Here is a 72,089-nt window from a genome sequence, read left to right as displayed (position 1 = left end):
TGAGGTGTCGCAGGGTGCTATGTATCCTAGTATGGAGGCTGTTATTGATGAAGTGGAATACTAGTCGCTACCTCTTCGGAGGCAGATCAAGGTTGTAAAGTCAAGCAAAAGGGGGTACAACGTCAAGTGTTTAGTACCTGATTGTCCATGGCGGGTGTATGCATTCAAGGGAAGTGGGTTGACCACTAGGATTGCTCAATAGTTAGGGAGCATAACTATCATATTGAGGAAATAGAGTTCTTCCACTGGAATTTATTATCTACTTTTGTTACCAATATTATGTACGAAGAGATTGTGAATGACCTAAATTATGAGCCACGATCAATAATTCATGCTATCGAGGAAAGGTTCCAGTACACCATAAGCTACACCATACCGGAAGGCTATTGAGATGAGGTTTGGGTCTTACGAAGCATCATATGACAACTTACCACATCAACTAGCCACAATATATGCGAGAAACCCTGGAAGTTATTTTGACATCAAGCATTACCCCTTGAGTGAAGTGTTTGGACTTCTTGTATGGCTAGTTCTAAATCCTAGTCATTTCCTTTCGATGGACAATGGTGCGGTGGTGCTTTTATGTTTCAGCTTGGGATGTGTTTCATTTGTCCGCTCTTTGGATGTTAAATATCATTGGAAGGATTATTTTAATTTTATTGGCACTGAAAACACTGATTATGGCAGGAGAATGTTTCATAATTTAATGAATCCTACCCTTATTTGATTTAAAGGTTAAGAGATTACCTATAGTTAAACTCTTCACAACTTATCAATGATATATTCCTTTTCGAACGACGAATATTTTATCGGTGAGGGTCTGGATGTTCTTGTTTGGAAATAGGACTCCCTAAGTTACATGGCGTGGTCATGGCGGTGGAGAGGATGGAGATCGGTGTTGACTTGACACTATAATTTATAGTATATCTTTGACGAGTGCATAAATTGAGTGTTGGAATCTTTCTAACTTACTGACATCAACAAGGATAAACTTGTTGGTCACAGGGATCAATCCCGCCACCATCTAAGCTTCTCATAAGATTCATGTTAGCCTTCATAACCCCCCCCCCCTCCCTTCTAAATTCTTATGTTACTTCTGAACCAGCGATGTGTGATCAAATGGCTCTGAGCCAGTGGAGGTAGCCGTAGGATAACATGGTGGTACATGAGGAGCCCCGATACCCTCAGTGACAATGTGATTATGATTTTGAAAGTCGCCACAGCTTGATGGGTAGGGGTGGGCTCATAAGATGAAACTCACTTTAGATTGCTAGTGCCAGTGACACTATTGATGAAGCAACAGGAGGAGTTGCTTCGTGTACATCGCCAGGGGGTAGGCAGCGGTTTGTGAGGCAATACGAGAACGACCATTGTACACTGAAGGCCGCAATCAACTTTAGCATGGAATGCAAATGGCATGTGCGGAGTCCAAAAGACAAGTTTTTTCATTTTACTCCGATAGATTGATTGATTTGTCCAGCTGAAATGCTCGGAACATCTCTTTCCGCCTAGCAAAATGGGAAGGAAAAGGCTTTGTTTCATACAGTGTTAGCGTGGAATTAGGCAACATCTCGTGAACACGGATTTGTCAAGGATACTTGTTGCTTTTCGTAGTGACACGCGGCTTGTTTACAAGCAAACAAGCAAAGGTTTCGACCGGCAACATTGGGAATCGCCGTCCGGATGATTTACTAGCAAATTGACAAAGAACTACCACCTGAATCACAGGGATTAGGAGACATACTAATTTGCTTTTCTTGTAACAAGAAATCAAATATCCTATCACATTTAGTGACATTGAATGTGAATTTCATCTCTTCTTACCTATTCTTTTGTGGAATCGGTTTCAATGCGGAGCACACGAATGGCTTAGATTTGGACTTCCATGTCTATTCAGCTACACACACATCTACGCTATCATCATCTGACGAATCATCCTTATATTCAATTACATTAACACCCGGACGATCTACCTTGTATTTTTCACTAAACCTTTGAACCTTTCTATGTTCTTTGGTATGACTTTCTTGAGCCAGAGCCTGCTACAAAACTTGATTCACATCTGAAAATTCTTGCCCCTCTAACCTCTCTTTGATATGTGCATGCAAGCCGGCAAAAGCTAACTCAGCTAAATCTCTATCGGAGAGCGAAACATTGAAACATTAGTTTTTTGTGTCCCTAAACCTCCTAATGTACTCAGAAATGGACTCATTGTATTTTTGCGTAACTGATGTCAAGTGAAATAACCTCAACACAATGTCTCTGCTATAGAAATACTCATGAAATTTTTGCTCAAGTTGTGCCCATGTATGAATAGAGTTAGGCGCAAGTGAAGTAAACCAAGTAAATGTATTGCCGGAAAGTGACAAAGGAAATAAACGCAATCTTAAAGCATCACTACTACAGGTTTCACCACATTATGCAAGAAATTGACATATATGCTCTATTGTAGTTCTACCATCTTTTCCATTGAATTTAACAAAATCAGGGACCTTAAACCCATGTGGATATGGAATTGTGTCATAATAATCAGAGTATGATTTTTTATAAACACGTGATTTACCTTTGAGCGCTACCCCAAAATGTTCCCTCAAAATATTAGTCATTTGCTTTTTGATGCTTTTAGGCCCAAAAAGTGTTTCAGCCAGCATGTGGTTGTGGCCTAAAAGATTATTGTTGTGGCGTATCATGAGAGTGTGAAGTTACGTGCTGCATATGTGGAGTATTTTGTGAAGGCACATTGAAGTAAGTATCCGACAACGGACCATAGGGTATGCCAGTACCTTGTGGGGGTAGAGGAGGTGTGCTATATGCCACGGTGTTGTAAGGAATTAATGGCATACTTGCTGAAATTTCAGCAGCCCGGCTATTGGTCACATACTAAACCGAACTAGTTATGCTAGATGAAGTAGTCAGAACCGGAAAAACAAATGAGGACACCTCCTGCTTGCTAGTACTCAATGTATTAAACGGAGGCATTACCATACCAACCGGACCAACATTGGGTCGGCTATGAGTTCGTTGTATCGGCATATTTTGTTGTGTAGGCAAAGGTGTTACAAATTGTGCAGATGAAACTAATGGTATTTGCTGAAATTGATTACCGTCATTGGAATTTGAGGTGCTAGTATCATGTAGTTGGGGCTGTTTTTTACTTTTTTCATCTTACAATTCAATAAACAAAGCACTAACACGACTAGATAGTACATGATCTAGACTTTAACCAATATTTCAGAATTATTGAACATAGTAGCACCAACAGACTAATCTATCATATGCGCAATGTGCTCTTTGAAATTATTAGTAGAATCACTTACATCGGTCTTTACCTCATGCTTGGCGTGGACGATTGACATCGGATCGCTGATGACACCTTGACGTGTTTTCTGATAGCATGCAAGCATCATCTTCTCAACCTCCCATTTTTTAGCTTCAATAGCTTGGTGATCCTCCTCGGGAAGCTCTTCAAGCGTTGGAGGGATGATATTCTCCATGTTGATTTCGGCTCTCCTTAGACATGGCGCAGCAGGGTGCAGGGGGTGTCGATGTTGAAACCCTAGGTGTGGATGTTGATGGAGAACCGTTGTTCCCCAGCAGAGTCGCCAATTTGTGTTGGCGCGGAATTGGGCAACACCTCGCCAACACGGGTCTGTCAAGGATACTTGTCACTTTTTGCAGCAACACGCGACTTGTTTAGAAGCAAACAAGCAAAGGTTTCGACCGACAACCTTGGGGAACGCCGCCCGGACAATTTACGAGCAAATCGACAAAGAACTACCACTCGAAGCACAGGGATTCGAAGTAGTAGTGAAGAACTAACCCTAAATTGCAGGAAAGAAAAGGCAAAATGAAAAGTAGATGCAATAGATGCGATTGACTAATGGATATGCAATCGGCCTCCACCCCTTGACTATTTATTAGGGGGGTATGGTCTTGACCCTAGAGAATCAAAGTATGACTCTATTCCAACCCTAAACACGCCTTGTTTGGCCAAAATCGCGAAAGAGATCCGAACAAATCCAAGAACCCACTTCGATTCGGTTTCGGACTGAACCTCAGATGGTCCGGTGGGAAGAATCTCCAGAACACCGGACCATCCGGCGAGTTCACTCGGCAGAAACTCTAAGACTCGGTCATACACACACTGGATATTCCGTCGTCACATTTATACTCACCGGAGTATATCACCAGACCAATATTTGCAGAGAACAAATTTTTTGCAAAGTTCTCCTTTTGAACATACCGGATGATCCAGCAATCATCAAATGCCTCACTCGACAATTTTCACTCGAGAACATTTTTTCAGCTAAAAACCTTCTTCTCACCGGATAGTCCGGTGATAAATGGAAATCTCCACCATACCATTTCTTCTAGAGAGCAAGTTTTCTGCGCAAATTGACCTTCTACACACCGGATAGTCTAGTGTTTTCACTGGATCGATCGCTGGACTATTTTATACAGAGAGCATGATTTGCTGCACCAAATTTTCATCCCATTCTCCGGATAGTCCGGCGTTCAATGAGCCCCTCATCGGACTTTTTTTCCAGAAAGTATGTCTTCTGGCCGAAATCGAACTACAAGCACCGAATAGTCTGACAATGACACGGTATTAATCACCAGACTATTTTTTCCAGAAAGTATGTCTTCTGGCCGAAATCGAACTACAAGAACCAGATAGTCTGGCGATGACACGACATTGATCACCGGACTATCCGGTATATAAAAAAAATCTTGCGTGCTATTTTTTCCCACCAACAACCAGCAATCCAATGTCGATGATCTGTGTTACAGAATACTGATGCGCTGGATGATAAGTTAGCCAGACCGGATGGCACTAGCAGTATTCAAGCCAGGGAATAATACTTCTAATCGCCAATTTTTTGTCCATAGAATGCTGTCTTTCGATGGCTACACGTCATAGTAGATTGAAGTGCTTAACTGGATAATCTTCGTACACTGAAGCTTAGATGAAAGAGTTAGATCGAGACAAATGTACTTGACTGTACTACTGAACAACCGGTGAGGCGGAAAAAAAGCGGATCAGCAGTAATTAACTCAGCAAGTTAATAAATGAACAATCACCAAGATATAACGATGGGCCAGGGTTGCATCTTGATTGCATGTTTAGCAATCACAAGCATCTACTAATCACCGGAACAGTTCTGCGAGCTAGTCGTAGTAAGAATCTGATGCATGCGGAGGTTGCTACGGTCACTCACAATACTTTGTTTTGTAGGTGATATCTTAGAGGAGATATAAGTAAGAAATTAAGTTAAGAAATAAGCTTTCAATGTATGTATGCGTGTGCTGCTTATTTCTTGAGATATCTTAAAGCAATTTATTATCTCATAATCATCTAGGATTATTCAAAGAGCAAGTTTCTTCCATAACAAACAAGCCCTATCTCTCTCCTCTTTAAATAACTTGCTACATCAGCTTTTAATTTATGTGGACACCTAATATATCTTATATCTTAAATGGCTAGGACTCGGCGGCCTCTTAGGGCATCAAGTTACTGTAGCATGCCTATGACAGGTGGGTCCTGACTCTAGCGCCACCTCCCGCCTCGCGTGAAGCCCAGAGAAATGCAGCGACTCTCTCGGTGGACTCCAGCCGGTGGCCCAAAAATTAGTGCATGCTCCTTCACTGCATACGTCGCATAGATTTCTCTCTATTGTCTAATCTATCTTCGAGCATCAAGTGCCAAGAAATAAAGAACATGTAGACAATCAGCCAACCGAGGACACACAACAAAGTACAGAGAAAGGAAGTACGTCAACAGGCAATCTTCAGCACAAAAACATGAACCAATCAGCCACAGAAAAAGGACGAACATAGATCAGCAAGAACATTGATGGAACCCTTGAATTCGACTAACAATCAAACAAATGCAACTGGAGATGTTCTTCGATCACTAATGGCTTTGGAGGCCGCAATCCTCCAACTGCTTCCTCCTCGGCCTTGCATCGGACAGTGACACCATCATCGTCATCACGGACGTCGTCATCTCCCTCAATGCCATATACCCTTAGGTGTCCGTTACAATCCCACCATGACAGTACCGCACCCACCCACGGTGGTCGCGGTCTCTCTCGCCTCCGGATCCGACAGATTCGAAGGAGCAGCGACCTCAACGGCGATCAGCCCGCCCTTCGGCGGTAGCCCTCTCGCACAGGCGTCGGTGGTCTCCAGAGAGGCGGCCAGCAGTTCGGCCTCCACAAGCGGCGCCCACATGGCGGCGAAGGCCAGTACCTACCTAGCGGCGGCCCTTTGCGCGAAAAAGGCAGCAACTCTGGCGCACGATGCCAATGGAAACCGCCCACCAGCAGCCTCCACCCTCATGGCCAGCTCGATTACCAGTAGTTGTGGCGGATAGCCTCCCAGCAGTGCGCAACCGCGCCTCGCATCGCCTGTGGCGGTTGCCTGCCCTCAAGGCGCACCCCGGTGGATCCAAAGGCGGCGGAGGCCCAACCGGCCTGCGACGGCTACTGCCCCCCCCCCCCACTACCGGCGGTTGTGCCCTCCATGACTAGTGTAGACCAACCCTAGAGGCAGCGACAAGCCCTATAGATGCAGGCAAAGGGGCTGTGGGAGGGGGGACAAACTTAACCCTAATCCCCTCCCCCCCCCCCCCCGTCAGTCTTATATATGCGAGCCCATCGGGCCGGCAAATGGATTGAGCCGGACATGGGCCAAGAACCCAATAACAGATTGGCGCACGAGTTTTTGCAGAAAAACCCTCGGTTGTTCTAGAAATTATGCGTTGATCTATTAAAATTAACTATAAAACATATGTTTTTATGTTTTAGTCCTCATGTTATATGTAAATTATGTTTTGCTGTATTTACATCATGAAAATACGCATTCCAGACCCTCAGGTCATCAGGAATTGCGTGATGATGTGTATTTTCAGCAATTAATATATACTACCTCAGTAATACTTCAAATTTCAATATAATTGCAGTTTAATATACACTTTTATTTTGCTTTCTTGCAATTATTTATTTTCATTTGTTTCGCAATTCAATTTTTTAAAAGCCTCCGCTTAAATAATTTGCAAAATTTCGGTGATTGCCTATCCATAGAATGTGGATTAAACACAATTAGTAAAGTTTGCAACATTAACTATGATTGTAGTGTCGTCCACCTTAACTGGATGGTGTATGGTGATTATGTATTTCCCAATATTTTGCATGTGCAGAGTCTATGTACTTTGCAGTAATTACATGTTACCTAGTTCCTTAGAAGTGGCGTCCAATACATTGCACTGTACATTAGCACTTGATGCTATCTATGTAGCGTTATATTGTTGTATCATGCAACATTTTTTATATTTCCGTATTGCGATATGAATATTTTTTAAAAAATACGAATGATGCAATCACATGTACGGGTGTGGCATAGCACGCCTATCTACCTAGTTAATGTCTAAGAAACCAGTCACGTTGGAGCATTGGGAGAGGCGGCCTAACTTTTTTTTATAGAAGGGCCTCGGAAATCGGCGAACTATGCAATTTCTCTAGCCATACCTCTTCTAAAGCATCGACGTAGAAGACGGAAAAAGACAAAGCTCATGTGGATATTGTATTTTGTAAATTCATAGAATTAATAAAATATATGGTTCCGCCTATGTGTGGTTTATTTGTCTCTATTTTGTTTACATGAGCAAATTAAATGACATGCTATGAAAGATATGTAAAATGGATTAATACTTCATTTCATTATTCTCAAGCCCGACTGATATATCTGAATATTTATATATACATACCAATACGTAATAGTTTGTGAAGTACACCCTGCAGTATACTACAGACTTCCAAGTATCAATCTCAATAAATTCCATTTTTTTCATCTTGTTCTTAATTTGAACCGATAATCAAATTTTGGTAACACTGCTTGTTCGAAATCCTAGTTATATCCATATTATGATATGTAATCTGATAATGTAATTTGGAGTATATCTTCACTGAGACATGAATTGAGTGTTGGAATTTTTATCTCTACAATTAAAATAATTTGGATTTCTAATTGACTGGCGTCAACAAGGATAAACTTTGTGGCACAGCCTCATAAGAACGTTCAAGTGAAAAGGTGGGGAATTTCAACTCCTAAATTTGAAGGGTTTGAAGTAAAATTTTGTTCTTTGCAGTAGGGAGTGAGGAACTTTCAACTGGAAGAATCTTTTCAGAAAAAAATGAGTCTAAATTGTGATGCATGTATTACGCATTTCGCCTATAATTCCTATCTTAATTCTGAACAAGCAATGTGTGATCAACGGCTCTGAGCTAGAGCTAGTGGAGGTAGCCCTTGGATAATATGGTGCTACATGAGGATCCCCAACATCCTCAGTGACAATGTGGTTGCGATTTTGAAAGTCTCCACAGCTTGATTAGTAGGGGTAGGGGGCGATATAAAGTGGAACTCGTTATGGATTGCTAGTGCCATGTAAATTATTGATGAAGCAACAAGAGGAGTTGCTTCATGTACATCGCTAGGGGGTGTGGGCAGGGGTTTGCTTGCAATGCGAGAACGCCAATTGGACACCGAAGGCCACAATCAACTTGAGCACGGCATGGACATGGCATGTGCTGGAGTCGGAAAGATAAGTTTTCCATTTTGCTCCCATAGATTGATTCATTTGTCCAACCAGATTGCTTGGAATATCTGTTTTGCCTAGCAAAACGGGAAGGAGAAGGCTTTGTTTCATAATGGCAAAAAATCTGGTCAATCCCAGTCACCCCAAAGGATTCTAGCTGAAATTAGCAGAACTAAGTTTACCATTCATTCCGGTACAAAATAAATAGAAACTAATATTTCAATCAAATCGAGTACAAATGCAAGAAATCAAGCCAAAATGCTAAGAAACGTCACTGTCCATTTTGGAGCAACACTTTGGTTTCCTGCTGGTGTGGCTAGAAGCCATATCTTTTGATGTTTCGGTGGTATCAGAACTGTATATACATATAAATGCCGCTAACCACATTTCGTATTTATTACCAGGTGGGAACTAGCTCGGCACAAGTAATCTTGATTGGAAGAGAAAACTAATGAACGAACCAGTTCTTATGACCATTCAAAGTGAGCTATCTAGACAAAATGGAGCAAGAGTAATATAATTTAAACAACCACAAACAAACAGTATGATCTGCATGCCTGCTTATATGTTACAACATTTAGTTGTACAATGATGGAGCCCTTTATTTAATTCAACTCTACCTAATACATTCATAGCATAAGGGTGAAATAAAATAAAACAAATTCTGTGAGATAAACAAGATAACAAGAAACATCATAGGTTGGGGCCCATCATCTCTGCAACAGAACTTCTAGGGGTTTGCATTACCATACCCAGATCCAGCACCATTGCCGCCTCCACTCCCACCATTTTGGCTGTTCCCTTGGCCTCCACCGTTGCCATTAGCATTAGCGTTTGCATTACCCGGTCCATACCAATATGTGGTGGCTTCACTAGATCCAGAGCCAGTGCCACTACCAGCACCATGGCCGCTAGAGCCATAGTAACCTCCGGCTTGTCCTCCTCCCCCACCACCTCCATTTCCACCAGCGTTAGAATATCCACCGTAGCCGTTGGATGACCCTTGAATATATTGACTAGAGCCTGAACCTGAACCAGATCCACCACCATGCCCAGAGCCACCATAATAGCTACTTCCACCACCTCCACCTCCGCCTCCGGCACTCGCATGAGCACCATTTGCACCACTCTCACCGGACCCAGTACCACTTCCAGAGCCTGAGCCACCACCATTAACATATCCTCCACCACCACCCTCTCCCGTACCAGTTCCTCCTGCACTAGAATACCTAGCAACCCTCACAGCATTGGCTAATCCCATGCTCAATAGGACAACGAAACCAAGGGCTACTAATTTAGTTCCTGCCATTGTGTGAGCTTACTAGTGTGAGATGAGATGAGTGCTGAGCAAAAGCTTTCCATGGATATTTATATTGCTCGAGGCCATGTACTGGTTCGTTATCTTAATAGCATGTTGGTGGTGTAGAGTTGACAACTTCCTAAGGCAAACAAGTGGAGATTATATAAGAGCAGTGGAAAATAGCGTTGATTTTACTATACCATGCAACTATATATTATATCGATTCCTACATGTATTTCTGTTTGCCCTGTCTTTCGATGCCCCTCCTAGCTGGCATCTCCAATCCAATGTCGATGGTCTACATTAGATAATACTACTGATGTCATGGATGATAAGTTAACCAGACAGGATGGCATTAGCAGTATTCAAGCCAGGGAACAATACATGTAATCTCCAATTTTTTTTTCCATAGAATGCTTTCTTTGGATAATACGGAGTAATGAACAAACACCAAGAGATTACGATGGGCCAGGGTTACATCTTGATTGCATGTTTAGCAATCACAAGCATCTACTAATCACCGGGACAATTCTGCGAGCTAGTCATAGTTGACATTGCAGGGGCGACCTCAAAGCACTCGTAATAATTGACTTTGACATTGTACGTGTGCTTGGACGTCGTAGGCTCGTAGCAAGTGGCAACCCAACCACGTACACGGCTGCATGCATGCAGAGGCTTGAAGTAAGAATCTGATGCATGCGGAGGTTGCTAACTTTTTTTATAAAGGGCCTCGGAAATCAGCAAACTATGCAATTTCTCTAGTCATACCTCTTCTTAAGCATCGACGTAGAAAACGGAAAAAGACAAAGCTCATGTGGATATTGTATTTTGTAAATTCAAAGAAGTAATAAATTAAAATATGTGGTTCCTCGTATGTGTGGTTTATTTGTCTCTATTTTGTTTTCATGAGCAAAATGACACGCTACGAAAAATATGTAAAATGGATTAGTACTTCATTTCAATCTTCTCCAGCCTTACTGATATATCTGAATATTTATATACGTACCACTACGTAATAGTTTGTGAAGTACACTCTGCAGTATACTACAGACTTCCAAGTATCACTCTCAATAAATTCCAAATTTTTTTCATCTTCTTATTCTTAATTTGAACTGATAATCTAACTTCAGTAACACCGCTAGTTCGAAATCCTAGTTATATATATATCCTCATGAAAACAAAAGGAAGAATTGTATCCTCATTGTTGCTGTCTGAGTGGATATAAAATTTTGGCCGCGTTAATTGCCCGTGTTGATTAAACTCAGATATCAGAAGCACCAGTTCAATACATTAGCACAGAATTAAGCAAGTACTACCTCCATTCCAACTTAGATGTCGTTTTAACCTTCAACACATAGAACAAGATTGCAATAAATTCTTCCTTGTATAATATATTAACTCTCTCGATTTCTCTAATATTCAATCAATGACATATAAGTCACCAATCTACCACACTTATTGAATTAAAAATCTACTTTCCAATAACCTTTAATATAGACACTCTAGTAAAACACCATCTTGAAAATCTAAGACGACATCTATTTAAAAACAAAATCAAATTTTTAAAACGATATCTAATCGAGAGCAAAGGTAGTAAATGACAACCTGGTTTAACTTTTAATTATTCCATATTTGGAAATCAGCACAGGAATCCTACATGTCCACCGATGTCCACCGATCAATAGAACAACTCCAGATAGTACTTTTTAGTAGCGGTAGTTGACATTGCAGAGGCGACCTCGAGGTTCGCGTAATTGACTTCTGACAAAATCTTGGCGTAGCTGGTTGCGACGCAATCACACATCCATACCAAAATTAAAAAAGAATCTCATGCGCGCGGAGATCGGGATAAGCGAGACAGCTAACAAGATCTAACCTGTATGAATACAATATAAGTAGAATTAGCACGTAGTATATACAAGTTAGTACCCCGCACGTTGACGTAGGGAGTCATTCCGATCATGATTAAATCATTCCTACAAAATTAATCATAAGTGCAGATTAGTAGTAATATCAAGTATCAACTCGTCCATTCAGATAAAAACCGACATTAATAACTACTATCATTGTCGGTTTCTAATACGAACCAATACTAATACTACGATTAGACCTGAAATTTTTATGCAATAGATTTTTGGCTCGCGCTGGCGTCCGCTCGGCTCAGTCACGACTCAGTCGTGTCCACCTTATCCTCTCAGTCTCTCACCCTCGCATCCTCACTTCTCGAGTCCTAACCCCCATCTCTCTCATCTGGTCTCTCCTCCGACCTCCTCCCCTCCAGCCTCCCCTCTGGCATCCTCCCACCATCAGGGGTGGCGAGATCCGGTGCAAGGTGGCGGGATACGCTGCGGGGTGGCGGGATCTGGTGGAGAAGGTGCCCACGCCAGCGCATATCGGGTCCAGTGGAGAAGGTGCCCACGACGCTGCTCGCCACCGTCTTCTCCGTCGGGGGCAATGGGATCCGGCAAGGGGGTGGCGGGATACGCTGCGGGGGTGGCAGCTCGTTTATTTTTTTTGGGATCGGGAACCTATTTCATTGCCGGTTGGAGGCATGAACCGGTATTGAAAAGATCGTTCAGCGTCGGCTTTAGATCCGATACTGATAGTCACTGACTATCAGTACCGAATAAAGAGTGTCGGTTAAAAAACCAGTAGTGAAGTCGTTTTTCAACCGACACGGATATGTAGTTCTGTAGTAGTGAATAACTAACAATTGAAGTTGAAAATAAGAAAAATCACTAACGGTTTAAATTGAAATGCTCTTGGAGGAGAATGGCCTCTAAGAGCATTCCCAGTCAATTTTCTAAATCTCGCTCTCTATATCTCCATATAGAGAGTATATCTAGAAGATTCCTTCTCCATTTCTTTATACGCTCCTACCGACTCTCTAAATTTCGCTTCCTTAATTTCACTCACCTATATTTTATTAGTATCCTATAAATAAAAAATATTTTCAACGGCTATATTTACCACAGCTATATTTCATATAACAAAATAACCAAAAAATTACGAACAAGTATGTTGCTAACTCACGAGCCGTGCAGTAGCCGTGCATCAGAGGATCCCGTCCGTCCTTCAAGAAACATCATGCTTCAAACCCATTTTCCCAAGCTTCATTGGTGGAAAGCTTGGATTTTCTTTTCCTACCACCGAAGGGAAAAAGTGCTTGAGATAGATTGGCAGTGATCTTGGATTGAGACACCATGGAGAGTTGGAGACCCACAGATCAAGAAGCCATAGCCAAAGGTTGGTGCTGTTTAGGGAAAGCTAGAAGATTCTTGAATGAGCTGGTGGTGGTAATAGACTACTAGTAAACTATTGAGTCTGGCCTCCTGGGTGCTTGAGCTCCTGCGGGACTAGTTGGTGAGCTCCTGCGGGACTAGTAGGCGCGCGGGGCGTGGAGTACGGGCAGCAGCCTAGGCAGGCATCACGCGGCCACGCGTAGGACCGTGTGCACCACGGTAAGCACTAGGAATACACCGCCACCTTAAGATATGGCGTGGTGGCGAGGTGAGGGCAAAACCCATCACGAGATATGAAGGGGAAATGACGCGAGGGAGATTTCACGGGAGAGGGGAGGCCGGCAGTTGTTGATGGAAAGAGTGCTATCCTCCTCCCTGGATGTAGCGAGCGAGAGGGAGGCGATAGCGAGCCCCAATTTTTGGCGAGCGTGATGATGAGCCGACTGGAGGTGGGTTTTCCTCCTTATCGTTATATTTGGCTAAAGCAAGCGTGATGACGAGCCGGCTGGAGATACTCTAAGAGTACTAATATGATTTCAACATAATTTCACTCAGAGTGTTCGTTGTAATTTTTGTTTTTTTTGGTTATTTTATACTTAGGGTTCTGTATATCCTTGCTATACAGAAATCGAGAGTGAACTCTTATACGGTTATATCATCTTGATAAAATGTTGAGAGTCAGTAAACATTCCATTATCGAAAAAAGAGTACTCACATGAGGAGCACAACATGTGAAGAAGCCTCATGAACAGAGATCAACAAACCCGGTGCTTACTTATAAACGACCACAGTTGTGGAGTTTGATATGCTGTTGGTAGATCTTACACTAGAAGTGGAGCATGCTAGTTCCATTACATATTATGTAAGAATAATTGAAAAATGTAAGGACGATTAATTGTGTGTGCACTGCAAATGACAGTGAAATAGAAATGTAGAAAAAGATGTAAAGTAGAAATTAGCAAGCAGAAATGGAGTGTGACAATAGTTTTGCACGACTGGAGATGGTGACAAAAATTATAGATTCCTCTGTATCTCAGGCTGCACATGGGGAGCAATAAACATAAATCACAGGCTTAACATAATTTTGATTCATAAGAATCAATTTGGAAAAACACAATGTGTAGATGATATCCTCTTGCACGAAAGATTACTGGGGGTAAAATATTCATATGTATTTATGCAACCGACCAACGTACGTATATCATCTGAGAAAGTCATCATTGATCACATATTCACACATATTTAACAGAATTTTTACATTGGCACTGAATGTTTGGTATCTGGTAACAGAAGGAATAACAGTATCCTCGTTGTTGCTGCCTGAGCCAATATCATCCATGCTGACAAAAGCAAGCGCATATTGGCACGTACGGTAAGCAACTAAATACAAAAAGCATGTCTGCGCGAGTGTATGGATAGAACACATTTTAGGTGCTGTGCGTCTGCGCGTGTGCGATCAAGTGCTTCGAAGCAATATTGGTGGTTGACAGGTTCTTCGTCCCATATAATTACTGATGTATGTTGTATTAGCTCAGCCAATTATGTATTTTTCTTAATAGCATACATGGAATGCTCCTGGATGTCCAAAGGAATTTCGAAAAGTGAGTGGGGTATTTGACCTCCTGAGAGTAACAGAGCTGCTATGCCAGAAGATGCAACTGCTAAATCTATCTTTCTAGGGTTTCTAAAACTGTTGAGCAAAGTATTCCATAGAAAAGTTTTACCAGTTCCAGCATGGGCGGATCCGAGGGATGGGGGCTGGGGGGCTTAACCATTTAAGGCTGAATACTCTATTTCAACATGGTAGGATAGCCATCAGATGTATAGTTGTATTTAGAGGATGGTAGTTTCGATTATCCAGACTTTACAAAATAGTGATGTACGTAATAATTATAGATAATTAGAAATTTATTAAGTAGACGGAGGTTTAATTAGTTGAAAGTGGTTAGTTTGCTTAGGAGAAATATTGATTGTAGTGAACTAAACGTATTGTTAGATGATCATCTGTCTTGGTAATTTTGTCAGTGTTTCGATAATTAGAAGTATATGGTTTGGTACTAATGTTGGATATATTTTTGGATGTTTCCAAGTATATCCGATAAGCTATATTTTCAGATATATTATGGTGAAGATCAAATTGGTTATGGTGCTTACTGGTGTAGATCTCTTTGGATTTCAACATGTCATTAAGGGACTTAGTAGAGCAAATGAGAGGACCATAGTGGGTGTGTGCAAGTGGCTGATGTGTCATTTTCAACTGGATCCCCTACACCATAAGCTTAAGCTGAGAGCTGTGCTAAGCCATGCTACTTATGGGTACTTCAGGGAGCTTGTCTCGATTAATACGATAGCTACATGGAGGCAATATGCAGATATAGCATGTGAACATGGTCTCCCTCTTGTGCTGCTAGCTGAGGCGTATCAGAAGGATCCAATAGAGATAAACGTTAGGGAAACAGTGGCAGGAACAAGTCAGGCTATGGTGGATGAAGTAGACTCAGCAGCTATGGGGGACGAGTAGAATGTTGGGGATCTGTGCAGGAGATGCAACCAAGGGTGAGGCCGATGAGTGGGAGCACATCTATAGCATAATTGAAGATATGGAGAGGGAGGATCAGTAAGTCGAGGAAGCCATTTCCTATGAGGATTCATTCGACGAGGAGGAAAATACTCATGTTCCTGCAGAGTGGAGGAACCAGGATTTTTCACAGGTAGTGGTCAGTGAGGGTCATCGAGCACCATGAAAATATCATAAGAATGAGGTGTCGTAGGATGCTATGTATCCTAGTATGGAGGCTGTTATTGATGAAGTGAAATATTGGTCGCTATCTCTTCGGAGGTAGTTCAAGGTTGTGAAGTCAAGCAAAAGGGGATACAACATCAAGTGTTTGGTACCTGATTGTCGATGGCGGGTGCACGCATTCAGGGGAAGTGGGTTGACCACTAAGAGTGCTCAATAGTTATGAAGCATGACTATCACATTGAGGAAATAGAGTTCACACACCGGAATCTGTTATCTGCTTTTGTTGACAATATTATTTACGAAGAGATTGTGAACAACCTAAATTATGAGCCACGATCAATAATTCGTACTATCGAGGAAAGGTTCCAGTACATAATAAGCTACACCAAGACATGGAAAGCGAAACAGAAGGCTATTGAGAAGAGGTTTGGGTCTTACGAAGCATCATATCACAGTCTTACCACATCAACTAGCCACAATACATACGAGAAACCCTGGAAGTTATTTTGACATTAAGCATTACCCCTCGAGTGAAGTGTTTGGACTTCTCGTACTGCAACGTGTTTTCTTTGTATTTGCAGCAACCATCAAGGCATTTAGGCACTATCGACCCATCATTTGCTTGGATAGGATGTTCCTCACTGGGAAGTATAAAGGACAATACTGTCTGCAATTAGGTTAGACGGGAACAACCAAGTCATACTACCGGGGTTTGCCTTTGTGAAGAGCGAGAATGGGGATAACTGGTATTAGTTTCTTGAGCGGGTGAAGCATGCTATTATTCTGGACCGGTCTGATGTATGTTTTATTCATTATAGACATGTAGCGTTGTTGCAAGCATTGCTGGATATATAATATGGCAATGTTCGATGGTGTGTAAGAGCAAATTGGCCAGACTTGAAGAGCAGGTGGTGCATAAAGTATATGGGTGCAAATTTTTACAGACAATTAAAAAACAAGCACTTGATGAATCTTTTCATGAATCTTTTATAGACAAATCTAAATTTTATATTTGGTAAACATGCACAAAAATATTCATGTTGCATTTTGGGATATTATGAATTTAATTGGAGTCATGTTTCTGTAATTAAATTTGAATTTCCTATTCAAATTCAAATTTTATGCTTCTCTAAAAATCTTAAAATAATTTCTAATTTTAAATCTTATCGAGCTGGGAAAATCCTTCCCATTCTCAAATCTTTGCCCACTTTATCCCAATTGATCTCCCTCTTTTCATTTTCTATATTTTCCACCTGGGCAGAATCGATCCTCCTTCTCCCTTTCAGCCCAGCCCCTTGGGTTAGACTTTTTGTATCCAGACAATTTTGAACTCAAACAACTGTCTACGACCATAGTTTGGAATATATATCCCAGACAGTTTCATAGGTCGGAACCATCTGTGATATAGGTCATCGCAGTCATCATTTTCTCTAGAACAGTCTACTATACCTTCAAAACTCTTTTTTTTTTACTATCCTCCGATCCATGTCTTGACCTTTGCTATTCGTTTCATACACACAATAATTGATTTCAAGGTATTTCATACACTACTAGTTAACTCCCAGCACGCTAAATAAGGTATTTAACACGCTGGCCACCAAACCAAGCAACCCCACGTCCGCAACCATAAAATCATTTTTTTATGGACTACACTGTTTTTATTGTCATTAGACGTTTTTCCAGTCTCGGAATGGGTTTTTGTCCGATCAAGGGATAGGAATTTTCTGGTTGTCGGTTTTTGGGTCTCGGAATGGATTTTTTTGGGTCAAAGAATAGGGATTTCCCGATCGTCGGATTTTCTGGTCTCGGAATGAGTTTTTTCTGGTCAATGAATAGGGAGTTTTGGATCGTGGACTAATTCAACAAGGTTGTGTTAGGCGGCACATTAAATAGTATGGCCCTATATATACATATATACACATACATGCATACACACACACACACACACACATATATATATATATATATATATATATATATATATATATATATATATATATATATTGATTTTATCTTACAAGCAACCAAAAGCCATGGTTGGTGCCGCTGGCGAAGGCAAAATGAAGTAGGGCCTGCATCGCTACACTGATCCATTGCATGCCTAGCTAAGTTAGACATATATTTATGATATTACAACCAAATTAAAACCAAAATTTATGGCCGGGTGTTGCTATACCGCCTCCATTGCCTAAGCTATTAGCTATAGCTAGCTAGCACTATATATCTATTGTGTGCTAGCTGCATGCACACATTACTATCTACTATAACTTTCTCTTCTTTGAGGAAAGGGCGTCATAGTCGTTGTCATCATCCATCAACATTAGTTGGACCAGTAATCTTGATTGGAAGAGAAAATGAACTAGTTTTTATGACCATTCAAAATGAGCTATTCTAGGCATAATAGAACAAGAGTAATATAATCTGAACAACCACAATCACACAGTATGATCTGCATGCCTGCGTATACATTACTACAATTGGTTGGACAACGATGGAGCCCTTTATTTAATTTAACACTACCTAATATATCCATAAGGGTAAAATAAAGTAAAACAAACATAAAAATAACAAAAGAAATCATAGGTTGGGCCCCATCTTCCTGGTAGTGGCACTTCTAGGGGTTTGCATTACTGTACCCAGATCTATCACCATTGCCGCCACCACTCCCACCATTTTGGTCGGTTTCTTGGCCACCACCGTTGCTATTAGCATTAGCATTTGAGTAAACCGGTCCATACCACTATGTGGTGGCTTCATTAGAGATGGAGCCAGTGCCGCTACTAGCACCATTGCCGCTAGAACCATAGTAACCTCCAGTTTGTCCTCCTTCACCACCACCACCTCCTCCACTACCACCAGCGCTAGAATACCCGTCATAGCCGTCATATGACCCTTGACTATATTGGCTAGAGCCTGAGCCCGAGCCAGATCCACTGCCAGATCTAGATCCACCATAGTAGCTACTTCCACCACCCCTGCCGCCTCCTTCACCACTCGCATGCACACCATTTGGACTAATATCACATGACCCGACACCACTGTCGGACCGCCGCCATTCACATATCCCCCGCCCCCACCCCACCCCCACCCGTACCAGTTCCTCTAGCACTGGAGTACGTAGCCACTCTTGCAGCATTGGCTAATCCCATGCTCAAAAGGACAATGAAACCAAGGGCTACTACCTTAGTGCCTGCCATTTTGTGAGCTTACTAGTCTAAGATGGGATGAGCGCTGAGTAAAAGCTTACATGGGTATTTATAGTGCTCAGAGATCATGCACTGGTTCGTTATATTAATAGCACGTTGGTGTTGTAGAGTTGAAAACTATCTTAGACCATCTCTAACAGAAACTCTAAAAATTCATTTCTATAACACTATTACAGCATTCCCTATCACTATTACAGCATCTCCTATTTTTTCCATCTCCAACAGACATTATATTTCCTACCTTCTATTAATGTCCTTCTCCCCCGAACCCACACGTATATACTGTGAACAGTGTTGCGGGGACCGTTTTCTGATTGCAAATTTATCGTGTTCCTCATCCATCCTGCTTTACTGTAGCAAAGGAAAATACGGTTTGCAGCCTCTGTTGGAGATGATTTGCTGGTTGAGATCGAACCCTATTCTACTGTAGCACTCGAAAAGGCAAAAATCCCGTCTCCGTTGGAGATGGCCTTAGAAGATCAATTGGAGGTTAAAAAAGAGTAATGGAAAATGTGGTTCATTTGACTATATCATGCAAAATCATATGATTCACACTTGTTCTTTTTTTATTTTTTCTTTATTTTTAGATGCCCCTCCTAGCTTGTTCTAAAGTCAAGTGGAGTACTTGTAATCTCCAAGCTCCATAGACTGCTATCGTTTCAGGGCTACGTAAGCTCAGGACTCCAGAAACCACTTGACATAGGTAGCCAAGGATGGATCCAGTTTAGAGCTTCGGCCTTGGCCCTAGGACCAAAAGCCCATTAAATCACTTACGATAATTTTATAATTTAAAAATATATAGGGCACGACCTATGTTAAAGCAGCTCAACTTGCACACAATTATGGCTCCACGTCTGCACATAATTAGCCTCTAGGGCATCCCAACTATACACATCATTTACCTATAAGCACGTAGACATCAACAATTATATTATGTGGACGAAAGTGCTTAATCATGTGTGTAGATTGAAGCTTTTCAGCAAAACAAAAGAAAACAAAACGAGATCATCATCAGTTGATCTCCGTTGCGAGAGACATGCATTTGACTGTACTCTGCAGCATCGTGAAGTGAAACTGGCTAGGTGACAAACAAAAGCAAACGATATCATCCACTGAGAGCAATGGACCCGGGTTAACTCTTAATTGCATGTTTAGGAATCAACAAAAGTATCCACTGATCACCGGAACATGTTTTGCGAGGTAGTCATATTTGACATTGCAGAGGAGACCTCGAAGCTTTCGTAATTGACTTTGAGATGGTACATGCGTGGCCGTCGCCGCTAGTGGCGACCCAACCACGTAGTGCATGGTAACATGCAGAAACTGGATGCAAGAATCCGACGAGTGCAGAGACTGCGAATTTTATGATAGACGGCTATATATGCAGCAGTACTCCCATATATGCAGCAGTACTCCGTTTCAATCATATCTCTCGTTTCCACTGATGAATCTAAATATATAAATGGATACCGTTACATGATACTTTGCTAAGTACATTTTGCGGTGTACCACACAGACTTCGTTCCAAGTAGCATCTCCGTGGATTCCATATTTGAAATAACAAAAAGTCCAAAATACTCTCATGAACTATGTCTGGTGTCCGGATAACCCTAAACTATTAAACCGTTTATTTTACACCCCGAACTTCAAATATCGGATCACATAACCCTCTAGAGTGATTTGCAACAGCGGTTTTGATGATATGGCTGCCACGTCACCCGGTTTTTTTGCCACGTGCCTTCCACTTCATCTGTGTGTGTGTGTGTGTGTGTGTTGCCAACTGCCGGCCTCCACCTCGCTGCTCCTCAGCGCAAAGGGACGGCGTGCGGCGTGACAGCAGGGCTGCGCGCACGGTGCGGGACAGTGGCGTAGCGGCGCGAAGGACCGGCGTGGTGCTCATGTGGGTCGGGGACCACAGGCCCAGTCAAAATCTTTGATCGCGACAGGCCTCCTGCCGGCAAGGATGCTCGATGCTCACTGTATTCATGGACCAGAGAGAGGAACAGCAAACGGATGACGCGATGGTGAGGGGCGGAGAGATTGGCCGGTGCCGGGGAAGAAGATGTTGCGGGCTCGAATCCGGTGCGGAATCGGTGGGGTTCGCGTGGGGAAATATTGGCGAGTCTCTCTGTTCTCTCCCTCTTGCTCCTCGCGGCTCAGGGCTCGCAGATTCGGTAGCGGCACATCGGATTTGACTATTTATAAGGGGGGTATGGTCTTGACCCTAGGGAATCGAAGTAGGACTCTATTCCAACTCTAAACGCGTCCTGTTTGGCTAAAATCGCGAAAGAGATCCAAACAAATCCATGAATGCACTTCAATTCGGTTTTTGACTGAACACTGGATGGTCCGGTGAGAACAAACTCCAGAACACGGGACCATCCGGTGAGTTCACTCGGCCGAAACTCTGAGACTTGGTCTTACACACATCGGATATTTCGTCGTCACATTTATACTCACCGGAGTATGTCACCAGACCAATATTTACAGAGAACAAATTTTTTGCAATTTCTCCTTTTGAACGCACCGGATGATCCGGCGATCATCAAAGACCTCACCGGACAATTTCACCAAAGAACATTTTTTCGGCTAAAACCTTCTTCTCACTGGATAGTCCGGTGATAACCTGGAATCTCCACCGGACCATTTCTTCCAAAGAGCAAGTTTTTGGCGCAAATTGACCTTTTACACACCGGATAGTCCGGCGTTTTCACTGGATCGATCACCGGACTATTTCATACAGAGAGCATGATTTGCTACACCAAATTCTCATCCCATTATCTGGATAGTCCGGCGTTCAATAAGCCCCTCATCGGACTATTTTTTCCAAAAAGTATGTCTTCTAGCCATCGAACTACAAGCACCGGATAGTCCAGCGATGACACGACATTGATCACCGGACAATCCAGTGTATACAAAAAATCTGATCGTGCCATTTTTTGCCATCAACACATGCCCCCCTATTTTTTGGTAAAGCTTGCAGACCGAAAAATATTTTTATATAGAATAATCATGAATACTTTATCTTTTACTCTATGTTAAGACTTAGTGTGATACAAACAACATGTCTCCTATATGTGCATGTTCTAAGGGCGATGATATTCACACCGACTACGTACAATGATATATCTTAGGATGATAGTAAATTACATCGGTCATGTATAGTTATCTTCTCAAGCATCTTGCCAAATGCTCGGATAATATTTCTTCAAGTATTTCCCATTGATAGCGCAAGGCATCTTGTCTCCTTGTACATATTGCAGCATGTATGAATTCCCAGGCACAATTCCTACAACTTTAAAAGGATCTTCTAAACTAGGAGACCACTTCCGGAATTTATTATCTTTAGACCTAATAGGTAAAATCATCTTCCAAACTAAAGCCTCTATTTGAAACGATTTTGCCTTTACTTTCTTATTGTAGGCTTTAGCTACTCTCAACTTATCCTTTTCAATTTCTCTCAAAGCTTTAAGTCTTTCATCATTGAGGTTATCTACTCTATCTATCATTGCATTATAATAATCAACGACCGATAAGTCATTTTGTCATACCACTCTCAATACGCCAAGATTTACCTCAATGGGCAAAACGACCTCTTGTCCCTACACTAACTCATAAGGAGTAACCTTAGTAGCACTGTGCCTAGATATACGATGAGCCTACAACGCCTCACTCAAAACTTCATGCCACCTTTTTGGATGTTCTTCTATCTTCGTCTTTATAAGCTTAATCAAAATTTTATTGCTAGACTCGGCTTATCCATTAGCCTGAGCATAATATGGTGAGGAATTGAGAAGCTTAATTCAGTTATTTGGCAAACTTACGCACTTGATGAGAAATAAAAGAAGAACCTTGATATGTAGTTAAATTTTGCGGAATACCGAATCTATGAATTATATGTTCCAAAATAAACTTGATTACCTCTTTGTGTGTCATGTTCTTCAAGGGAACGACCTCGGTCCACTTTGTGAAGTAATCTGTAGCAACCAAAATAAAGTGATGACCTTTGGAAGATGAAGGATGAATTTGGCCTATGAAATCCAAAGCCCTTCCTCGGAATGGCCATGGTTTGATGATAGGATTCAACATAGAAGCAGGAGCTAACTGTATATCACCAAACTTTTGGCATGTTTCACATCCTTTGTAATATCTAGAGCAATCATTAAACATAGTCGGCCAATAAAATCCAGCTCTCCTTAACAACCATACCATTTTGTGAGCCGACTGATGTGTTTCACAAATACCTTCATGTACTTCACCCATAGTAATTTTACTTTGCTCCGAACCTAGACATTTTAGAAGCAACCCATCTATGGTTCGGCGATATAATTCACCATCCAACATCACATATTTTAAAGCTTGTCGCCTATTCTTCCTATCTGTCGATGAACTAGGATTTTCTAAATATTCGATCATCGGCTTTCTCCAATCATTAGACATATGCAAATATGATTTTTTGAGCAAAACCGAACCTTCTTCCTGTTGTTCGGCCAAAAGAACACTAGCACAAGCTAACAACGGTTTTTCTAATAGAAAGAACATCCCTCTATTCACTCGATAGCTAGATGCTTGCTGCGAAATCATTTGCCCTCATATTCTCTTCTCTAGATATGTGAACGATGGTGAAATCATCAAAACTTGCTATGATATCTAAGCATCTAACCAAATAGGTATTTAGTGACCCATCAAAGCATTGATAAACTCTAGAAACTTGCTGCACCACTAATAATGAATCACCAAACACTTCTACATGTATCACACCCATGGACTTTAAGATTTGCAAACCTAACAAAAGAGCTTCGTACTCGGCTTGATTATTGGTACATAAGTATTCTAAGCAAACCGATGTTTCAAAAATAACACCTCTAGGGGAAATTAAAATAATGCCAACACCTTGACCTTCTCTACAAGCCGAGCCATCGAAGTATAATTTCCATAGACACACACTAATCAAACTAACTAATGCATCACATTCAATACGATGATTAACAATAAAATCAACAATAATTTGGCTTTTCATAGATCTTAACGGTTCATAAGCCAAATCATATTTAATCAAAGCATAGGCCCCCTGCTTTTGCAACATGTACTTAATAACATCGGTTTGGCATGCAACCACACAAGGACTAGAAAGTAAATAGTGTCTCAAATTGGTGCATGCATAGTATAAAGATAAACATAATTTTTCAATAAACACATACTTGTTTCCGCATCCAAGAGAAGCTAGCTCAAATAAGTGATCGCATATTCTTTCCCTTCGCTTTCTTGTGTAAGAACAGCACCTATTACCATCTCTTATGCAGCAACATATAGCCGAAATGGAATCCCGGCCTTGGGCGCCATTAACACAGGAGGTGATGATACATATTTTTTTATGTCATCAAGAGCTCGTTGCTATTCTGCCCTCCAAATAAAATTGGCTTCTTTTTTTAACTGAAGTATGGGAGTAAAAGCACTAATCTTGCCGGATAAGTTACATATGAAACGCCTCAAATAATTGACCTTTCCCAGCAATTTTTGGACATCTCTTTTTCATTGTGGCACTCCCAACTTATCTATAGCTGCTATTTTGTTATGATCTATCTCTATGCCTCTTTAATGTATTATAAAACCTAAGAATTTGCCCGTCGATATACCAAAATCACACTTAAGTGGGTTTATCTTTAAACCATACCAACACATTCTTTCAAAAGCTAAATGCAAATCGGCTAAATGACTATCCATAGCATCTGATTTGATAACAATATCATTGATATAAATCTCCAAGATGACACCAAGCAAATCATGAAAGATTAAATTCATAGCTCTTTGATAAGTAGCACCGGTGTTCTTTAAACCAAATGTCATAACAACCCATTCAAATAAACCAACAACACCTGGGCAACGGAAAGCCATTTTAGACATATCTTCTTCGGCCATGAAAATTTGATTATAGCCCGCATTACCATCCAAAAAACTAATAACTCTATGATCCGAAGCATCATTAATCAACATATCGGCGATGGGCAAAGGATATTAATCTTTAGGAGTAGCTTTATTTAAATCTCTAAAATCAATGCATACTCTCAACTTATCACTATTTTTCTTCTCAACTGGGACAATATTAGATATCCATTCAAGATATCTACAAGGATGAAGAAATCGGTTGTACAGACACGGGTACAAAAACATCTCTAATAACACTAAGAAAATCATACCCCGAAAGGTCTTGACCGGAGATCGTAGAGACAAACTTGGTGCTTAATGGCTTCACTGGCGAGCCTACGGAGGCAAAAGGCGTAATTTCCATGGAGCTCACTGTTGGGAGCAAGACGGTCCCTACGGCCTTCTTCGTCGCCGACGTGCAAGGTAACTACAACGTTTTAGTAGGCCGTGATTGGATTCATGCAAATCATTGTGTACCTTCTAGTTTGCACCAATTCTTGATTCAATGGGTAGATGATGAAATAGAGGTTGTACATGCGGATACATCAGCTTTTGTTGCTTTGGCCGATGCTCCGGTAGATTGGCAACATGGGCTCTTTGTCTTCTTTTCCTAGCTTCTTGAAAATTGAATATGGCATTAGATTCACGGGGGCTCCACCATCCACTAGCATTCTCGAAATCGGCCTTCCATCAATATGCCCCTTGACATACAATGGTCTCAAATGTTCGCTCGATTCTTTGGGCTTTTCAAATATAGCTTCATTCAGACCAAGATTTAGTTGAGCAACCTCTTCATCCACAGCCCGAAACTCCGAAGGTAGAACAAAAACCATATTGATATCCATATTATCATGCGGTGGAATGCCATCTCTAAGAATTGGAGAGTCTCCTAGCATATAACCTTCATCATCACTAGATGTCACAATAGGCCCTATGACTTGCTTTACTCTCCATTCTTGCCGAATAGGCACCATCGGCTTGATTTCATTGAATACTTGATATCTCACCTTTTCAGCTTGTGCTTCTCCCAACTCTTGCTTTCATAACCTTTGTAGCCACCTCTTTTGGGAATGTGAGAGACCCCTAGGACACAACGGTGGCTGCGGCTTAGTCCTGGGTAGCAAGGACTTCTCCTTTTCAACCTTCCGATCGTCTGAACTAGCAATCGGCTTTGACCTAGAAGTGGCTTCTTGAACATTGGTGCCATGGGCTGTTGTACTGCTGTAGGTGGCGCTTCCTTAAGCACAAGATCAATACCAACCACTCCTACAACTTCCCCTTTGTTGCTGCCACTTGACCTGTCATTAGCCGATTGCTTTTGCACTTTGCTTTCGTCAACAACTGGTTGTTTTTCTTTCGGTTCCAGATCTGATTTCTCATTAGAAATACTCATGTTCTTCATACAATAGACCTTCTTAACATGTCTCCTATCTCTCCTATCATTTGACTGATTTTTGGGATCAAACCGGTCTTGTCTAGTACGAGATAGTCTGCCGAACACCGAAGGTCGTGGTGCTGTCCACCCAGAGTGAAAGTGTGCAAATGGCATAGAAGGTGGTGCCCAAGGTGCACACCAACCCCACGGCGGACATGGAGGACAAACTATTGTAGGAGACCCCGCCACATCATAGGCATTGGCGGCTCGAAAGGAGGGAACCGAGCTGCTGCAATATTATCCTCCCATTGCCTCCTCCTCCCTTCAAACTCATGCTTCGGAGGTGATCTTGGACATTTAAGAGCATCTGGCAGGCTGCCCCTTTTTTGGCCGGCCTTGCCACTCTCATACTTGGCCAAAAGGGTATCAAATGTAAGTTTTGTCTCTCATGCTTCTTAATAGCTTTGTTCTTATCTTCATTCACTTTCCAACGGCCAATTTCTAGACTTTTAGGTTTGATCATCTTTGGCCTTATATTATTATCACCAATGATCACACTCTTACCTTTAGTCAATTCGGCTTGAGACGGCCGAACCAAGACCTTCTTCCCTTCAAAGTTCATCATGTTCACGAGGAATGGATCATTATCTAGCTTCATCTTAGAATTTTCAGCAAACTTCAATCGTCCTTCGTTAATGGCCGATTGAATCTGTCGAAGGAAAACATTGCAATCATTAGTGGCGTGAGAATATGAATTATGTTATTTACAATATGCACGTTTCTTAATCTCCTCAAGTGATGGAATAACATGATTAGGAGACAAACTAATTTGCTTTTCTTGTAATAAGAGATCAAATATCCTATCACATTTAGTGACATCGAATGTAAATTTAATCTCTTCTTGCCGATTCTTTTGTGGAGCCGGCTTCAATGCGGAACACACGAATGTCTTAGATTTGTACTTCCATGTCCATTCGGCTACACACACATCTACGCTATCATCATCTGACGAATCGTCCTCATATTCAACTACATTAACACCCGGACGATCCACCTTTTGTTTTTCACTAAACCTTTGAACCTTTCTATGTTCTTTGGCACGGCTTTCTTGAGCCAGAGCCCGCTGCAAAACTTGATTCACATCTGAAAATTCTTGCCCCTCTAACCTCTCTTTGATATGTGCATGTAAGCCGGCAAATGCTAACTCAGCTAAATCTCTATCGTAGAGCGAAATATTGAAACATCATTTTTTTTTTGTCCCTAAACCTCCTAATGTACTTAGAAATGGGCTCTTTTTGCATAACCAATGTCAAGCGAATTAACATCAACTCCATGTCTCTGGTATAGAAATACTCATGAAATTTTTGTTCAAGTTGTGGCCATGTATGAATAGAGTTAGATGCAAGTGAAGTAAACCAAGTAAATACATTGCCAGAAAGTGACAAAGGACATAAACGCAATCTTAAAGCATCACAACTACTGGCTTCACCACATTGTGCAAGAATTTGACCTATATATTCAATTGTAGTTCTACCATCTTTCCCATTGAATTTAACAAAATCAGGGATCTTAAACCCACATGGATATGGAATTGTGTCACAATAATTAGGATATGGTTTTTTATAAACACTTGATTTACCTTTGAGCGCTACCCCAAAATGTTCCCTCAAAATATTAGTCATTTGCTCTTTGATGCTTTCGGGCCCAAAAAATGTTTCGGCTATAGGCCGATTGGATGACGCATTAGCATGTGGTTGCGGCCTAAAAGATTGTTGTTGTGGCGTATCATGAGAGTGTGAAGTCACGTGTTGTATATGTGGAGTATTTTGTGAGGGCACAATGAAGTAAGTATCCAGCAACGGACCATAGGGTTGCCAGTACCTTGTGGGGGTATAGGAGGTGTGCTATGTGCCACGGTGTTGTAAGGAACTAATGGCATACTTGCTGAAATTTCAGCAGCCCAGTTATTGGCCACATACTGATCCGAACTAGTTATGCTAGATGAAGTAGTCGGAACCGGAAAAACAAATGCGGACACCTCCTGCTTGCTAGTACTCAATGTATTAAACGGAGGCGTTACCATACCAACCGGACCAACATTGGGTCGGTTATGAGTTTGTTGCATGGCATATTTTGTTGTGTAGGCAAAGGTGTTGCAAATTGTACCGATAAAACTAATGGTATTTGATGAAATTGATTACCATCGTTGGTGCTAGTATCATGTAGTTGGGGCTGTTTTTACCATTTTCATCTTGTAATTCAATAAACAAAGCCCTAACACGACTAGACAATACATGATCTAGACTTTTAACCAATGTTTCAGAATTATTGAACATAGCAGCACCAACAAACTGATCTACCATATGCGCAGTGTGCTCTTTGAAATTATGAGTAGAATCACTTAGATCGGTCTTTACCTCATGCTTAGCGTGCACGATTTACATCGGATCTCCCTTCTTGATGACACCTTAATGTGTTTTCTAATAGCATGCAAGCATCATCTTCTCAACCTCCCGCTTTTGACCTTCAATAGCTTGGCGATCCTCCTCAGGAAGCTCTTCAAGCATAGGCGAGATGATATTGTCCATGTTGATTTCTGCTCCCTCCTCCTTAGACATGGCCCAGCAGGGTGCAGGGGGTGTCGACGCTGAAACCCTAGGTGTGGATGTTGATGGAGAACCGTCGTTCCCCAGCGGAGTCGATAATTTGTGTTGGCACGGAATTGGGCAACACCTCCCCAACACGGGTCCGTCAAGGATACTTGTCACTTTTCTAAATGACACGCGACTTGCTTACAAGCAAACAAGCAAAGGTTTCGACTAGCAACCTTGGGGATCGCCGTCCGAATAATTTACGAGCAAATCGACAAAGAACTACCACCCGAATCACTGGGATTCAAAGTAGCAGCAAAGAACTAACCCTAAATTGCAGGAAAGTAAAGGCAAAATGAAAAGTAGATGCAATAGATGCGATTGACTGATGGATATGCAATCGGCCTCCACCCCTTGACTATTTATAAGGGGGGTATGGTCTTGACCCTAGGAAATCGAAGTAGGACTCTATTCCAACCCCAAACATGCCCTGTTCAGCCAAAATTGCGAAAGAGATCCGAACAAATCCACAAATCCACTTCGATTAGGTTTCGGATTGAACACTGGATGGTCCGGTGAGAACAAACTCCAGAACACCGGACCATCCAGTGAGTTTACTCGGTCGAAACTCTAAGACTCGGTCATACATACACCGGATATTCCGTCGTCACATTTATACTCACCGTTGTATGTCACTGGACCAATACTTGTAGAGAACAAATTTTTTGCAAAGTTCTCCTTTTGAACACACCGGATGATCCGATGATCATCAAATACCTCACCAGACAATTTTCACCAGAGAACATTTTTTCGGCTAAAAACCTTCTTCTCACTGGATAGTCCGGTGATACCCCGAAATCTCCACCGAACTATTTCTTCCAGAGAGCAAGTTTTCGGCGCAAATTAACCTTCTACACACCGAATAGTTCGGCGTTTTCACTGGATCGATCACCGGACTATTTTATACAGAGAGCATGATTTGCTGCACTAAATTCTCATCCCATTCTCCGGATAGTCCGGCGTTCAATGAGTCCCTCACCGGACTATTTTTTTCCAGAAAGTATGTCTTCTGGCCAAAATCGAACTACAAGCACCGAATAGTCTGACGATAACACATCATTGATCACCGGACTATCCGGTGTATAAAAAAATCTGACCGTGCTATTTTTTGCCATCAACAACCAGCAATCCAATGTCGATGATCTGTGTTACAGAATACTGATGCGCTGGATGATAAGTTAGCCAGACCGGATGGCACTAGCAATATTCAAGCTAGGGAATAATACTTGTAATCTCCAATTTTTTGTCCATAGAATGCTTTCTTTCGATGGCTACATGTCGTAGTAGATTGAAGTGCTTAACTGGATAATCTTCGTACACTGAAGCTTAGACGAAAGAATTAGATCGAGACAAATGTACTTGACTGTACTACTGAACAACAGGTGAGGCGGAAAAAAAGCGGATCAGCAGTAATTAACTCAGCAAGTTAATAAATGAACAATCACCAAGAGATAACGATGGGCCAGGGTTGCATCTTGATTGCATGTTTAGCAATCACAAGCATCTACTAATCACCGGAACAGTTCTGCGAGCTAGTCGTAGTTGACATTGCTGGGGCGACCTCGAAGCACTCATAATAATTGACTTCGACATTGTACGTGTGCTTGGACGTCGTAGGCTCGTAGCAAGTGGCAACCCAACCACGTACACGGCTGCATGTATGCAGAGGCTTGAAGTAAGAATCTGATGCATGCGGAGGTTCCTAAGGTCACTTATAATGCTTTGTTTCGTAGGTGATACCTTAGAGGAGAGATAAGCAAGAAATTGGGTTAAGAAATAAGTTTTCAATATATGTATGCTGTGTTGCTTATTTCTTGAGATATCTTAAAGTAATTTATTATCTCACATATATCTAGAATTACTCAAAGAGCTAGTTTCTACGATAACAAACAAGCTTCATCTCTCTCCTCTTTAAATAACTTGCTATATTAGCTTTTTATTTATATGGGTACCTAACATATCTTATATCTTAAAGGCCTAGGACTCGGTGGCCTCTCATAGCATCGGGTTACTGTAGCTCCTGTAGCGTGCCTATGATATGCGGGTCCTGACTCCGGCGCCACCTCCCGCCTCGTGTGAAGCCCAGAGAAATGCAGCGACTCTCTTGGTGGACTCCAGTCGGTGGCCCAAAAACTAGTGTTGCCTCCTTCACTGCATACATCTCATAGATTTCTCTATTTTCTAATCTATCATCGAGCATCAAGCACCAAGAAATGAAGAACATGTAGACAATCGACCAACCGAGGACACACAGCAAAGTATAGAGGAAGGAAGTACGTCAGCAGGCAATCTTCAGCAGAAAAAATATGAACCAATCAGCCACAACAAAAGGACGAACACAGATCAGCAAGCACATCGATGGAACCCTCGAATTCAACTAACAATCAAACAAATGCAACTGGAGATGTTCTGCGATCACTAATGGCTTTGGAGGCCGCAATCCTCCAACTGCTTCCTCCTCGGCCTTGCATTGGATAGCGACACCATCATCGTCATCACGGACGTCATCATCTCCCTCAATGCCATACACCCTCAAGTGTCTCTTACAATCCCACCAAGACAGTACCGCACCCACCCACGGTGGTCGCGGTCTCTCTCGCCTCCAGATCCAACAGATCCGAAGGAGCGGCGACCTCAACAGCGACCGGCCCGCCCTCCGACGGTAGCCCTCTCACATAGGCATCGGTGGCCTCCACAGAGGCGGCCAGCAATTTGGCCCTCCGCAAGCGGCGCTCCCATGGCGGTGAAGGCCAGTACCTGCCTAGCGGCGACCCTCTGCGCAAAAAGACAACAACTCCGGTGCACGGCGCCAATAGCAACCGCCCTCCGACAGCCTCCACCCTCCTAGCCAGCTCGATTACAAGCAGTTGTGGCGGATAGCCTCCCGGTGGCCTGCCCTCAAGGCACACCCTGGTGGCTCCAAAGGTGGCGGAGGCCCTCCCGGCCTACAACGGCTACTACACCCCCCCCCCAACAACCGGCGATTATGCCCTCCATGACTAGTGTCGGCCAACCCTAGAGGCAACGGCAAGCCCTATAGATGGAGGCAGAGGGGCTGCAGGAGGGGGGAGAAACTTAACCCTAATCCCTCACCCCCCGTCAGTCTTATATATACGAGCCCATTGGGCCAGCAAATGGACTGTGCCGGACATGGGCCAAGAGCCCAATAACAGCTTGGCGCACGAGTTTTTGCAGAAAAACCCTCAATTGTTCTAGAAATTACGCGATGATGTGTCAAAATTAACTATAAAGCATCTATTTTTATGGTTTAGTCCTCACGCTATATGTAAATTATGTTTTGTTGTATTTACATCATGAAAATACGCATTTCAAACCCTCAAGCCATCAGGAATTGCTTGATGATGTGTATTTTCAGCAATTAATATATACTACCTTAGTAATACTTCAAATTTCAATATAATTGCAGTTTAATATACACTTTTATTTTGCTTTCTTGCAATTATTTATTTTCATTTGGTTTGCAATTCAATTTTTTAAAATCCTCCGGTTAAATAATTTGCAAAATTTCGGTGATTGCCTATCCATAGAATGTTGAGTAAATACAATTAGTGAAGTCTACAACATTGACTACGATTGTAGTGTCGTTCACCTTAACTGGATGGCGTATGGTGATTATGTGTTTCCCAATATTTTGCATGTGCAGAGTCTATATACTTTGCAATAATTACATGTTACCTACTTCCATAAAAATGGTGTCCAATACATTGCAATGTACATTAGCACTTGATGCTATGTATGTAGTATTATATTGTTGTGGAGTATCATGCAACCTTTCTTATATTTTTGTATTGCGATATGAATGTTTTTTTAAAAAAAAATACGAATGATGCAATCACAGACGGAGGCGGAGTCGTCGCGGAGGCCGCCCCGTTCATCAAGCTCTCCGACGTCGCGTCCGAGACCGAGAAGGCGGAGGGGGAGACGGAGCGGGCAGTCACCGTCGACACCAAGTCTGCCACGGGGGCGGCGGCCGAGGAGAGCCCCATCGCCGAGGTGGTCTCCTGCAACACGGAGGCGCAGGTGGACTGCACGGGGGACAGTGAGTCAGTGACCTCTTCAACCTGCTCATGCGCACGGCCATCGAGCGGTTCCCCGACCTCCACTTCTACTGCTTCGGCCGCCCCGTCCCTGTGCCGGGCAGCCCCATGGAGTGCGACCTCGCCTGGCGCTTCCGCCCCGCTGCCGAGGCCAACGGCCGGGCCACCTATTACAAGGACTACCGCCGCTTCGCGCTCACCCGCGACGTCAACACTTGCACCCTCGTCGTGGACCGCGTCGGGGAGTACCACTCGGGCACCGGCGCCAAGCGCAGCGTTCGACGCAAGGGGAAGAAGGGTGAGAAGGGCAAGCGCGAGGCGCCGGCGGTGACGAACACGGACTTCGTGCCGGCCAAGACTCGGATGAGGCTTGACGAGAACGCTGCCAATGAGGGCACCACGGCTGCAGCTGAGCTAGTGTTGGTTGTTGGCGAGGCTGTCAACGACAGCTTGCCCGTGGTCGCCTCCGAGTCCGATTTGAGCCACGGAAGGTACCTCATTTACATGGGTGGCGGCGAGAGGTGCAAGAGCATGAACCACTTCATTTGGGGGTTCTTGTGTGCGCTCGGCGAGGCACAGTTCTTGAATCGGACGCTTGTCATGGACCTCGATGTTTGCCTCAATGCTCGGTATACTGCTAGCGGCAAGGATGGGGAGAAGGATTTTAGGCTCTACTTTGATTTCGAGCACTTGAAGCAATCGACATCAGTGATTGACCAGAACCAGTTCTGGCAAGATTGGTGGAAGTGACACAAGAAGGTTAGGCTGAAGAACTACTATACTGAAGACATCAAGGTGACCCCGATGAAATTTCGCGACGTCAAGGACACGCTGATAATGAGGAAGTTTGGCAATTTTGAGCCGGATAACTACTGGTCACGTGTGTGCAAGGGTGAGACGGAGGGAGTGATCAAGCGCCCACGGCATTTCTTGTGGAAGTCCCGTCGCTTGATGGAGATTGTATCTGCCATTGCCTCACGGATGAGTTGGGACTTCGATTCAGTCCACATTGTGAGAGGGGAGAAAGCCCAGAACACACAACTTTGGCCAAACCTGGATAGAGATACCTCGCCAGACAGTCTCCTTATGACACTTAATGATAAAGTTGGAGCTGGCCGGCATTTGTACATCGCTACCAATGAGCCCGACAAATCGTTCTTTGACCCAGTTAAGGTAAAGTATAAAACACACTTCCTGGATGATTTCAAGGATTTGTGGGATTAGAACAGTGAGTGGTATGCTGAAACAAAGGAGCTGAGCAATGGTAAACCAGTGGATTTCGATGGATACATGAGGGTTGCAGTTGACACTGAGGTGTTCCTGAAGGGGAAGAGACATTTGAAGACATTCAACGATCTTACACGTGATTGAAAGGATGGTGTGAATACATGCCCAGCTTCCTCCTGAACATCTGGTGGACTAATGTGAGCTGATGCTTGGAAATGTTATGCTTAACAGAATATTTTCTAACTTTGTTGTTGGTGTCTCTTAAGCAGCTATGGCCTGTTAGCTTGCTAGGTCGTACCAGTGTTTTTGTATACCACTACTGCTGATTTTGTGCCGCTAGATTACATTAGTCTTTTGAGCTTATGCATCGGACTTGTGCTGGAACAATGAATAGATGTTGCCCTGTTGCAGCTGTGTTTTGTTTCTCTGCTGTAACTCAGCAATTTCCCCACCGTGACCCTGTTATATCTCCATTCTTTGAGATATTGTGAGTCGTGAGATTTGGTGCCTGCCGGTCTATCTGCTTCTGGACCTTAATGCTGTTATCAATCAGCATCTTCGAACCATCACGAATAATTATTCTTCGAATTATTCGTTGTTTAGCTCACCGGGTGTTTAGCTCTTGGACATTTGCTTCTGGACTTGCTCCTGGTTACCTCGTCATGTAGTTGAGGCGGAGCTTCGTTTCGTCGGTTAGCCTGATTGTTCTCACATCAGCAATGGACGAGATGACAAATGTGTTCTGGGCAGGAGCTTGTGCGCATCTGGCATTTCCTGCGTCTTGGCAAGCGTGTGCTCTGCAGTGAAGAACCAGCTACAGAAGCTATGTGACATGCACTCCTGTACTGCAGTGTACATGTCGTGGCCACCCACCGAATTGCAGACGTTCGGAAAGGACTTGTAGCCAAATGATCTTGCGAGTCGCGATGGCTGGATGTCACTCAATACACGGGTGGATGCAAAGTTCTTGCATAAATTAGTACCGGAAAGCGTCATTTTGGTATTTGGCTCCTTAGTTGGATTTGTCTACATCTTAAGTGATACATTATCTTAGAAGGAAAAAAAAAAGCTATCTGAAGTGGTTGAAAATTGCCTTTACTTTCGATCACATCTGGAAGGCTCCGTTTGGTTTCTAGAATTGAATGGTTACTTGGAATTGGAGAATCAATTCAATTTCTTGAGAATTTGGAATTGGACTATAATTTCAATTATGTTATTTGGTTGTAACCTGAATTTGCCTGATAGAATCCACATTCAATTCAATTACTGAACCTGTAGATATCCCTTTTTTTAGGAATTGCATGCTACCTCCATAAAATTCTCTAGCGTCTCTCCATTGAATCAAGATGACAGATTACAATCAAGGTGTGAGACACACAACCGCACAGCTTCTTCAAAAGATTACATGAGTCTGAGAACATTCAACAGACAACCGTCACAATGTGCATAGTAGGAATCAAACATACAACCACATAGGTTCTTCAAGAGATGAACATACATATTGTTTTCAGATAGCAGGAGATACCAGATTTCTCATGTGGTATATATACACTACCATATTGAAACATACATATTGTCTTCAGATAAGCCAAGTAGGCAAAATCATGTGGCATACATTAGCATATAGTTATTGTTTACTCCAACTTAATTTCTACTGTAGTCTGTAGTCTGTAAAGCAAAATTCAAACTTCATATGAAGTTAAAATGTCCGAATAGATCTATCAGAATACATAATGACATGCATACAATAAAATGTCTGAATACTTCACGGCATGCATAAATTAAAATTGTCCGAATACATCACCACATGCATACATTAAAATGTCCGAATACATCATGACTGGTCCATATATGGCAAATAATACATGTCACAATGAAAGTGCCTGATCATGAGCAACAAACCATACTTCATTCATATTTGCATGAGTAGCCAATCCTTTTTTATGTCCATTAAAAAGGTCACTGACTAGATGACACGTTAGGACTGCCTTAACGACCATTTTTCAGCACCTAATTTTGATGCTACTCATGTGAACTCTCAACCACAGTCCTTGCATCTTCTCCTGTTGCATGGTCTTTGAAGTAGATGAGATTAATTACATCAGTTCATAACAACTTTGTTCTCGTAGCAGGCAACAACTTTGTTGTTATGCAAAAGTAGACAAAAAAATGCATTAGGTATGGCAACTATTGCATAAATATGAATCGACAGCTAACATGACGCAACTTTGCGTCCAATGAAACAATCCGATGCCCTGAATGCTTCAACAGTTGCCAAAAATGGTCGTTAAGGACCAACATGGAGCATTGTCAAGGTTAGGTTCAACTGATTTTTGAAGCTTATGACCAACAGCTACACAACCAATACATACACAAGATTGAAAATTTAACAATCAATTAGCATTAAGACATTGCGACATTTTGCAAATAGGCATAAAGTACAGAACTCCAAACCAAAGGTTAATATACTGCTTTGGACAGTTACACAACATCAAAGGTTAATATACAGAACTCCTGAGAGGCACAGCACTTAATGCAATGTAATAACCTATACATGCTTGCAAATAATGAATTGCTTATCAAGTGCAATCTTTGCACTTCGCACTAAGGCAAATACTTCTGAACTCCAGATAAGTCAAATATTTGAACATCTTAACTTAATTGAAATTTCAGAGACAATAGAAAAATTGTTCATAAAGAGTTCCATAAACATGAAACATGACACTAAAACAAGACCTAGACAGGAAACCTTGATGAATATCCATCACTCCACCTGTAATACGGCTTCAGGAGCATCGTGGGCGTGTTTCATGCTCTGGTAGTTCATCCATTCACACTATGCAAAGCAGATAAACCATTTCGAGAAACATAATGTTCTTTGAGGTCTCAGCCACTCGACCAATGCAATCAAGATTTCAGACTCGCTTAAAATACTACTTCCATGGAACAGAAGTATCATGATAGCACTGACACATTCGCTAGAGAACATTTTGCAGGCATACTAAGGCCAATGGCACCGGCATTATAGCAACCTACAAACAAACCTATTTCTATTTGGGTATTTCATTTTCACCACCGTGGCAATTACAAGAACGCCGGCGTAGGATGACTGCAGGGGACAGAGTGAGCGCTGACGATGATTCAGTGGCGACACTGCTAGCGTTTCCGCGTGAGGGCTTGACAAGACACCAAGGCGGAGCTGATGCATGCGACGAATGGGTGTTGCTCGGCGCCGGCGGTGCCACAAAGGTGTACATCGGACACCTCTAGTCGCAGGCGGTGCGTGGCAATCAAGAAAATATACATGTCCAATAAGGTGTCTGGCTGTTGTTTTACGTGGAGGTGGCTATGCTCGCCAACCTCCGACAGCACACCCTCACCACGCTCGTCAGTTACTGCATCGCTGGCAGGTGCGGCGACCACGCGCTGGTGACTCGGCCGGCCTTCGAGGGGGGCAAGCGGGGCGGTCGCCCCTGCCCCCTAAAACGCAGGATATTATGTGCTTATACATAGTTACTATTTGTACTATATACATTCTACAGTTACAATTTAAAACATTATAAGTTATAATTTATTAGGTAGATCAGTTACAACTTCACGTTCAGAAATGCATAATTGCAACACGAGAAGCTAACACTGTGAGTTACAACTTGTTATTCGCACTGCGCATATCTTTCAGTTACAACTCCAAACACTATGAGTTACAACTTGTTAGGTAGACCAGTTATAACTTCACGTTTAGAAATACATAATTGTAACACGAGAAGCTAACACTGTGAGTTACAACTTATTATTCGCACTGTGTATATCCCCTAATTACAACTAGAAATATTGTGAGTTATAACTTGTAGAGTGTGCACAGACATAAAGACATAAACTACAGTGAGCATAACTGTATAATATATAATCGTGCATAGGTTTTGAACTTTGATCGGTGTAAAGAAATTGATAAAACTGATTATAATGAACAAATTCTACAAGTTGATATGACTTTTAAAGTTAATTACTTTTTTTTATAGTTGACATAGCAAATACTTCATTGAAAATGGATTTGAAGAACTTCAAGCATTCAAAATTACATTTAGATTTTTATTGAATAAACTTAAAGTTATTGTATGAATTATGATATTGAACTGAAAGATTGTTACGCTAACTTTGTAAATATTTTTTCTCTAGATGGTTTATATGATGCTAAGTTAAATAATCTAATGTCTAAGTTAAGGGTTGTACAATTAACTTTGCCAAATAAGTTAATATCTTCTATAGAGATTTTTTTAGTACGTTAGACAAACAGATTGTTATCTTAATATTTCTATTATTTATCGAATCTTATTTACTATACATGTTACTGTGATATCAGTTGAAAGAAACTTTTTAAATTTATTGGAGAATTATTTGAGATCTATAATATATAAAAATTAAAAGTTTGGTAATTTTATGTATTGAGAAGAAATTGCTGGATGAGATTGGAAGTGCTATCATCATCAATGATTTTACAACTAGAATGCTAAAAGAAATTATTTAAGATTATTTTAAAAAATATGTTTGATGTGAGCGTTGTTTTTTAATATATTTTAAGTGTTTATCAAAAATAATTTTTTAATATTTCAAATATTATTTTTTATAATTTATATATTAATTAATTTTTTGATGTTTTAATTTAATAGACCTGTTTTTAGTTTTGACCGGGCTACTAAAATCTCAAACCTCGTGACCGGCCCTGCTGGTGTACGAGTACATGGCCGGCAGGAACCTGTGGCGCGCTGTGTCCCACAGGTCATGGTGGAGGACCCGGATTCTCTTGCATTAATACATCATTAATGCAGAGAATCACTGTTTGTACGGTAAAATAAGTCTGGGCTACAGTGATATGCATTAGTTAATCATATATTACTGTACCAACAGTAATCTGGTCCCTTGCGCAGTCGTTCCGGTACTGTAGCGGGATACTGTAGAGATACTGTAGCATACGAATCCGATGCACCCACCGTGAAATCAACGGCTCGGATCAGACCCAAATGCATTCTACTGTAACTACAGTAGCCTCTCTGCAGTTGCCAGCAGCAACTGCAGAGGATCCCGATCCCATGGTGGACGTGGCCAATGGGGAGTGGATGAAGTATCTGCACGGGTTCCGTGAGGGTGCCGTGGTGCACCGCGGTGTGGAGGCGACGAACGTGGCCATAAATGCGAACGGGTCAGAGGTTGACGCCATAAAGAGGAAACTCACTGGGAACGCTGCCAGATGATGTTGCAGTGCTCCGCTTAGATTTTAAAAAGATGGCCTCTGCTGCTTAATTCCATGATAACAGGCCCATGCGTGCTTAAATGAAAAAAAATTGGTTAGAAATAAGTTCTAGTTGCAAATATCATCCCACTAGTTTTAGATAGATGCATTGTGCACCTCACCTCTCTAAACATTGTTGCAAAATTCTTTGCTGAGTGTCAGCACTACTGCTCCAGTTACCACAGCAGCGGGCGACAAGAGCGAAGAAGCAGGACGGAGGAGCACGCAGGCTAGTACTAAGGTGACTGAGCCGGAATGGATCTGTAACATGTGTGTGGGCTCAGTCCGTGTGTGAGTAGAGTCGTGCATGAGTTGGCTTGGGAGAATATTACTCTCCTAGTTCAGAAATAGTATATATTTTTAGTTTGGTCTTTGAAGTTATATTTTAGCTAATTTTTATAAAATATATTATTTACAACTACAAAATTATTTTGAATTATAAACCTAATCATATAATTTTATACACTAGACATTTTTATAATTTGATTAAATATTAATCAAAGTATATAAATTTTGATTTTTCAAAAAAAATATTTCTAAAGAGAGAGTAGCTTTTTTAGCTGTTGAGCGGATGACAGAGGAGCATCATAATGTAATAGACAAGAACTATCTCCTTCTTCCTCGAATTTGGCTACTGGACGAATATACTCTCGAATTGTTCGTATAGGCCTATCCAAATTCTTGCTACTCTACCTATGTTCCAATTCAGAAACCGATCGAGTGCTATACACAGATCGGCACGACGTCGCGTCGCGTTGGTCTTGCGCGGCAACGATCGAGATCCGGCCTGGGGGCGCGTGCCTGCTGAGCCGCGCTGCTGGGGCGTGGCGACGGGAGACAGCAGACAGTGGAAACATGAATTCCGATACAAGTATGCGCCAGCGACAAAAGGGGCGCGACACGTCCTCTCGTGCGTCCATGTATCATGGCTCCATGCGCGCGCCCACAGCCCGCACTCCACCCGACTCGCCCACGTCCGGAACGAAGCGCACGACGCCCGGCACCGGCTGGCCGAACGCGACCCCGCGCCGTGGCTGGAGCTCACTACCCATCACTAGTAGCCACGCCACCACCGGCACCACGCACGTATAATGCCCTGCACGAGCTCGAGCTCGAGCTCCGGGCCTTGGGTTGGGGCGACGCGGAATTATGCGCGCGCGACGGTCGCCGGCACGAGATGGCACGGCACAAGTCCACGTCCCTCGCGGCCTCGCCGAACGATTCCGCTTGGGTGCGGTCGAGCTGAATGGTGGTAGGCCTCTCGTACGACGCCTGCTGCCTTGATGCATGATCACGGCGTGCCAAAGGTAACGCACGACGTATCGCACGCCCCCTGTAGCGTTACAGCCTTTTTTGGTAGGGAAATGGGCGACGCAGGAATCTATCGAGAACCCGAGTGCGATGCCGGCTTGACATGAACGACCTCTATTATTTCCCTGCTTTTGCCCCACCGACCCAACCACCGATCGTCAAGCGTGCAGTAAAAGTGTACCCAGTGACCGATTCAGCATCACCAAACACAAGCACTCTCTCTTCTTTCTTCTTTCTTCTCTTCCATACTCAACAATTAAAGGAGAGACTTTGAGAGCTCCTAAGTGCGTTTGGAGGTCGGTGAATCTGTCCCTAAGTGTATATTTTCAGAGCAAACTATTGTTTATCAAAGCAAAAATATTAGTTTTGACTCAAGTGGGTATCGTTTTATCATATGTTGCTAGACAACCGGAAAGAATCAATCCAGGTCTAGCTTGCTTGGGGTCAGCGTGAGGCGGTTGTAGTGTCATGTTTAGTCGACGTACGTTCGTTCGTTTTCTTCCACCATACAGTTGCTGGAAACTTGAAATGGACCACTTGTGGAGTTGTGGTTCATGGACCCGGCCCGAGTAGTTCACAGTTAGTCTCACACACGAATTGGTATGTGATAGCAGCAATAGCCCGGGATCAATCCGGACATTTTTGCAGGTGTGGACTGTGACTTTCGAACAAGCCGCCGGGTGGACCTAAATGGTGGTTCGGAGCGCTGTCCATGCATGCAAATAAATCTCATCTTGGTCCTTGCTTTGTACGGGTCTTTGAGATTAGACACAGACAGGCTGCGAGGGAGGGTCGACAAAATCGGGCAGGTCCACTTCCACGTTAGCCAGATTAAGGCAGAAGTATGGGACCATGGGTCATAGACTAGTTAACCAGGGATAATTTGTACGTGCTACTCCCTCCTGTTGCTAGGATCTCCAACAACCACGCTCTCTCCAACAGCCACGGCCGTGCGCCAAATTCGCGCTAGGCGCACCTGCTGGACTCGGTCACCACTACTCACCTCGGCTGGGCTAACGGCCTCGTAGGAATAGCTGTGTTAGTTGGATTCCTCTCCATATTGTACATATATAAAACTATTGCTCGATGATCAATACAAGTGCGGTTGATCTCAATACTACTCTACATGGTATCAATGACCAAACAGTCCTCCCTAACAAATCCGTTCACTCCATCCTCTTCCGCTGCCATGGCCAACTCCCCCTCCTTCGACTTCTCCAGCTCCATCTCCGACGGCGTCACTCCCAGCCTGCTCCAGCGTCCGTCGTGCAGACGGTGAACATCCGTTCCCATGTCCATGTGCTGCTCGACTTCAATGAGTCCAACTATAGTCAATGGCGCTCTGCTTCTTAGACTCCGTCCTTGGCAAATTCAGCTTCGACGTGCACATGCACTCCCCGCCACCGCTGCACTAGCACGACGCCGATTGGAGGATGAATGACCACAACGTCGTCAACTGGCTCTACACCACCGTCACGAAGGACGTCTTCAACCTCATCCACAAGCCGCATTCCTCGGCCTTCACTGTTTGGAATGCCATTGAGGGCCTCTTCCGCGACAACAAGCCCCAACACGTCATCTACTTCGAGGCTGAGTTCCGCAGTCTCCAACAAGGCGACATGAGCATCTCCCAGTACTGCACCCAGCTGAAAATGCTCGTCAACAACCCCCACGACGTCGGCCAACCCGTCTCCAAGCCCAGCCAGGTACTCAACATTCTCTGTGGTCTCAACCCCAAGTACTGCCACACGATCCCCATCATCAACACCAAATTCCCACCTCACACCTTCATGAGCGCCCGCTCTTACGTGCTGTTGGAGGAGATCTGCGAACTCCACGACGCCAAGATGGAGGTAAGTCAGGCCTTCTTCGTCGGCCACAGTGGGTCCCCTTCCTCAGCCTTCGGACCTGCCGACGGTGGCTCTAGCTCCGACTCCAACCGGAGAAGAACGGCAACAAAAAGTATGGTTGTGGCTCCAGCTCTGGAAACTCTTTTGCTCCAAACAGCACTGGCGGTGCACCCTAGCAGCACTCTGCCACTCCTGGTACTCCATGGGCTGCCAGCTATAACCCATGGATGGGCCTCATCCAGGCCTGGCCCATGCCATTCCGGGCCCTAGCCACTGGCGTGTTGGCCCCCACCCACCATTTCAGCCCCAGCAGGCCATGGCCGCCAACCCCCAGCCAGCCCTGCTCCCGCCACTAGACAATTCAAATTCATCCGCACCCAGCTGGGATCATAACACGATTTACACTGCACTCACCTTCGCCAGCGTCTAGACGTAGCCTCCAAGCATTACCGACTGGTTCATGGACACTGCTGCCCACATGTCCTCCTCTACTGGTAACTGCCTTTTCCTCAACCCTTTCCCTACTCCTCCATTGATATTGGCAATGGCTCATGCCTGCCGGTCACTCATATGGTCGGCACCGCCATTTCCACCAATTCCACTCCTTTACATCTTCGTGATGTCCTCATATCCCCTCATCTAATCAAGAACTTGATTTTGGTTTGCAAACTCACCTGTGATAATAATGTTTCTATTGAGTTTGACCCCATGGTTTCTCCATCAAGGTCCTTCCAACTCGCACGGTGAATCTCCGATGTGAAAGTTCAGGAGATCTCTACCCACTGCACTTCCCATAGCATCATGCCCTCACTGCCTCCTCTGCAATAGTCGATATGTGACACCAGCGCCTCGAGCATCCTAGCAATAATACTATTTCTCAGGTGTTGCAATAGTTTTATATTCAATGTAATAAATCAGCTGCACATACATGTCATTCATATTTTCTCGACAAGCATGTGCGGCTGCCATTTCATTCTTCAAACAATAGAACATTTTTTCCACTCCAAATTGTTCACTCCGATATATGGACTTCACCTGTGCTTAGTAATTCCGGCTACAAGTATTACCTAGTGCTCCTCGACAATTACACCTACTACATCTGGACCTTTCCAATTCGCCACAAATCCGAAGTGCTCCCCCTTCTTCTCTCCTTTCACGCCTACATACGCACTCAGTTCGGTTGTCAATTCTCACTCTACAGACTGAGAACGGTAAGGAGTTTGACACCACTGCTTCGTCTCTTTTTCTCCGTTCACGGCATCGCGTTGTGCCTCTCATTCCCTTACACGTCTTAGCAAAACGGCAAGGCTAAGAGGATCTTACGCACGCTTAACGATTGTTTACGAACCCTCCTGCTTCACAGTGCAACTCTGTCAGCATTTTGGGCAGAGGTGTTGTACACCGCAACATACCTATTGAACCGACGTCCATGTCACGCCATCAACACCACTACGCCCTACGAGCTCCTCCTTGGCGTGCCTCCCAACTACAATGAGCTCCGCGTTTTCGGTTGTTTGTGCTACCCTAACATCACAGCTATTGGATCAAGAGTTCGTCTTGCCCCAGCAAGTACGGCGAGAGTTTCTTCTAAGGAGGAGACTCAAGCTTGGAGACAAAGTTTAAGAGGAAGGAACACCACGAATGTATTGATGGTAGAAAAAATAGGTCGATCTGGGGGGAGTATCACAGCATGACTTGGTGTTTTTTCACCTCTGTGTCCTTCTGCCGTCTAGCTCATGTCTCTTAGCCCAGGCGACCATGGCTTCTATTTATAAGGCCGTGCGTAGCTTGGCGTACAAGTTATCATAATGTACAAATATCTAGGACCTAACCGAATTACTGGGCCTTATCCCGGATAACTACTTTCTACCCTATCGGGGAGATAAATATCTACCATGATAACTATCGTGGTGCCTACCCCTGAAGTGCAGCGAGCTGGTCGCCAATTGCGGCCCGGCGCTGCACTGTCAGGGGTGTCAGGATAGCCTCCATTACACCGGAGTGTGAGAGCGGCGTCCACCAGCCTAGGTGTTTAATGCCGGTCACTTCCTTGCAGGCAAAGCATGACCGGTGCTCCCCTTCCGGCAGATCTTTCCTAAGGCCTGCTGACTCACCTTGTAGCCTCCGGGAAGTCGGCCCGAGCAGCTGGAGACGGGGGCCTCGGGAGGCACGGCTCCGGGAGGTGAAGGCTTCAGGAGGCAGGACTCCGGAAGGCTGGGGCTTCAGGAGGCCGAGGCTTCGGGGGACCGAGGCTTCGGGAGACCGAGGTCTCGGGGGGCCGGGCTTCGGGACGCCGAGTTTTGGGAGGCTGAGCCTTCGGGAGGTCGAGCCGGTTAAGCCAAGGGAAGGCTTTGCGAGTACGAAGAGGTACCGCAAAGGGATCTGATGACTTCGGAGGTCGAGCCTTTAGCTGAGGGTCCAGAGATCAAGGCTACGGAGGGACCTGGATAGTAGTCTTCAACCATTATCCTCAGGCTGGTTTATTTTCCCCCAACAGTACCCCCTCATTCTCAGGCCCCGATGTTTCGGAGGGGGGGAGAGGATGTAGAGGAAAACCAACCCCAGCCTAGTATAGTATCAAGGATGCCCGATGGCAATTCCTTGTCCTTAAGAAGTTTTTTCGTCGGGAACCGTGGGCGTCGATGGCGAGGCCCAAGGCTGATGGCATACTGGTGGTGGCGATTTGCTCTGGAGCTTGTTGGAGCTGGCATGTGTGATGTCGGGACCTCGGGCAGAGGGGCGTCGATGGATGTGGTGTACTCTGGGGTCCGTGTCGAGGCCGATACAGGTTATCTGGATTCCTTCGGTATGGTTCTTCTTGCCTTTTGAGGTCACCAGAGTAGAGGTTACGTGTAGGATTAGGGGACCCTACGCGTTTACCTGGTAGGATGAGACGTACCACTGCCGCGTTCTGACTGGACAATGCGGTGGGTCGTTTAGGGTCTTGTGCCCATGCCCCTATTACACGTCGAAAGGAGTCTGGGTTATTAATGTGACGGGACGTCCATGCGAGAAAACGAGGCATTCGTCGTGGAATGCTGCCACATGCTGGTGGAACGACCGGGGTATGGCCACGGTCCCCTCAGTTCTACTTCATCTTCCGGGCTTATGTGGCTACTTAGCCCGGGTATAAAGCTGGGGTCACTCGGCTGGATTCTCCACAGCCCTCCGAGTGAGTAGTTAACCTTGTCTTGAGTATGGTGTCGTCTTCCTCCTTATCCTCTTCAGAGATGTCGATGATCTCGACGGCTTCTTCGGGAGTTGGACCATTTCGGTCGTTGGTAGAGGCGTCGGTGATCACGCCGCTTCCATCTCTGCAGGGGAAGCGGCTGCCTGCCGCTCCAGCCCGACCCTTGGCTTGGGAGGCCATGCCCGTCGAGATCATCGATATCTCTGATGACGATGAGGAGATCGACTGGGATCTCCTGCGCAGGGAGAGCTAGCAGGCATCTACGGAGACAACAGCGAAGGAGGATGCCGGGAAGGCGAGAGAGAAGGCCCCGCCGGTGACCTCCTCGGACTCTTCTTCGTCCTCCAACAGCTCGGGAGCCGGCTACTGTATCGGCTTCCACAGCGGCAGGCCACAGATGAGGCGTGTACGCCGTCCCATGCGTGGCCTCTGCCGGGACCCGTAGGAGGTGAAGGCGGTCTCCTGGAGGGAGTTCTTGGTGAAGTCATGAGGCATCCATGTCTCACGGTCGACCATGGCCTTGCTGCAAGCCCATGGCTTGACTTAGTCACCTTGTACTCTTTCTCACCCTATTTTGCTCTGTCGGGTTCTATCTTCTTCGTACCAATTTCCGTACTATCGCTTTTATATGTGTCCTCTAGATCTACTATAAGGGGATCTTTCGAACGGGTGACCGTATGTGTGAGTTCCTTCGTGCCTTCGAGCCGCACTTCTTCGTCCCCTTCGTAGGCGATGGCTAGTTTTTCGAATGACCGAGGTACCGAGCCTTCACATAGATCATCGCCGGATTTGTTCCTTCTGGGGGGAGAGGTGGCCTCGGGAATCTGGTGGCGGTAGATATGTAGGGTAACTAAGGACGGCCGGGTGAAGCAGTGGCAACCTCATCATTCCCGGTTATTGCGTACTCCTCGGGCTTGGCACTGGTAGGACCTTCTTCCAAATTTATTCTAGATTTCCGAATCAGTGAAGTCCATCTGGAACCTTTGGAGGCAAGCTCTGGAGGTGGTCGTTGACCCTTCGGGTTCCTTAGCCAATGTCCGGCTTCAGAGGCGATCTGTTTAAAGCATGGCGACAACGTTGTTGGAGGCGAAGCCGAGGGCTAGATGGGAGAGGTGGTCCCCGACCCCCTCGGCCCTTACCCGCTGTCCGGCTCCGGAGGTACTCTGTTCGGAGCCTGGTGACGACGTGTCAGAGGTGAAGCCGGAGGCTAGGCGGGAGAAGTGGTCCGTGACCGCCTCGGCCCTTAGCCACTGCCCAGCTCCGTAGGTACTCCGTCCAGGGCCTGGCGATGGTGTGTCGGAGGCAAAGCCGAAGGCTAGGCGGGAGAGGTGGTCCGCGACCCCCTCGGCCCTTAGCCGCTGCCCGACTCTAGAGGTACTCCGTCCGGGGCCTGGCGATGGTGTGTCGGAGGCGAAGCCGAAGGCTAGGCGGGAGAGGTGGTCCACGACTCCCTCGGCCTTTAGCCGCTGCCCAGCTCTGGAGGTACTCCATCTAGAGCTTGGCGGCAGCGTGTCAGAGGCGAAGCCGAAGGCTAGGAGAGAGAGGTGGTCCGCAACCCCCTTGGCCCTTAGCCCCTGCCCGGCTCCAGAGGTACTCCGTCCGGAGCCTGGCGACGGCGTGTCAGAGGTGAAGCCGAGGGCTAGGCGGGAAAGGTGGTCCGCAACCCCCTCGGCCCTTAGCCGCTGCCTGGCTCTGGAGGTACTCTGTCTGGAGCCTGGCGACGGCGTGTCAGAGGTGAAGCTGAAGGCTAGACGGGAGAGGTGGTCCGCGACCCCCTCGGCCCTTAGCCGCTGCCCGATTCCGAAGGTACTCTGGTCGGAGCCAGGCGACGGCGTGTCGAAGGCAAAACCGAAGGCTTGGCGGGAGAGGTGGTCCATGACCCCCTCGACCCTTAGCCGTTGCCCAGCTCTGGAGGTACTCCGTCTGGAGCCTGGCGACGGCATGTCGGAGGCGAAGCCGAGGGCTAGGCGGGAGAGGTGGTCCGCGACCCCCTCGGCCCTTAGACGCTGCAATGAATTTGTGGCCTCTGCAATGGACAGTCGAGGGTTCCACTCTATTTCCTGTGCCATGCAGCGTGGGCTTTTATTAAATGTCAATATAACGCTCAGAAAATGACGTACGAAATGTGTATTTAAAGGAGATGGTAGGGTAATGATTTTACCTTTTACCATACGTGTTTGAGTTACGCGGGTCATACCTTTCCCTGTAAGGAGGCGGGTTTTATAGCCCTTTGATCTGTTTGTTGCGCCCTTTGGAGGCCAGCAGGTCTCGTACCCCTTCGGCACAGAGCCATTTGCCTTCAAGATGTTGTGGTATTCTTCTTGTTAGGTCCTTATAGAACCTTTCCACCCGGTGGAGTTTTCGGAAAACATCCCCATTGCGGGGGTTTTTGGAAGTCTCTCCGTTTTGGCAGGGGTTTGGTAAACTCTACGTGGTGTGGAGGTTTTGGTAAAGCTCTCCGTTTTTGCCGTAGGTTTTGTAAAACTCTTCGTTGTGTGGAGGTTTTTGGAAGTCTCTATGTTTTTGCAGAGGTTTGGTAAACTCTCTGTGGTGCGGAGTTTTTGGTAAAGCTCTCCATTTTTGCTGGAGGTTTTGTAAAACTCTCCGTTGTGCGGAGGTTTGGTAAACTCTCCATGGTGCGGAGGTTTTGGTAAAGCTCTCCGTTTTTGCTAGAGGTTTTGTAAGGTTCTCCGTTTTTGTCGGAGGTTTTGTAAGGTTCTCCGTTTTTTCCGAAGGTTTTGTATGGTTCTCCGTTTTTGCCGGAGGTTTTGTAAAACTCCTTGGCATGTATTAATGCCGAAGGCCATACACACTATCGGAGCTACGCAATACCTTCTAGGAAAACCTAGGCAGACTTGCCTTCTAGGTGACCTAGGCATGCTACGCCCACAGTGTGTAGGCTTGTCGTGCTCCCGAGGAAACGCCTGGGGTGCACCGTAACACTGTCCACCAAGGATGTGCCCTGGCGCATGGCATTTATATGACCGAAGCCAAACAATACCTTCTAGGAAACCTAGGCTTGATGCCTTAGTGGTGACCTAGGCATGCTGCGCCCGCGGTATATAAGCATCTCGTGCAACGAGGATTCCTTACGACAGCATTCCTCAGAGCACCGCATCCTCACATCGGGATAGTCCCCTGATATGCAGCGTTCACACACTATCGAGGCTACACAATACCTTCTAGGAAACCTAGGCAGTCTTGCCTTCTAGGTGACCTAGGCATGCTACGCCTGCGGCGTGTGGACTCCACTGCCTACCAGGGAAAAGCTTACCCTCCGGAAAACCTTTTCAGGTGACCTTGGGTTTAGGCAAGCAATACTTACTGGTGTGTGGGCTTGTCACGCCTATGAAGAAATCCTCCAGGGGCACCGCAACTATATTACCAAGGAAGTCCCTTGATAACCGGCATCTACACACTATCGAGGCTACACAATACCTTCCAGAAAACCTAGGCAGTCTTGCCTTCCAGGTGACCTAGGCATTCTACGCCAGCGGTGTGTAGGCATGTCGTGCAACGAGGATTCCTTGCGACAGCATTCCTCAGAGCACTGCATCTCTACCACCGAGGACATCCCCCGGGGCGTGGCTTCGACACCCGAGGCTATGCAAATGCCTTCCAGGGCACCCTGGGCATAATCTGCCTTCCAGATGACCTAGGCATAAGCGGCGCCCGTGGTGTGTGGGCCTCACTATCTACTGAGACTACGCAATGCCTTCCAGGAAATCTAGGCAGTCTTGCCTTCCAGGTGACCTAGGCGTGCTACGTCCGTAGTACGTGAGCTTGTCATGCCACCTGAAGATGCCTACAAGTGGTGCCGCAATATGGTCTATCAAGGAAATCCCTTGATACGTGGCAACTACACTTTCGAGGCTGCATAACGCCTTCTAGGAAACCTGGGCAGACCCGCCCTCCAGGCGACCTAGGCACGATGCGTCTGCGGGAGTGTAGGGATTTTGCATGGTTATACTAGCTAAGTTTTGCAGTCTACTGTTAGCAGTAAGAAGCTGATTGTAGTATAAAATATGCCTAGGTTATATAACTATTCATGCTAAATGAGGATGTAACTTAAGTTCTACTGCTTCTACCTAGTGGCTATCTATTGCAAAAGACTTCTAGCAAGAAGGTTGGAGGCCTCCAACATACTCTAACCTTGCTGTATGAAAGACGGAACACTAGGTAAACTACTGATAGTTAACAGTGGGCGTACCTTTGTAGGATTAAGGCCTCTATTATGAGGCTTGGAGGCCTCGAAGCCTGTGGCTAGGCCGAAAGAGGTGATGCTTGACCCCCTCAGCCCTTAGCCGCTGCCCGGCTCTGGAGGTACTCCGTTCGGAGCCTAGCGACGGCGTGTCGGGTCGAAGCCGAGGGCTAGGAGGGAGAGGTGGTCCACGATTGCCTCGGCCCTTAGCCGCTGCCCGGCTCTGGAGCTACTCCGTCCGGGGCCTGGCGACGGCGTGTCGGAGGCGAAGCCGAGGGCTAGGCGGGAGAGGCGGTCCTCGACTCCGTTCTTGTTGCTAGATATGGTACCGTTGGTAGTAGGGTTGGTAGTGACGGTGCAAGGTTGAGGGGCCAGGGATTTGCCTGGGAGTTTGCCCCTGGCCTCCAAACCCTGCGTTGTCCTTCGCTGGCTCCTTCTGCGTCCAGGTATTCTACTTGCCTTCCGAGGTATTCCTCCCAGAAGGTCATGAGGGTGCGGCAGTGGTTGGTGTTGTGGCCGCGCCCTGGTCCATGCAGGATGCACCCGTGTGCCTCCGGGGGCACCGGAGCTTGGAGTTGTCATTGGGGTCGCTGCCGAAGGCAGTGTGTCTCGGAGCCTGTGGTTTCCCCAGGGTCTCCTTCCCCTTTGGGGGACTGTCGAGGCTGTCCTGTGAACCGGCTTTTGGAGCCAAAGTGGTTCTGACTATGCCTCCCCGGACGAGGTCGACTTGGAGTTCCCTGCGCGCGGTCGGCGTTGCGAGGGCAGCGTCGATGGCGCTGGCAGGGTCCGCGCGCCCCGGAGCCCTACGTCTCCTTGGAACCCTCTTTCGCCTGAGGGGCCTAAGGAGGAGCTTGGTGGACAGACTTTTTGAAGATGTTAGCTCGCTCGGGGTATCCCAGGTGTTGTTGAATGGGATACTTTGGGACCAAGCCCAGCTGGAAACACTACTAGGTTGGACCGCCAGAACCACTGGAAGGCAGCCTGTTTGGCTGTGGCTTCGGCCGCGTCCTCTCCTGAGGTGGAAAGGTCTTCGTCGTGAAGAGGCTGGAAGGCCTCCGTGCCGTCTGGAGTTCCTGTACCGATCCAAGGTTCTGAGTTGGCCAAGGTCGGAGGAATGCCGTCCCACACGGCAGCGGGGCTGGAGCATGCATACGGTGCGTATGGCTGAGACAGCCATGCATATGGTTGCATGCCTGTAACGGTGGGTATGGCGGCTTTGGCTTGCACTTTGGTGGTTTTACTGGTGGATTCCTACCTCTCTTAGCACTTCTGTGTTCGATTCCCCATGGACAGCGCGCTGTTGGAACAAGAGTTCGTCTTGCCCCAGCAAGTACAGTGAGAGTTTCTTCTAAGGAGGAGACTCAAGCGTGGAGATGAAGTTTAAGAGGAAGGAACACCATGAATGTATTGATGGTAGAAAAAATGGGTCGATCTAGGGGAGTATCACAGCGTGACTTGGTGTCTTTTCACCTCTATGTTCTTCTATCATCTAGCTCGTGTCTCTTAGCCCAGGCGACCATGGCTCCTATTTATAGGGTTGAGCGTAGCTTGGCGTACAAGTTATCATAATGTACAAATATCTGAAACCTAACCGAATTACTGGACCTTATCCCAGATAACTACTTTCTACCCTATCGGAGAGATAAATATTCATCATGGTAGCTATCGTGGTACCTACCCCCTGAAGTGCGGCGAGTCGGTCACCAATTGCGGCCCGGCGCTGCACTGTCAGGGGTGTCAGGATAGCCTCCATTACATCAGAGTGTCAAAGCGGCGTCCACCAACCTAGACGTTTAATGCCGGTCACTTCCTTGCAGGCAAAGCATGATCGGTGCTCCCCTTCCGGCAGATCTTTCCTAAGGCCTGCTGACTCACCTTGTTGCCTCCAGGAAGACAGCCCGAGTAGCTGGAGACGGGGGCCTCGGGAGGCACGGCTCCAGGAGGTGAAGGCTTCACGAGGCAGGACTCTGGAAGGCCGGGGCTTCAAGAAGTCGAGGCTTTCTGGAGATCGAGGTCTCGGGGGGCCGGGCTTCGGGAGGCCGGGTTTTGGGAGGCTGAGCCTTCGGGAGGCCGAGCCGGTTAAGCCAAGGAAAGGCTTCGCAGGTACGAAGAAGTACCACGAAGGGACCTGATGACTTCGGAGGTCGAGCCTTTAGCTGAGGGTCCAGAGATCAAGGCTCCGGAGGGACCTGGATAGTAGTCTTCAACCATTATCCTCAGGCTGGTTTATTTTCTGCCAACAACAGCAACCACGCCAAACAAGCTCAGTCCATGCTTGACAGCCTGCATCTTCCTCGACTACCCTACTGATCACCATGGCTACCGCTGTTTTGACATCAACATCAGATGCGTCTTCACCTCGCGCCACGTCATCTTCGACGAGCACCAGTTCCCGTTTCGGCCCGGCCCCGAACCAAGCTCCACGCCGACGCCAACGCACAGGTACCGTGACGACAGTGACGATGTATATCTGCACCAACACCCTGCTCCACTACCACGCACAACCACGTCGCATCCTGCGGCCACACCGATGACGCCTTCCCCTCTGCGCATCGCGTCACTAGGCGTCCCTTTCCTAGCTGAACACATGGCGACCACTCATCTACGCCCCACATGCACTGACGTCCATGCCATCGACAAGCCGCCTACCACGCATGAGTGACACCACATGCTCACGAGTGCACGAGTCGGTGTGTTCAAGAGGAATCTGAAGTACGCCCATGCCAGCACTACCACGCCTATCTCTTTGGTGCCCACCTCCGTGTGTGCCGTCCTTAAGGATCCGAACTGGCTTGGCGCTTTGCAACAATAATTCAATGCCTTACGCACCAACCGGACCTGGATTCTTGTCCCTCGTCCACGTGGCGCGTGAATCATCACTGGCAAGTGGGTCTTCAAACACAAGATGAACTCCGACGGCACTCTCGAGTGTTACAAAGCCCGGTGGGCTGTCTATGGCTTCCATCAACGCCGAGGCGTGGATTTTGGTGAAATGTTCACACCAGTTTTGAAGCTGGTGATGATCCTCACTGTGATTTCACTTGTTGCCACCAAGCGCTAGCCGGATCATCAATTGGATATCTCCAACGCTTTCCTCCACGACAACCTCCAGGAGCAGGTCTTCTATCAACAGCCCACGAGATTCGTCAACCCTCAACGACCTGATGACTTGTGCCTGTTGTTGCACTCTCTCTACCATCGTCAAGCACTGCGCACCTGGTTCACATGTTTTATTGAGTACGTCACATCCATCGGCTTTGTTCAAACACGCTCGGACCCGTCGTTGTTTGTGCTCCGCCAAGGCGCCGTCATGGTGTACCTTTTGCGATACGTTGACGATATGGTGCTCTCAGCTTCCTCCATGGCTCTTTTGCAACACATTGTCACATGCCTACAATCCGTGTTGGCTGTCAAGGACATGGGCCATGTTCGATACTTTCTCAGCATTGGCATTTATCGCACACGCACGGGCTTCTTCCTCTCCCAAACCAAGTACGTCGATGACCTCCTCGAGCGCACCAGCATGAGCAACTGTAAGCTCGTTGCCACACCAGCTGACACCAAGCCTAAATCGTCCTGCAACAATAGGCAACACCTTCGTGATGCTTCCTCGTACTGTAGCATGGCCGACGTCCTACAATACCTTACACTGACAAGGCCGTACATCACCTACGCGGTGCAGCAAGTATTCTTACACATGCATGCTCCCTGCGACAGTCACTCTGTGATGCTTAAACGTATACTCAGGTACATCAAAGGCATGTCAACACTCAGTATTCATCTCCCTGCTGCAGCTTCTCCAACCATTACGACATATTCTAACATCAACTGGGTCGGCTGCCTTGACACCCGATGGTCAACTTCGGCTATTATGTGCTCCTCAGTGGCTCGCTGGTCTCATGGTCCTCAAAGCGACAACCCACTGTATCCCGCTCGAGCGCTTAGGTAGAATACCGAGGCATTGCCAATGCCATCTCCGAGTGTTCGTGGCTCCAGTACCTCCTCGGCGAGCTTCATTACGACGTACCAAAAGCCACAATGGCGTTCTGTGACAACATTTCATCTGTCTACATGTCTCACAATCCTGTTCACCACCGATGCACCAAACACATCGAACTGGACATCCACTTCATCAGAGAAAAGGTGGCTCTTGGAGAGCTTCAGGTCTTGCATGTGCCCAGCACACGGCAGATTGCGGACATCTTTACTAAAGGATTGCCCACAGCATTGCACATTGACTTATGGGACAGTCTCTCCATCGCACCAGCGAGCGATGAGACTATGGGGGGGGGGTGTTAGCGGGATCTCCAACAACCAAGCGCTCTCCAACAACCACGGACTTGGTCACCATGACTCCCATCGCCATGGCACGTGTCTCCACGCGACTCAGCTGGCTAACGGTCGCGTAGGAATAGCTGCATTAGTTGGTTTCCTCTCCATGTTGTACATGTATAAAACCATTGCTCGATGATCAATACAAGTGGTTGATCTCAATACTACTCTACAGCTCCGATCACAAGTAAAATGTTGTTTTTGACGTACATGCAACTAAACTTGTAGAAGTCCATTTGTGACTTGAGCTGCTGAATTTGGCGCTAGCTATCAGAATGCAGGGAAGAAAGGCGCTCCAACCCCCCTACTACTTCATAATAAGTCAAAGTCCCTTTGAGCCCTCTAATATTTTTTTATCATAGATGAGGGAGAGGAAAAAGAAAAGAGAGAGCAAGAAGAGGAGGAGGAGGAGGAGAAAGATGAAGAAGAAGAGGGAGACAGAGGTGGATGAGCCCTATATCTAGGTACTCTGCATCTACGACTGTCAGAATGAGGTGGTCATTTGAGTTTAAGCCTAAACTGACCTAGTGCTGGATGGTGCCCTCAACCAACCAAGCTGTTGAATGTGACTAAAAGAACAAAATTTGCGACAACATAGAGCATGTTTGTTTTAGCTAGGGATTCTGAAAAGCAGCTTTTCAAAGCTAAAGCTAAAACAAAGAAGCTGCTTTCACAATCTATTTTTCAAAATCTCACCCCTTTTTCAGCCACAATCTACAACTACCTCCCACCAGCTTTTTATAGATTGTGACTATATGTGACGAACAGACCAGATAGTATTCCAATTAATCATTAGGATGATCATTTGCTTAATCACGATCATGATGGTTAACCTGAATACCATCCTGGTAGTCTCAACACGTGTTTTGTGCCCAAGATCGGAACACATTCCTTTCCAACATATAGCATCACAACAAAGCTTAAGAAAGAGTGAGTAATTAAATTATATTACAAGTTCTTAAGTATTCAACCATTTACAACAATTTACATCAAAAGAAAACTAGGACGATAAATAACAGATCATCTCCTAACCAAAACTAGAAACTACACAGCTGAAGGTTAACAACTAAGAACGTACAACAGCTAGGTGAAACCAGATGCCCTTAGGCTCCACCCAAAAGCCTCACCACAAAAGTAGTTTGCACTACTCAATCCTGCCACCTACATCGGTGGGCGTGAAGTAGCCAAACACAAACTCCTCCTCACGGGTAAAACCTGAAAGAGCAGCGTAAGTACGAATGTACTCGCAAGATTTAATCTAATAGGTGCATGTAATAACCTGACTCCAAAGATTATGCATTTAAGTCATTAGCAAGAAGTAGGCCATAAGGTTAAGTAAATTTATATGCGTAAGCAATTTAGACTTCTATGTGTGAGCAGCTATACTTAACTCAAGGCACAGTTACCCTGCAACAACAACCTGCACATAAATGTAAAAGGAACCATCGCATGTCATCAATAATCCTCAACAACCAAACCCAACATATCATGCCAATCAACCCAAATCTTGAAACTCTACGACCGATGCGGATGGACAGAAGCATGCTGATAACCTAGAGCGTTGCAATTCAAATTGCTCTTACACCCTGCAGGAGGGTATAACTTTACCTACACGACCCAGGTCCAAACTCTTGGCCCCCGAGACAACCTTTCTCATACCCGAAACTACCCACTTGCACATGTCCTTATGGCACTGGGGTTACCGCGAGTGTGTCCCGGACACCTCCGGCTTCCCGTCACATTGCTTCTCCTTTATTTTTCTTACGCGTCGTAGGGCTGCAAGGCAAATGTCAGCACAGTGTATGATACTCAGCTCATTCATCCATTTTATCCAAATATGTGGTTGTACGGAAAGTGCTAAAGCCAACAGCACGGACGGCCGGTGTTTAAACAATGCAAGCGGTCTATGGCATCCAGGCTCCTCTCCCGATCTACCCCTAGCACCGCCCACATCTCGCCTCATCCTCACATTTCATAGAACTCACATCACAGCCATTGTGTTTTGTAAATAATAAGTAAGCCCTAAGCTGGTGAATAACGGTTGAACCATTACTCGTCTTCTACCAATGACCTAAGTATTGCTAAGCATTTTGAATAACTCTTAAGTTAGACATCAACAGTGTTATCAAGGCTACAAGGATATGGATTATCAACAACTCAAGGTAGAGGTAATGCAAAACAATATAGGTTCTACCTATATAAACCCGACATCGGCATCGCTAAACATGCAAACATACATAAGAAACAACTTATTAGTTTAGACTCCATTCAATTCAAACTAAAGGGTGCAATATGCTTAGATACATGCCTTGTTGCTCTGTTAGTTGCCTGATACTCCCAGTGCAACACTCACAGAACTCCGGTAGATTGGTGTCGCCTTCACTCGCTTGGAATGTCGGTGTATGCTCTCTAAATGAATCAAGAATGCATTGCATAAATAATCAAACGATGGAAAACTATGCATATGATGCATGCCTGAATAATAATAGAGCGTCATGCTTCAAAAATATTTGCAAAAGACCACCAAAAGATTAGGGTTTCAAAGATTGAAACCCGGGCAAGGTAACTTAAGTACACATAGCCTTGAACGACTAGCGGTCAGATCGACATAGAGGTGGTGGTCTGACTATCAACCTGCATAAGGTTTTGGCATCTGACGGTTAGACCGACGGTATGTCGGCGTTCAGACCACCGTCTAGCGGTCATACCGTGAGACCCTGTCGACGCCACTTTGCGAGGCCACTGACGAAGGCTCCAGTGAAACCTTCAACCACGAAGGGTACCAAAATGCTCTATGGTACTAGTGGAGTGCTTCTAAAGTGATTTGGACAACATTCATCGAGCTAAACTCAAAATACCACATGGATAAACCCAAGGCTAGGGTTAATCTGGGGTCTAAATGGAATGGGATCAATTAGAGCTCAAGAATGATGGGGAAATGGTAGGGGTTGTCTCACCTTAGTGTAGTGAAGCTTTCTAGCAGATCAATCCACTCTGAAGAATCTCTGATTTGGAGATCGGGCTTCAGGTGGCATATGGGCTTGCGATTGGATGAACTTTCCTTCAGCGAAGGAGAAGAGGGGAGGAACTTGGGGAACCTCCAGGAAGCTCGAGAGAGTCCCCTCTGTCGATCTCCGGTTGTCGAAGCTATCAAGGTGATCTCTTCTTCTCTCTCTAGGGCTTGAGTGAGGGAGAGAGTGAGAGCAAAAGAAAAAGATAGAGAAAGAGAGAGTGTGATCGATCCCCTTAATGGGCGCTCTGTGTACTGGCGGTCAAACCGCGGGGAGCCCTGGTCAGACCGTCGGAGCGGTTTGGTGCTGAAAGTCTCATTCTTTTTCCTTTTTCTTATTCTTTTTCTTTTCTAATATCTATGGGGTTTCTCCTAATTAGCTTCTAACCCATTTTCACTCTCAAATACTCATGTGTATGTGGGGGAAATACGTGAAGGTTCAAAATATTTAAACTCAAATTGATAATCAATCGCATAAAATATAATGCAATAATGATTAGGCATGCCTAATTATGTAATTTACATTTTGGGACGTGACAACCCCCCCCCCCCCCCTAAAAGAATCTCGCCCCGAGATTCGGCAAACAAAAGGAGATGAAGTGAAAGGGAATCTCCCACAATGGAAAAGAATTTTGTTGAAAATCATTGACGGGACAAAACGATAGCCATTGGGCATTCACATGAGCTGACGGTCAGACCGCAGCTAAGCTCGATCAAATTGTAGCTCAGACAACGGAAATGGTGGTTAGACCGAAATCTATACAAAGAGTTTTGGCTCTGGTGGTCGAACCGACGTTATGGCGGCGGTCACACTGCCGACCAACGGTCAGACCACGAGCCTTGGGTAGTCAGACCGCTTGGGAACAAAGAGCTTTCATGCTCTAGACGACTCTGGCGGTCAGACCGGCAGATCAACAATGGTCAGACCGCCAGGAGTATGTTCTCCCATTTTGAAAGGTTTTTGAGTGCAATCATTTAGGAATAAACTTTCCATTGAACATGGTGATAACTATAGACATGTGAGATGATCCAATTATCAAAATTACAACAACATTTACAAGTTCTCAAAAAGTTCAGGATATTCGAAGCGGATTTTATCCTCACGCTCCCAAGTTGCTTCATCCTCGGTGTGGTTGCTCCATTGGACTTTGATGAACTTAATAGAGTGTCGTCGAGTCTTGCGTTCCGCTTCATCCAAGATTCAAATTGATCGCTCGCAATATGTGAGACTCAGTTGCAATTTTTTATTTGTATCTTCAATGACTTTGGTTGGAACTCAAAGGCATTTCTTCAGTTGCGAGACATGGAACACATTGTGAATAGCAGAGAGGGATGGAGGCAAGTCCAATTGGTAGGCCACCTTTCCACACCGAGCAATGATTTGGAAAGGCCCTACATAATGAGGTGCCAACTTCCCTCGGGCTTGAAAGCATTGAACCCCTTTGAGAGGTGATACCTTGAGATATACAAAGTCCCCAATATCAAACACAAGCTCTCGGCGGCAGTGGTCCGCATAGTTCTTCTGTCGGGACTGAGCCGTGAGAAGACTCCTGCAAATAGCTAGAACATGTTGTTCTGCCTCTTTGACCAAATACGAGCCTAGAAAAGCCCTTTCACCAAATTCGGACCAATTCAATAGCGTTCGGCATCTAAGGCCACAGAGAGCTTCAAACGGCAACATTTCAATGCACGCTTGGTAACTGTTGTTGTAGGAGAACTCAGCGAATGGCAAGCAAATTTCCCACTTCTTCCCATATGTGAGAGCATAAGCTTGCAACATATCTTCCAGAATATGATTCACCCTCTCAGTTTGACCATCGGTTTGAGGGTGGTAGGTGGTGCGGTGGAAGAGCTCGGTTTCCATAGCTTCATAAAGGCTCTTCCAGAAATGAGAAGTGAACTGAGTACATCGATCGGAAATAATTTTCTTCGAAATCCCATGAAGGCAAACAATCTGAGTGAGATACAACTCGGCATAATCCTTGGCACTGTGTCGAGTCTTCATTGGGAGGAAATGTGCTAACTTTGCGAGTCAGTCCAATATGACACAAATCGAGTCATAACCTTGAGAGGTCTTTGGCAACCCAGTAATGAAATCTATACCAATCTCCTCCCACTTCCAAGAAGGAATAGGCAATGGTTGGAGCATACCGGTCGGCTTGAGGTGCTCGGCCTTTACTCTTCAGCAGACGTCACACAAAGCAACATATCAAGCAATTTCTCGCTCCATGTGAGTCCACCAAAACCTTGATTTGATATCGTGATACATCTTGGTACTCCTCAGATGAATATACAACAAATAATCACGAGCTTCATCTAGAATCCTCTTCCTCAATGCCTCCTCAACCTTCGAAACAACTAGTCTCTCCTCAAACCATAAGACACCCTGATCATCTTCAGAAAAACATGTGGCATTGCCTTCCTTCATTTTCTCTTGGATTCGGGCCATGCCCTTGTCATTCCTTTAAGCTTTTTTTATTTGATCCAAGAGAGTGGATTTGATCTACAAGTTTACAAGAAATCCCTCTGGAACCATCTTGAGTCCAAGCCTTTGGAATTCATCACAAAATGTGGCATTTCCAGGCTTAACCATAAGACAATTGCATCGGGTCTTTCGACTCAGTGCATCGGTGACCATATTCGCCTTGCCAAGATGATAATGGACTTCTATCTCATAGTCTTTCATTAACTCAAACCATCTTCTCTGTCTCATGTTCAGATCGGCTTGAGTGAAAATGTATTTGAGACTTTTGTGGTCTATATAGATACAACATAGATTTTCTATTAGATAGTGGCACTAAATCTTTAGATCGGCTTGAGTTTGTGACCGCAGGTGGTTGTTGAAAAGAAGCTCATACATCAATTGAAACGTATGGTAACTCATAGACTCAACTAGATTTGCCTAAAAATTCGTAGTCTTTGATTTCCTATTATTTTTGGACTATCCAGGTTTACCCGGAGTATCCGAATCCTGTACAACCTGGAGTCTCTGGATTGACTCGGAGTATTCGGACTCTGTAATCCGCTATGAAGTTTTAAATTTCAAAAAACTCATATTCACTCTCCTCTAGGCAACATCACATACATTCAATTGGTATCAGAGCCTAACCTCCTACAAGGCTTCACCACTTGGAGGATTTAAAGATTTTGGTGTCCAGGGAGAAGAGTCTGAAGAGCCCAACGAGTCTAAAGGGTGTTGTTTCGACATCAGGTAATGGTAAAGGCAAGGGAGTCCCAATCGAGCTCAATTATAATAAATTGAATGTTTCTAATTCTTATACTCCCATGCCATCTGAGCGTGCGTCATATTTTGATGGCACACACTATGCCACTTAGAGGCACAAAATGAAATTGCATTTAATATCCCTTCATCCAAGTATTTGGAAGATTGATTGCACAGGTTTTACGCTGCCGGATGAACACAAAGAGCTCACTCCCAATTAAGAGTAAAATCTACACCGCAATGCACAAGACGCAAGTGCGTTGCTTGGTGCTTTGTGCCCCCAAGGAGTTTAATAAGGTGGATATGCTTGAAGAAGCCAAAATGATATGGGACACACTTCAAGTCACACATGAAGGCACCACAAGCGTGAGGGAATCCAAGATAGAGTTGCTTGAATGCAAATTAGGAAGATTTGTTATGGAGAATGATGAAACCCCTCAAGCCATGTATTACCGTATGATGGTGCTAGTAAACAAGATAAGAGGGCTTGGAAGTGAAGAGCTAGATGACCATAAGGTGGTGCGAAGATTGCTAAGAGCTTTTGCACCAAGAAACCCCACCTTCGTCACTCTCATTCGAGAAACAAGAGATTATAAGAGGCTCACACCAAGTGATGTGCTTGGTAGAATACTTGCTTACGAGCTCATGGAGGAGGAAGCAAATAAAGTTAAGAATTTTGCCAAGCAAAGCTCAACCTCAAAGAATAAAGAGGTAGCATTTAAGGCAAGCAAGTTAAAAATTGAGCTCAAGTGAAGATGAGAACTTGGATGATAAAGAAATAGCCTTTTTTTGTAAGAAGTTCAAGAAATTTATGAAGAATAGTGGCTATAGCAAGTACAAGAGAGATATGTTCAAGAGAAGAACATCCAAGAGAGCATGCTATGAGTGCGGCGAAGTTGGGCACTTTATCGCTGAGTGTCCTAACAAAAAAAGAAAGGACAAGGAAGAAAAGAAGAACAAGCCTTTCAAGAAGAAAAAATACAAGATGATGAGCCCATGGCTCCTTCGGATACGATCAATACCATCAATAATCCTCAAGTTATACAAGAGCACGTGCACAATAATTAGACGACCAGGTGAACTCATTTCTCACTGTTCATGTTTTCTTAGATGGATTACTACTAAATTCTTGTGATATTTTATTGTTTAGGAACGTGGGAGAAGCACTACAATCTTACCCGGATGTCACCCCTCGAAGGCCAAGTCTACTCGGACTCAAGGCTGAGCTCTGGTTGAAGTCGTGATCATGGTCGAGTCTCAAGATTGCATGTCAGTAAAACAGGCATAACTCTCTCATACGCAGTCCGTTTTAGACGTTCTTGGACTTGCTGGAAAGCTTATGTCAAGCCATTTCCAATGGATCTATACTCGACCAAATATTCCTTATAGTTTAGTTAGAGTTGAAGGAATAAAGTGTTATGTCACCATTCTGGACCCTGTCGGGTTTTGTAATCGTGTCGAGGTCAGAGTCCAAATTGTGCACGCCTCTTTTCACGGCTGCACAACCCTAGGTTGACCCCCTCATGTCCCCCTATAAATATATGGTAGCCGTCATAGTTTAGGCTCGGGTTTAGCTTAGATTATTCTGTTTTGGACAGTTTTGCCGTTAATCGGTTTGTTGAACCCCAACTCGAGTACTTCATTGGTAATTAGCAATATTCAGATTGCATCTACCTGTTCTTACTTGTGTTCTCGATTCGCTTGCAAGAAAAGCCTTCTTGGTGAGGTCAACCGCGTCTTGGCATAATTGATAACCATAGAGTAGTGGTGTAGTGGTTGCAAGGGTTCTCGATCTGTTCTGTTCGGAGCCTTTAGATCATCAACGTCAAAGCTCCACCAATCGACTTATCATATTACCTTTCGAAAGATCGGGCAAACGCGCATCGCAAGACCCACAAGAAGAAATATTTGGGTCAAGCCCATATTGGCAAGGAGTGGGACTCCAACTATGACTCCGACTCCGATGATGAAGGGGTCGCCACCATCGCCATCCACTCCTCTACACCGACAAAGTCACTCTTTGGCGAGATGAGCAACGGCGATGACACTCCTAAGTGTCTTATAGCAAAAGAGCGCAAGGTAAAATCACAACTCAAGCTCCTAAATAGTGATAGTGGTTGTGAAAGTATGCTTAGAAGTCTTAGTAAAAATTCCATGTCTAAGATAAAAGAGCTAATGGAAACAATAGAGAGTCAAGAGGAGATTCTCGAGAAGCAAGAGGACTTTCTCATCCTTGAAAAGGAGGAAACCTTGAACTCGAGGAGCTCTTTGCTAAAGAGAAGGAGAAAGTTAAGAAATTGATCAAAGATCTTGATTTGACCAATATCTCAATTGCTAGTCTTGAGGACAGAAATGTCACACTTTAAGAGAATCTCAAATGTTTTAATGAATCTCATAAAGCTCTTGAAGTGCAATTTGATGTCCTCAAGAATAGCACTCCCACATCTAATGATACAACCTCGCTCTCTATTGCTTCTACTAGTAATGATTGTTCTCGTTGCTACAATGTTGATATAAATGCTTATGCTACTAAGTTCAATCTTTGCAAGCATTACAAAAGAAAAATTAGAGGCTAAATACCTTGGTTAAGTATGGATGCATCAAGAATTACAAATCCAAGGATTCACAATACAAGACCATAGATAAAAGAGAGGGTTTGGATTTGATATGCATACGAGCAAGCCAAGTAAGCATATGGTGATTAATGGCAAGGAGTGCCTCAAGTTCATCAAGGGAGGCAAGTAAAATAGTCTCACCACACAAGCCAAATGACCAAAATGCCATGCATCCCAATCTACTTTTTATGCATCTTATGTTTTGAAGAGGAACCATTGTGGTAAAGTGGTTGCTCTATATATTGACGCCCGCACAAAAGATCGAGTTGTCAAAAGAAGTGTGTGGGTGCAAAAAGTGCTTGTGACTAACATGAAAGGACCTGAGCAAATTTGGGTACGTAAAACAAAAGCTTAATTTGTTTTGTAGGCATACTCCTTCGGTGAATCAAGTTGAGTTATTGATAGCGGATGCACAAATCATATGACCGAAGAAAAGAGTATGTTCTCATCATTTAAAAAATTGGAGGATCTCATGAGAATATTGTTTATGATGATGATGAGAAAGGAGAGGTAATTGGTTTAGGTAAAATTGTCATCTTTAATGATCATTCTATCTTAAATGTTTTGTTAGTCAAATCTCTTAGATATAATTTATTGTCCGTATCACAACTTGGTGAGATGGGCTACAATTGCCTTTTTACTAATGAGGGTGTGACCGTCTCTAAAAGGAAAGACTCCTCAAAAGCTTTTACCAGTCGGTTGAAGGGCAAGCTTTAACTTGTTGATTTTTCAATGGATGAAGTGAGGCCTAAGACCTGCTTGATTGCTAAGTCTAGTATGAGTTGGCTATGGCACCGCCGACTAGTCCATGTTGGCATGAGGAATTTATCTAAACTTCTAAAGGGGGAGCACATCCTAGGATTAACAAACGTTTCTTTTGAGAAAGATAGAATCTGTAATGCATGTCAAGCGGGCAAAAAAGTTGGAGCTCCTCACCCTACCAAGAATGTGATGACGACCATAAGGTCTTTGTAGCTCTGACACATGGATTTATTTGGACCAATCGCCTACATAAGCATTAGCGGCAACAAATATGATTTGATTATTGTTGATGACTATTCTCTTTCATTTGGATATTTTTTTGTATGATAAGAGTGAAACACAAGCCATATTCAAGAAATTTGTTAGAAGAGGTCAAAATAAATTTGATGTGAAGATAAAAAGGGTGAGAAGCGACAATGGAAGCGAATTCAAGAATACTCAAGTTGAAGAGTTTCTTGATGAAAAAGGGATCAAACACGAGTTCTCGGCACCATACCCCCCTCAACAAAATGGGGTTATCAAGAAGAAGAATAGGACTCTCATAGAGTCGGTAAGGACCAAGCTTGATTAGTACAAGATTTCAGATCAATTCTGGCGGAGGCCATCAATACCGCATACCATACCATCAACCGATTGTATCTCTATAAGATCTTAAAGAAGACCGTTTATGAGCTTCTAATCAGTAACAAGTCTAATTTTCGTATTTTAGAGTTTTTGGTAGCAAATGATTTATTCTAAATAAGAAGGTAAAAAGTTCTAAGTTTGATCATAAAATAGATGAAGGTTTCTTGCTTGGTTATAGATCAAATGCCTACGCCTACCGTGTTTTCAACAAAACCACCGATGAAGAAATTTGCGACAACATAGAGCATGTTTGTTTTAGCTAGGGATTCTAAAAAGCAGCTTTTCAAAGCTGAAGCTAAAACAAAGAAGCTACTTTCACAATCTATTTTTCAAAATCTCACCCCTTTTTCAGCCACAATCTATAACTACCTCCCACCAGCTTTTTACAGATTGTGACTATATGTGAGGAACAGACCAAATAGTATTCCAATTAATCATCAAAACGATCATTTGCTCAATAACAATCACGATGATTAACTGGAATATCATCCCGGTAGTCCCGAAAACATGTTTTGTGCCCAAAATCGGAACACATGTCTTTCTAACATATAACATGTTAACAAAACTTAAAAAAGAGCGAGTAATTAAATCATATTACAAGTTCTTAAGTATTTAACTATTTATAACAATTTACATAAAAAAAACTAGGAGAACAAAGAACAGATCATCTCCTAACTAAAACTAGAAACTAAGCAGCTGAAGGTTAACAACTAAGAAACAACAACAGCTAGGTGAAGCCAGATGCCCTTAGGCTCCACCCAAAAGCCTCGCCACAAAAGTAGTTTGCACTACTCATTCTCGTCACCTACATCGGCGGACGTGAAGTAGCCAAACACGAGCTCCTCCTTACCAGTATAACCTAAAAGAGCTGCGCGAGTACGAAGGTACTTGCAAGATTTAATCCATAATGGGTACATATAATAACCCGACTCCAAGGATTATGTATTTAAGTCATTAGCAAGGAGTATGCCACAAGGTTAAGTAAATTCATATGCGTAAGCAATCTAGACTTCTATGTGTGAGCAGCTATATTTAACTCAAGGCACAGCTACCCTGCCACAACAACCTGCACATAAATGTAAAAAGAACCATCTCATGTGATCAATAACCCTCAACAACCAAACCTGATATATCATACCAATCAACCCAAATCCAAAAACTCTACAACCGATGTGGATGGACAGAAGCATGCTCATAACTGAGAGCGTGGTAATTCGAATTGTTCTTATAGCCTGCAGGGGTACAACTATACCCACACGACTCGGGTCCATCATCTTGGCCCCCAAGATAACCTTTCTCATACCCGGAACTACTCACTTGCACATGCCCCTATGGCATCTGGTTACCGCGACCCGGACACCTCCGGCTCCCTGCCACCTTGCTTCTCCTTTATTTTTCTTACGCGTTATAGGGCCGCAAGGCAAATGTCAGCATGGCGTATGATACTCAGCTCATTCATCCATTTTTTTCGAATATGTGGTTGCATAGAAAGTGCTAAAGTCAACAGCACTAATGAACTATGCTTAAACGATGCAAATGGTCTATGGCATCCGGGCTCCTCTCCCGACCTACCCCTAGCACCGCCCACATCTCGCGTCATCTTCACATCTCATACAGCTCACATCATGGCCATTGTGTTCTATAAATAATAAGTAAGCTCTAAGCTGACAAACAACAGTTAAATCATTACTCATTTTCTACCAAAAACCTAAGCATTGCTAAGTATTTTGAATAACTCTTAAGTTAGACATCAACAATGTTATTAAGGCTACAAGGATATGGATCATCAATAACTCAAGGTAGAGATAATGCAAAATAATATAGGTTCTACCCATATAAACTCGACATCAGCATCGCTAAACATGCAAACATACATAAGAGACAACTTATCAGTGTAGACTCCATTCAATTCAAACTAAAGGGTGCAATATGCTTAGATGCTTACTTTACTGCTCTGGCGGTTGCTTGATACTCCCGACGCAACACTCATAGAACTCCGGTAGATTGGTGTCATCTTCACTCGCTTGGACCATCAGCGTAATGCTCTCTAAACAAATCAAGAATGCATTACATAAATAATCAAATGATGAAAAAGTGCATATGATGCATGTTTGAATATTAATAGAGCATCATGTTTCGAAAACATTTGCAAAAGATCGTCAAAAGATTAGGGTTTCAAAGTTTGAAACCCCGGATAAGGTAACTTAAGTACACACAGCCTTGAACAAGTGACGATCTGACCGTCGGCCTACAGAAGGTTTTGGGGTCTGGCGGTCAAACGACGGTATGTCGGTAGTCAAACTGTGAGACCCTGCCGGTGCCACTTTGCGAGGCCGCCAGCAAAGGCTCCGGCAAAACCTTCGACTATGAAAAGTACTAAAATGCTCTATGGGACTAGTGGAGTGCTTCTAAAGTAATTTGGACAATATTCACCGAGCTAAACTCAAAATACCTCATGGATAAGCCCTATGCTGGGGTTAAGCTTGGATCTAAATGGAATAGAGATCGATTAGAGCTCAAGAATGACGGAAAAATAGTAGGGGATATCTTACCTTTGTGTAGGGAAGCTTTCTAGCGGATCAATCCACTCCAGAGAAGCTCCGATTTAGACATCATGCTCTGGGGTGACGTATGGGCTTGCGGTTGGATGAACTTTCCTCCGGTGAGGGAGAAGAGGGGAGGAGCTCGGGGAAACCTCCAGGAAGCTCGAGGAAGTCCCCTCCGTTGATCTCCGGTCGTCGAAGCCGTCGAGGTGATCAGCGAGTGTGATTGATCCCCTTAATGGGCGCTTTGTGTACTAGCGGTCAGATCGTGAGAAGCTCCAGTCAGATTGCGAAAGCGGTTTGGTGTTGAAAGTCTCATTCTTTTCTTTTTTCTTATTCTTTTTTCTAATATCTTTGGGGTTTATCCTAATTAGCTTCTAAGCCATTTTCACTCTCAAATACTCACGTGTATATAGGGAAAATACATGAAGGTTCAAAACGCATAACTTTTAGAACGCATTTAAACTCAAATTGATAATCAATCGCGCAAAACATAATGCAATCATGATTAGGTATGCCTAATTACATAATTTACATTTTGGGACGTGACACTATAGGTAAAATAGAGGTGCGCATCCAAACCTCCTGTAATTACCCGTTAATACTATTACTATTCTCGAACGGTTATTTTTCTTTCTTCCCCATTCAAGTCCGGAGCCAGAGTAGATTCTGTACCCATGGGTACCCCATAGATCCCGAATACAGCCCAAGTACCCCATCGGTCCCGAGACAGCCATAGGCCTAGCCTGAGCTTGAGGGGCACGCCAGCCACCCTCCTCTTCCATGGCTCCACCATCGCCGCCTCGACTGCGCGACTCCACTACCGCCACCGTCGCCGCCCTCCTGCTATCTGTCGCCATCGCCGCCCTCCCTTAGTACGTCGCTGCCGCCTCACTTGTGCGATGCCGCCAGCTCTACCTCGCCTGCGTCCTCCCACAGTACGTCGATGTGTTTGAGTTTCGGGTCCCCGATGGGGCAAGGCCAAAGGTTGTTTTGTACTCGGTAATCATTTCAGAGCTAAATCGGATTTCAGATCGAGTGCTTTCTCAATCCACGGGTCCGACTTGACTCGTTGCCACCCCTGCCCCCGTTGTGCACTCTTTCTCACATGCTTAGTTTCTGACGGCTGGGACCCGCATGTCAGCCGCTCTCCCACCGCCGCGACCACCCTACCCCACTCACCACCACTAGCCGAGCAGCAGGGGAGCGCGGTAGCTGCGACGTGTGCGCGCGCGCGCGCGGCCCGTGCCCATCCTCCACACGGCTCCACCCACCTCCCTCCTGTATAAAACTTGGCGCCCCGTGCTGCGGTCGCCCCCAAACTACACCACCGCGCTTCGGTCCGCCCGGTCAAACACCGACGCCTTCCTCCGGAAATCCTTGAGACAACGACAGCAAGGCGGCGGTGACCAGTAGCGGCCGCGGAGGAGGGAGATGGAGGCGAGGTACGCGGTGCTGCGGCGCGCGGTGGAGGAGGTTGCGGCGGTGGACGCGCACGCGCACAACCTCGTCGCCCCGGGCTCGGCGTTCCCCTTCCTCCGCTGCTTCTCCGAGGCCGAGGGCGACGCGCTCGCGCACGCGCCCCACTCCCTCTCCTTCAAGGTACGCCGCGCGCCACGACCGCACCCCCGCCGCCTCGCCTACCTGCTCCTCGGCTACCCCCCCCCCCCCCCCCCGCTTTGACCGCTCCTTTGAGCTTGCAGCTTGCTACCTCTGTACTGCTAGTAGTATATTCGAAATTACAGCATTGATAAGAACCTGCAGGCTGGACAACCGTGCTAGATTGTGTCGGTTACGGTGTGAGAGGATTCCAAATTTTTGGCAGTTTTTTATGTGCAGGCGCAGCTACACGTGCTTCTTAAATGGTGGATTGACTCTAAAAATGATTAAAAAATTAGTGTCGAGTAGTCATGATTAAAAAAATTCACTAGTGCTACTTTGGATTGATTCTAAAAATGATGAAAAAATTAGTGTCGAGGAGTCATGATTTGATTGCATTTGCATATGTTGGTGCTAACCGAGCACTGCTGCTGGTTGGTTTTGGAATTTGGACGGTAGGTGCTGTTTCAGGGATAACTGATAAGAGGAATGCAAATTTACTGCTATTGGCAGCTGCTTTTGGCAGAATATGTTGAGCTCGTCGTTTTCTTTAGCTGTTGGTATGTGGTACTGGTTGTACTGGTGCGGCATGCAGATGCCACCAGCTTTATGTCTGCATTGCCTGCTTGCCATTGTGCAGTGGGGCGTGGTGGCAGTTTTGCCCGTCTCCTTGCCTTGTGATGGATGGGCTGGGGAGTGGGGTCTGCGTGCTTGGAAACTGGAACGGTGCGTTGCTAGCTGCTACTTGCTAGGCACATGAGGAGATGCAGGGGCTCTTCTTGGTGCTGGTCTGGGATGCCCAGCCAAGTGTCCATGGCGTCATGTGATGTGGGGCATTTGGTTAGCCACTTTGCCCCTGTCAGTGGTTTCAGAGTGGGTAGGCCGTGTAGCCTTCTGTCCCAATTGTCATTGTCCTTGCCTTGGGACTACCGTAGCACTCGCAACGTTAAGTTTTTAACGCGTGTGGAAATATAATGCGAGGCAGGTTTGTTCTGTTGTGCTCCGTAGTTGTTGCATAAGCATCTAGTAGTGCACTTTCAGAGCTCATTACATTCTTGGAGCCTCGTGAAATGCAGAGAAGCCTGAGGGATATTGCCACGTTGTACAACTGTGAAGCCTCGCTTGAGAAGGTGGAGGAGTTCAGAAGGGCTGAAGGATTGGAATCTATCAGCTCGAAATGCTTCCGAGCTGCCAATATATCTGTTATCCTTATTGATGATGGCATAACGTTTGACAAAATGCTCGACTTGGAGTCTCACAAGGCATTTGCTCCTATAGTTGGCAGAGTTCTGAGAATAGAGTGGCTAGCAGAAACAATTATCAATGATGTGAGTGTATTTTACTTGCTCTTTTCTCATCAACATACAACTTTGTTGTTGTGTATCCCAATTTTTTTTTTTGGTTACTAAATAATGGTAAATGTTGTTTGGAAAGAATTTATTTCTTTAACCAAATAGCATGACCAATTATTACATAACTAGCGACCTAGATGGCATTTTGATCCTGAAATATCAAATTAACTATTGTATTTAATGATCCATTTTCATTTTATTTGTTAACAAGTAATGTATGAAGTTAACTTGCGCAATTACTATTTTCAGAAGTCATTCAGTGGATCAAGCTGGACACTGGACTCATTCGCTGAAACTTATGTAACTAAGCTGAAGTCATATCCTCTATATTTTCCGATACCCTTTCCAGACCAATTGGATTATTATTTTGTTCTTTTTGATGTAGGAATATCCTTAACTTATTGCTCACAGTTTCTAACCAAATTATTGCACTGAAAAGCATAGCTGCATATAGAAGTGGCTTAGAGATTAACCCAAATGTTAGCAAGACGGATGCAGAGGATGGTCTTCGTACGGAGCTAAGAGGTAAATATTTTGTTTGTCAGGGAGAGAAAACACCTAAAACAAGCTCACATAAAATTTGCAGTAACATTCCTCCATGTTTTTCAGGTCGGAGGCCGCTTCGTATTAGAAATAAGAACCTGATTGACTATCTATTTACCTGCAGTCTTGAAATTGCTGTGTCACTTAACTTGCCAGTGCAGATTCACACAGGGTGATGACATTTTCATCCTTAGTATGGAAGCAATGTTCTATTTTAGATGTTTCAATATCTGAAGTACATGTATCTCCTGTAAATTTTCAGTTTTGGAGATAAGGACCTAGACTTGCGAAAGTGCAACCCTCTACATTTGCGTGCAGTTCTTGAGGATGAAAGATTCACTAAGTGCCAAATTGTCCTTTTACATGCTTCTTATCCATTTTCTAAGGAAGCATCCTATCTTGCATCTGTTTACTCCCAGGTTAGGTTCCCATTTTCTCCTATGGTATCTATTTCGGTTTCATGGATTTTAACCATCCTAAACAAATGATAATCAGGTCTATCTTGATTTTGGCTTGGCAATTCCAAAACTTAGTGTTCAAGGAATGACATCGTCACTGAAAGAGCTTCTGGAGCTAGCTCCCATAAAGAAGGTAAAGCATTCATCTTGTGTATGACAGTTTCTATAAAAGTTCAAGTTACTCAAAGAAATCCACATTTTACCTCATGATTCAGCGGTGCCGAAAGATGGAAATGAGTTTTATTCTCCCACAACTCACTATCTAGCATATTGTCCGTATTCTACCATGTACGTTCTGTCTACAGTAGCAGGACTAAGCATCCCTAAAACAAGGGACTAATAAACATGGAAAATGCTGCAGTAACATGAAGGCATCCAGAATCCAAATTCCAGTAATATTTACCACTACTTAAATTGCCTGCTAGGTTAGCTTTTTTTCCCCCAGAAGCGACTGGTCCATGTAATAGGCAGACCTTCTTACTTTGTCTGTTTATGAACAATTAACACTCGTTCTGTTTGAGTGACAACTCATGGTTGTAAGGACATAATTAAAGGAGATTCTTAAATACATACTAAAATTATAGAAGTCGTCCATCTTCTGAGTTCCCTCAGTAACCAAACACCTGCAGTTTTGGCTTTCCTGGTTAGGTTGTCAGCTTTTGAGATACCTGCCAGTATTGTGGGTTCCGACTGTTAGTGCTAGTATGCCTTCCTGCCAGTAATAGTTCTTTCATCAGTAACAACCATTTATCTATTGTAGAGACTATCTGTCGAAACCCTGCAATGTCTAGTCCAACCTTATCTTTGGATTAGAGGTTTGTAAAATCAGGTTCCTACTTTGTGCTATCAATACATCTAATTTACTT

At 44.7% G+C, this 72,089-nt stretch overlaps 3 protein-coding genes and 1 pseudogene across 3 annotated transcripts in view; 3 read left to right on the top strand and 1 right to left on the bottom strand.

Moving 5' to 3' along the window:
• Positions 1 to 9,088: 9,088 nt before the first annotated feature.
• Positions 9,089 to 9,922, bottom strand: LOC133903727 (putative glycine-rich cell wall structural protein 1). The gene has a single exon (XM_062345168.1). The coding sequence runs from the start codon at positions 9,903 to 9,905 to the stop codon at positions 9,327 to 9,329; it is 579 nt and encodes a 192-aa protein (XP_062201152.1). The 5' UTR covers positions 9,906 to 9,922; the 3' UTR covers positions 9,089 to 9,326.
• A 22,932-nt stretch (positions 9,923 to 32,854) lies between these two features.
• LOC133903134 (uncharacterized) lies at positions 32,855 to 34,503 on the top strand (annotated as a pseudogene).
• Positions 34,504 to 42,354: 7,851 nt separating this feature from the next.
• Positions 42,355 to 43,568, top strand: LOC133903133 (uncharacterized). Its single transcript, XM_062344485.1, has 2 exons — positions 42,355 to 42,774; positions 43,497 to 43,568. Exons 1-2 carry the CDS (start codon positions 42,355 to 42,357, stop codon positions 43,566 to 43,568), a joined length of 492 nt encoding a protein of 163 aa, XP_062200469.1.
• Positions 43,569 to 68,566: 24,998 nt separating this feature from the next.
• Positions 68,567 to 72,089, top strand: part of LOC133902969 (protein fluG) — a 13,657-nt gene continuing 10,134 nt past the window's right edge. Inside the window, exons 1-7 of the mRNA XM_062344298.1 lie at positions 68,567 to 68,873; positions 69,947 to 70,198; positions 70,472 to 70,540; positions 70,633 to 70,747; positions 70,832 to 70,937; positions 71,028 to 71,184; positions 71,261 to 71,356. Of these exons, the coding sequence (XP_062200282.1) occupies positions 68,706 to 68,873; positions 69,947 to 70,198; positions 70,472 to 70,540; positions 70,633 to 70,747; positions 70,832 to 70,937; positions 71,028 to 71,184; positions 71,261 to 71,356 (963 nt within the window). The 5' untranslated portion in view covers positions 68,567 to 68,705. The remainder of the gene's footprint in view (positions 68,874 to 69,946; positions 70,199 to 70,471; positions 70,541 to 70,632; positions 70,748 to 70,831; positions 70,938 to 71,027; positions 71,185 to 71,260; positions 71,357 to 72,089) is intronic.

The sequence above is a fragment of the Phragmites australis genome, chromosome 21 (assembly GCF_958298935.1).
Source record: "Phragmites australis chromosome 21, lpPhrAust1.1, whole genome shotgun sequence".
Classification (NCBI taxonomy): domain Eukaryota; kingdom Viridiplantae; phylum Streptophyta; class Magnoliopsida; order Poales; family Poaceae; genus Phragmites; species Phragmites australis.
This window is presented reverse-complemented; position numbering and strand designations above follow the sequence as displayed.

Excerpts from the sequence above, each read along its gene's own strand:
- LOC133903727 (XM_062345168.1), bottom strand. The coding sequence starts at position 9,905 with ATGGCAGGAACTAAATTAGTAGCCCTTGGTTTCGTTGTCCTATTGAGC.
- LOC133903133 (XM_062344485.1), top strand. The coding sequence starts at position 42,355 with ATGAATGACCACAACGTCGTCAACTGGCTCTACACCACCGTCACGAAG. Across the intron at positions 42,775-43,496 it reads TCCACGACGCCAAGATGGAG|GTCCTTCCAACTCGCACGGT; the intron begins GTAAGTCAGGCC and ends TTCTCCATCAAG.